This window comes from Gossypium arboreum, chromosome 3 (assembly GCF_025698485.1).
Source record: "Gossypium arboreum isolate Shixiya-1 chromosome 3, ASM2569848v2, whole genome shotgun sequence".
Taxonomy (NCBI): Eukaryota; Viridiplantae; Streptophyta; class Magnoliopsida; order Malvales; family Malvaceae; genus Gossypium; species Gossypium arboreum.
Genome location: NC_069072.1, coordinates 112,330,408 through 112,402,496, shown reverse-complemented (window position 1 = coordinate 112,402,496; position 72,089 = coordinate 112,330,408). Strand labels below are relative to the sequence as shown.

The following is a 72,089-nucleotide window of genomic DNA, read 5'->3' as shown; positions in this document are numbered from 1 at the left end:
ATAGCTATATAGTACCTTTACACAATAGTACTCAACTTTTACGTGTTACGCGATTTAGTCCTTTTTACCGAATTGAGCATTTAAACAATAAAATTTATTTACTACACTTTCACATAAATAATCTATCATACTATAAACCTTATTAAAATAATAAAAATTTTGACTTCAGATTTGTGGTCCCAAAACCACTGTTCTGATTTGACCAAAGAACGGGCTGTTACATTCCTCCTGAGTCTAGTCTATAGCTCATGCAATTGAATGGCACAGTTGATCGTCGATTCCATGGACTAGGCTCATGCCAATACTACCCCGACTTTTGTATTATAGATTTGACCATCATAGCAAATGAAGGCTTTCACTCGTCGACTCATTTCAATATCATATTTGAATTGCATGAGCAAAAGCAAAATAATATTCAAACGATTGTCCAAAGAAATGCAGACGACTCTCACAACTCAACTCTTCGATGTTTGATATGAATTTTTTGTATGCCTAAGTTATGAATATTTCATTACTTCAATAGGAAAATAGAACAAGAAGAGAAGGAATGCATGCTTCAGAATCCATTTCTAAGGACACGTTGTTGTCGAATAATAATAATGAAACGGTCTTCGGTCCTTGAAAGCATGTTTCACAGATCACGTAAATTCCATTAGAAGCGTGCTTCAGAGGGTATTTAGTGCCTCAAAAAGTGCATCAGATTTCATCATGATTATCGAGGTCAGGTACTTCTTTTTTCAACCTTTAAGAAAAATGTTAGTACAGGCTCGTCCAGTTAGGCAAGCTTCCTTACTAACATGGCAGAAAAACGCGCCTAGCTGGAGGAGCCTTCACTAACATTTTCAAAGTTTGGAAAAAAATGTACCTAATCTTTCTACAGATTTGAAGCACGTTTTGAAGATATTCGATGAAAACATTGGTCCTGCGACACTTTTTTGACCATGAAAATGTTCTAATTTCAAATCTCACCCTTCCCTCGTGCTTATAAAAGGGGCTTCCCTTCATCTCCTTGCCTCTATCCCTCTATATTAGAAACACAAAAATTTACACTTTTTCATACCCTTTTTAACTTAAATTCATGCGAATTCAGTTAAATTCTTGTCGAAAAATAATTAATTTTTATAAAATAATTAAAGTGCACTTAAAATATGAACATGTTGAAATTTAGCTATAATCATTTTTGATGAATTTTGGTTATTTTTGACAATTTGCACAAAGGGTGAAAAATGGCTCTTCAGACACTGCCAGAAGCACAAAACCGAGAAGCAATTTGAAGTATTGAGGCGAATTAAATTTGAGCCTAAGACGGTCCAAAATTATATGTATTAAATAATAATATAATTATTTTAAATTTATATCCAAGTTAATTTGGGTTAATAAATTATTATTAATTAATTATGAAAAAAATGGTCTGATTGAACTGAACCGGCCAAGGAGAGGACAGCCCAAAGCTGTCCAAGTGCTGACCCAATTTGGGATAATAGATTATTATTAATTAATTAGCTGATTATTTAAGCTGCAAAAAAGCCCTTGAAGACTTGTTCAAATTGAAAATCAGCCCCTCCATAATTGGTGGCTTTGAAGATTTACCTCAAGCCAAATTTAGCAAAACTGAAGCCATCAACTTTGCCACATAGATGGCCGGCCAAGGGGTGGCTCTTTGGCTGCTATTTTTAGCAAATTTTAGCTGCCACATTCAGCTATAAAAACCCCCTCTTGGATGATCATTCAAAGCATCCCTCATTCATTCACGTCTCTTCTCTCCTCTCTCACTTTCTCCTCTCATTTTCCCATTCCAAGTCCCCTTCTCCTATGCCAATTTCTCCCCATTGGAAATGATTCTTCTTCAGCCATTTTGGAGTAGAATTTGAGTGTTCATGGAAGCCTTGATCGGTGAAGACAACAAAGAAGGAAGAACGGAGCAACCTAGTCAAGCCACGGAAAAACACCAGATTTGATTCTTGTTCCCTATCTCTTTTATTTTTGTTGTTGTTATGATGAACATATCCATGAATATTTATGTTTTTGGAATGGTTAATTTAATCAGCTTAGCTTGACTTTAATTCGTGTTGGTTTGATTGCATTTCATCTATTTAAACTATTAAAATTGTGTTCATATTGTTATAGGCCTCGGTAAAATGCTTGATTAAGTAAAATCATGCCTAAGTTATTCTTGCATTACAATTGTGAGGTAGCTAATGAATTAATTATTTAAACGGATTGAAATTGTAATTAATGGACACAATACTAAATCAGTGCATGTTTATTCTTCTAAGGTAGCTGAAGGTTAAATTGGCAATGTATCTGGCGATACACTTTCCTTGCATAACTTGCAAGATTATTGTGATTAAATTGTTTCAAGGTAAGAATACCTTGTTACCTCACATAGTCTTTTATGTGCTTATTAGATTTAATTAATCGTTTGAATTGACATAGAGATATGCAAGAGATTAGTTCAATTTAATGAGTATGTATGTGTCATGACATGTTTGCTTATTAACATATGTTTAATCGTTTGAATTAACATAGGGATATGTTAAGAGATGGATGGATTTGTGTAAGTGAGTATGTTCATAAGTTAGCAAATTACCAAGTTGTCGTGAATTTATTCGTAACAGCATAAGCATGAGTTTAATAATTCTAAGTTAAAGAAATGTAATTAAATCAAAACAATTATGTCATCTTGATTAAATCATATTTGAAATTGTGCATTTGAGATTTATTTCTTTAGTTTACTTAGTTTAAAATCTTAGCTTTTAATCACCATCTTCAAAAAAAATATTTTTCTTCACCAAAGTGTTTTAAATAGCATTCATAAATAATTCTTTTCACAGTCCCTGTGGGTACGATAACTCGACATTTACTTATCACTTTATTACTTGTTGCTATTGTGTACACTTGCACATTTCCGTCGTTCCAAGTTTTTGGTGCCGTTGCCGGGGACTATGTTTTAAAAAGTCATTATTTGTGAATTTGTTAGTTTACATTTTGGTTTATTTTTTCTATTTAATTTTTAACTTAATTAATTTTTCTGTGATTATTTCAGGTGTTTATGAGTGTTGACCGGATTATTAACCTACTCCTTGTAGACTCTGAGATAGAAAGAACTTTTCAAGAGCGAAGAAGACAAACAAATCAGAGAAGGACCGAAGATATGAAAATTGAAAATCCAAATTAAGGAAATGGAGCAAACCCTGCTCAAAATCCTATCCTTATTGCTGATGATAGGGATAGAGCTTTAAGACATTATGCCATGCCAGTATTTAATGATCTTAATCCGAGTATTAGGAGACCCGAAGTTGAGGCAAAACAATTCGAGCTGAAGCCAGTCATGTTCCAGATGCTTCAGACAGTGGGTCAATTCAGTGGAATGCCTACCAAAGATCATCACCTACACTTAAGACTATTCATGGAGGTGAGCGATTCTTTCAAGTTAGCCGAAGTACCCGAAGATGCATTATGATTGAAGCTATTCCCATATTCACTAAGGGACAGAGCTCAAGCCTAGTTGAACTTATTGCCACCAAAATCAATTTCTACATGGCAAGAGCTAGCAAAAAGATTCCTTATGAAGTATTTCCCGCCTAGCAAGAATGCTAAGTTGAGGAACGAGATCAATGCCTTCCAACAAATGGATGATGAGTCCTTGTATGAGGCATGGAAAAGGTATAAAGAGTTATTACGAAAGTGCCCTCATCATGGAATCCCACAATGCTCACACAGGATGGTAGTGGACACTTCTGCTAATGGTGCTCTCCTTTCTAAGTCTTATAATGAGGCTTATGAAATCATTGAGAGGATTGCCAACAACAATTACCAATGGCCAACCAATGGAGCAGTGTAAGGAAGACGAGTTGTCGGAATATATGAAGCAGATGTTCTTTCTTCACTCACATCTCAGGTATCATCAATATTCTTAATGTTAAAAACTCTTACTACTAATGGGTCTAACAGTTTTGCAGCATAGCCACCAAACCAATTTGAAAATATAGCCTGTGTCTATTGTGGGGAAGGACATTTGTTCGAAGAATGTCCATTAAACCCAGAATCCATGTACTACATAAGTAACTAGAACCAAAATCAAGGAAGGTAAGGACTGCAATCCAATCTTTATAACCCAAGGACTGCAATCCAATCTTTATAACCCATCATGGCAAAACCACCCATATTTTTCCTGGAGTAACCAAGGGGTTGGAACCAGTAATACTTATTCCCAATTTAGATCGACCCAGCCAGCTAGTTTTCCCTAACAAGCTCAGAAACCAACCCAAGCTAAACCATCCAATGGCTAAGAAAATCTATTGAAGGTATACATGGCCAAGAATGATGCCTTAATCCAAAGCCAAGCAGTTACATTGAAAACCCTAGAAAACCAAATGGGCCAACTTGCAACTGAACTCAGAAACCGACCATAAAGTGCTTTACCTGGTGATACGAAGAATCTGAGGAATCTGGGGAAGGAACATTGCACAGCATTGACACTGAGGAGTGGAAAGACAGTAGAGCCCAACACCATCGAAGCTGAAAAGGAGTAAGCTGACACTCAAGATCCAGAGGAAGTTCAACCGAGTGTTGAAATTCCAATTTCACAAGAACCTCAATCTATAAAACCCAACAAAGTAATTTCAGAACCAGCTAATTCTGATAAACTAACAAATCCGTTAGATACAAAATTGCCACAAAAGACAAATCAACCAGTTCCAATAAAGAAACCACCACCACCCTACCCTCAAAGACGTCAAAAGCAAAAGCAAGAGATTTAATTAAAGAAGTTTCTAGATGTACTCAAGCAACTTCATATCAACATCTCGTTGGTTGAAGCAATTGAGCAAATGCCGAACTACGTCAAATTCATGAAAGATATCCTGTCCAAAAAATGAAGACTTGGAGAATTTGAGACAGTAACTCTGACGAAAGAATGCAGTGCATACCTTCTAGACAAACTACCCCCAAAGTTGAAGGATCCTAGATGTTTTACCATACCTTGCAACATTGGAGCAACATATTGTGGTAAGGCATAATGTGACTTAGGTGCGAGTATTAACTTGATGCATATGTCAATATTTAGGAAGTTGGGGACATGTGAAGTTAAACCAACTATGGTTACATTTCAATTAGTGGATCGATCCTTAGCACATCCAGAAGGAAAAACTGAGGATGTATTGGTACGTGTAGATAAATTTATCTTCCTTAATAATTTTGTTATTCTAGATTTTGAAACAGACAAAGAAGTGCCAATTATCTTAGGAAGACCGTTTTTAGCAATCAGAATTGTAATATCCCGAATTAGGGCCTAATCGGAATAGTGGTTTCGTGACCATAAATCCGAGATAGAAATAATTATTTTATAATTATTTTGAGGTTTATGATATGATTGCATGATTGTGTGAAAATTTCGTGATGAAATTCTATGCCTAAAGTGCTTAAATTGAAAGTAGGGACTAAATAGAATAAGTTGCAAAACTTGCATTCTAGAAGTTTTTAGTATGAAATTGTTTTGGAATATTAATGAGGAGGTCTTAAATAGCAATTTGACCAATTTTAAGTTCATGGACAAAATTAGGACATGGAAGGAATTTTTGGAAAGTTTAGTAGTAAGGGTATTTTGGTCATTTAGTTATTAAAATAAATTAAAAACAAAATTAAAAGCCAATTTTGTCCATCTTCTTCATTAGGCCGAAATTTCAAGGGTTCTCCATAGCTAGGGTTTGTTTCAAGCTTCCAAGCTCCATAGTAAGTGATTCCAAGCCCGCTTTTAATGATTTTTACGTTTTGAGATCCCGTAACTCGATAAAGCTTATGTTAGCAATAATTTAACCTAGGGTTTATATTTGGAAAAATACCCATAGGTGAAATTTGTGTATTTTGATGTTTTATGATAGAATATGAAGTTTTAAATTATGTTAGACAACTTGTACTACTCGATTTTAAGCAAAACGAGTAAAAGGGCTTAATCGGTAAAAATACCTAATAGTCACAAGTACATGTTAGAGTGAGAATTTGATGTTGCCATAGAAGAGAAAAGTGATCAGCATGCTGTAAAACATAAGAATAAGGAATAAAGTTTAATCCCAAGCCTAGGGGCAAAAATGTAAATATGCAAAAGTTTAGGGGTAAAAATTGTAATTTTTCCAAAATTTGAGTTAAGGTTTAATTTGATAATGTGAGTATTAAATAAGCTAAATGTGTTATTTTAGATCAAGAAAGACGTGGAATCGACCTCAATCGAGGAAAAGAAAAGATTGTGGACTAAATTGCAAAATCTTTGTATTTTGGTACCAAAGTAAGTTCATGTGTAAATAATGTAGCATAATGGTTATTTTTAAGTTATTGATGTTAATTATATGTTATGCTGAATTTTATTATGAAATGTATGCTTTGTGGTTAATTTCAAATAATATGTAAATTATGTGAACTACTTGTTAAATATAATTGTTACCGAGTATTGATTTCGGCATTCTACGGAAGACGGCAAGGATAAGTGTTCGAGGAAAAAGCCCGTTTGAACCTTAGGAATAGATTAGGATACAAGTGACATGTCACTAGGATGGTTGAGCATCCGAACTCGTTGAGTTGAGTCCGAGTTCACTTATGGATGCGAATGTCCGAACTCGTTGAGTTGAGTCCGAGTTCGTGAGATGTAACTAGGCATCCGAACTCGTTGAGTTGAGTCCAAGTTCACTTATGGATGCGAACGCCCGAGCTCGTTGAGTTGAGTCCGAGTTCGCTTATGGGCGGGTTACATGATTGCTTGATTGCATATATGGCACTTATGTGCAAGTTATCCATGTATCCGAATTATATTCCGATGTGTTCAACGGGTAAAGTTCTACTCAAATGAAGGAATATTCGAGATGTAAAGAGACGTATTGGTAAGTGATGTGAAATGGATATTTTGGACAGGTATGTATTTAACCCTCGGGTTGAGTATTGATACAACCACGATAAGGTAATAAGATGATGAAAATGATCAAAATGTGATATGTGTTTTAGTGATACATGCTAATGTTGATTGGTATGACTGTTTGTTATGTTACTTATTATTTGCATATGAACTTACTAAGCATTTATGCTTACTCCCTCCTTCTTACTCATTGTAGTTTTGGACAAGCCAGCTCAGGAGTCGGGATAGGTCGAAGGCTTAGTCACACTATCCGGAAGACTTTTGGTAATGGCTTGTAAATTTAAGTATGGCATGTATAGCAATATACCTTTTTTGTGTAAATGATCTTATGGTATGGTGATGGAATGGTTGAGGAAATGCTTGATAATGATAAATTATGAAAATACTTAGTTTAGATTATATTTGAAGTTAAGGAAAATTATTAAGATACTTAGTGCATAAAAACTCATATAAGGGATGAAATTTGCCATAAACAGAATACTGCAGCAACACTGACGCAAGTTTAAAAATTTACTAAAAATCATAGAAATTGAAATTGGTGATGGACTACATATCAAATTGAAGATTATTATGTCTAGTTTCACATGAAATAAATGAAACAGGTAAACGAATTATATGTTACAAGATATTTGAATTTTAGTGAAACAGGGTCATAGCAGTTTCTGAATCCCCTGTTCCAACTTTAGAAATTCACCATAAATTGTAAAGATATAATTAGGTAGTATATTTTATATTCTCAGAATCCTCATTGAGTCTAGTTTCATGAGAAATAAACCTCATAGTTATATGGATTTTTTACAGAGAGAAATGTGGTTCGTAGTAAACAGAGGTCAGACCAGTCAAGTCCTGAAACAGGGGTAACTTTAACTAATAAACTGTACTAATTGGCCCAACCAAAAATTCTAGAAAAAAATTAGTAGATAGGTATATGAGTCTAGATTTAGGGAAAATTTACGGATCTTGATTTTGAGTTTCATAACTCGAGATATGATTTTTCTTGTGACTGTGATGCAAGTAGCTTAAAAGCTGTGAATGTAGAAATAAATAATCCAAAGTTCTAAATATGTTAAATTAAGCTTAGTAACACCTCATACTCGACTCCGGCGATGGTCTCGGGCGTGGGGGCGTTACATTTAGTGGTATCAGAGCAGGTTTAGTCGGTTCTCGGACTACGTGTTGTATGTACGGATTTTGCTATACATGCCATATGTATGAATTGTGATAGTGTGACGACTTCTGACCTTTTTAAATGAATTTTTTTTATATAGTAAATGGATCCCGATCCAGCTGTGGCAGATGAAGTAGAGAGTAATGCGCCAGCTCCGGCTGAAGGAGCAGCACCGACTGAAAACCCACCCCCTACTGTTGGTCAGGGAGGAGGAGAAAGGGATCGGGAAGCCTTTCTCCAAATGATGAGTGCATGGTACACTGAGTTCGTTCGTACAAACCCAAATGTACAACCTCCCCCACCTCCCCCAATTCCTCAACCTGTACCCCCGATGCCTCAAGGTATGGATATGATAAAATTTCACAGAACCCCCGTTGACAGAATTCGTAAACAAGGGGTTGAAGAATTTAGAGCAAATATTGAGGATGATGCAGAGAAAGCAGAGTTCTGGCTTGAAAATTCTATCCGGGTATTTGATGAATTATCTTGTACACCTGAAGAATGTTTGAAATGTGCTACATCTTTGTTGAGAGTTCAGCCTATAATTGGTGGAAGACTTTGATTTCGGTGGTACCGAAAGAGAGGGTAACCTGGGAATTCTTTCAAGAAGAGTTTGGAAGAAATATATTAGTGAAAGGTTTATTGATCGAAATGTAAAGAGTTTCTTGAGTGAAGCAAGGTAATATGACAGATCTCGAATATGAAAGAGAGTTTGTTCGATTGAGTAAGTATGTCAGGGAATATGTTCCTACAGAAGCCAAGATGTGCCGACAATTTGAAGACGGGCTCAACGAAGACATTAAAGTATTTGTCGGGATCCTTGAACTAAAAGAAATGGTAGTACTGGTTGATCGAGCTTGCAAGGCTGAAGAACTACTTAAAGAAAAGAAAAAGGTAGAGGCTGAGACTAGAAATTGGAAGAAAAGACCGATGAGTAGTTCATTTTCACAGCAACCTAGAAAGTCAAGGAATATGAATCCTCGTTCCCAAGCTTCATTTGGACAATCATATGGGAATTATAAGAAGCAAAATGTGGGTCCTAAATCTCGAATATACTGCAGCCAAGTGTAGAGAACTCGAGATTTGTTAAACCCGAAAGTGCGCGGTGTGGCGAAATCATTTTGGTCCGTGCAGAGCAAATGAATGTTTTCGATGTGGTTCTCCGGATCATTTTATTAGAGACGCCCTTGAGAGAGCCGAGAAAGAAAAATTCAGAATGTAAAAGCTAGTGGTGCAGACTCAAGGGAAGGTATCCAGAAAAGCTAGAAGTGAAACAAGCAAGAAGAATGTAGCGAGGATGCACGGTTAGACTGAAGGAAGGGCTCGCTAGAACTTATGCTATTAAAGCGCGTGAAGATGCTTCCTCACCGATGTGATTACCGGTACATTTTCTCTCTATAATGTTAATGTTATTGCTTTGATTGATCCAGGTTCTACTCATTCATAGTGTGCATGAAATTGGTGTCTAGTATGAATATACCTGTTGAGAACACAGAATTTATGATTATAGTGTCGAATCCGTTAGGCAAATGTGTATTTGTTGATAAAGTATGTAAGAAATGTCCTTTAATGATTCGGGATCATTACTTTCCGCCGACTTGATGTTGTTGCCGTTTGATGAGTTTGATGTTATTTTGGGTATGGATTGGTTGACATTGCATGATGCTAAAATAAATTGCAAAGAAAAGGTTATAGAATTAAAGTGTGAAAATGGTGAAACTCTGCGGGTTGAATCGTCTTGCGGTTGTGTGAATTTGCGGACGTATTTCCGAAGAATTGTCGGGTTTGCCTCCGTCGAGGAAGTAGAATTTGGTATTGATTTGATACCGGAACGACTCCGATTTCGATTGCTCCATATAGAATGGCACCAGCAGAGTTGAAGGAATTAAAGTCGCAGTTGCAAGAGTTGACTGATAAAGGTTTTGTGAGACCGAGTTTTTCACCTTGGGGTGCTCCCGTGTTATTTGTGAAAAAAAAGGATGGTTCTATGAGGTTGTGTGTTGATGATCGGCAGTTAAACAAGGTGACAATCAAAAACAAGTATCCGTTGCCAAGAATTGATGATTTGTTTGATCAGCTAAAAGGAGCGACATGGTTTTCAAAGATTAACTTGAGATCTGGGTATTACCAACTGTGGGTAAAGGAGTCGGATGTGCCTAAAACTGCTTTTAGAACAAGGTACGGTCATTATGAATTTTTAGTTATGCCATTCGGGTTGACAAATGCTCCTGCTGTGTTTATGGATTTAATGAATCGCATATTTCGGCCATACTTGGACAGATTTGTTGTGGTGTTTATAGATGATATTTTAATTTATTCAAAAGATGAGACAGAGCATGCTGAGCATTTGATGATAGTTTTGCAAACTTTGAAAGATAAACAGTTGTATGCTAAGTTTAGTAAAAGTGAATTTTGGCTCCAGGAAGTTGGATTTTTGGGTCATATTGTTTCAGGTGATGGTATACGGGTTGATCCTAGTAAAATTTCAGCCATTGTTGATTGGAAACCACCAAAAACGAATCGAAGTTAGAAGTTTCTTGGGGCTAGCTGGGTATTATCGGCGGTTTGTAAATGGATTTTCTATAATTGCTGCTCCTATGACTAGACTACTCCGAAAGGATGTTAAATTTGAATGGACGGAAGAATGTCAACAGAGTTTTGAAGAATTGAAAAAGTTATTAACTGAAGCACCAGTGTTGGTACAACCCAAATTAGGTAAAGAATTTGTGGTGTATTGATGCTTCTCTAAATGGTTTGGGTGTGTACTCATGCAAGAAGGAAAAGTGGTGGCTTATGCTTGAGGCGTTAAAACCTCATGAGAGGAATTATCCTACTCACGATTTGGAATTGGCTGCAGTGGTGTTTGCTTTGAAGATTTGGCGACATTATTTGTATGGTGAAAAGTGCTGAGTATATACCGATCACAAAAGTCTTAAATACTTGATGTCACAAAAAAGACTTGAATTTGAGACAGCGAAGATGGTTGGAGTTATTGAAAGATTATGAGCTTCTTATTGATTATCATCCGGGAAAAGCGAATGTGGTTGCCGATGCTTTAAGTAGAAAGTTGTTGTTTGCTTTGAGAGTTATGAACACTCAGTTGAAAATGTCAGATGACGGTTCGATTCTAGCAGAGTTAAGAGCAAGACCGATGTTTTTACAAGAGATTTCTGAAACTCAGAAAAATGATCAAGATTTTCTAGCCAAAAGAAAACAGTGTGAAGCTGATACGGGATCATATATCAGAATTGGTTCTGATGGGAGCTTAATGTTTAAAGATCGAATTTGTGTACCGAAGAATGAGGAATTGATTCAAAAGATCCTACAAGAAGCACATAGTGGTTATTTCTCGATTCATCTGGGTAGTACGAAAATGTATAATGACTTGAAGAAAATGTATTGGTGGAATGGAATGAAAAGAGATATATCAGAGTTTGTGTCCAAATGCTTAATTTGTCAACAGGTGAAAGCTGAACACCAAGTACCTTCAGGATTACTCCAGCCTATTATGGTTCCTGAATGGAAATGGGATCGGATTACTATGGATTTTGTTTCAGGATTGCCATTGACTCCGGGAAAGAAAGATGTCATCTGGGTAATAGTTGACAGATTAACTAAGTCGGCTCATTTTATCCCGGTATGTACGGATTATTCTCTTAACAAGTTGGCTGAACTGTATATTAGAGAAATTGTTAGATTACACGGAATACCATTATCGATTATTTGAGATAGAGATCTAAGGTTTACCTCGCGGTTTGGGCAAAAGTTGCAAGACGCGTTAGGTACGGTTAAATTTCGATCGCTTTTCATCCACAAACCGATGGACAATCGAAAGAATAATTGATTCTTGAAGATATGCTTAGATGTTGTGTATTGGAATTTCAAGGAAGTTGGGAAAGATACTTACCGTTGGTGGAATTTGCTTACAATAATAGTTATCGACGAGCTTGAAAATGGCACCTTATGAAGCATTATATGGTCGTAAGTGTCGAACGCCATTGTATTGGATGAACTCAATGAAAATCAGATTTATGGAGTTGATCTAATAAAAGAAGCGAAGAAAAGTGAAGATAATTCGAGATTGTTTGAAAGTCGCTTCAGATAGATGTAAATCTTATGCGAGACCTAAAGCGAAAGGACATTGAATTTCAAGTTGGTGATAAAGTTTTTTAAAGGTGACTCGTGGAAGAAAGTCCTTAGATTTGGACGGAAGGGCAAATTAAGTCCGCGTTTTGTTGGGCGTATGAAGTAATTGAAAAAGTTGGACCCAGAGCATATCGGCTAGCATTACCACCGAATTAGAGAAGATTCATGATGTGTTCCACGTATCTATGTTACGTCGGTATCGTTCGGATCCTTCACATGTAGTTTCACCGACGTAAATTGAACTACAACCAGATATGACCTACGAAGAAGAACCGATTAAGATTTTAGCTCGAGAGGTCAAACAACTAAGGAATAAAATGTTGCACTTGTGAAGGTGTTGTGGCAAAGGCATGGAGTAGAAGAAGCTACATGGGAATCAAGAAACTATGAGAAATCAATACCCACATCATTTCGGTAAGATTTTCGAGGACGAAAATCCTTAAAGGGGAGAGTTGTAATATCCCGAATTAGGGCCTAATCGGAATAGTGGTTTCGTGACCATAAATCTGAGATAGAAATAATTATTTTATAATTATTTTGAGGTTTATGATATGATTTCATGATTGTGTGAAAATTTCGTGATGAAATTCTATGCCTAAAGTGCTTAAATTGAAAGTTGGGACTAAATCGAATAAGTTGCAAAACTTGCATTCTAGAAGTTTTTAGTATGAAATTGTTTTGGAATATTAATGAGGAGGTCTTAAATAGAAATTTTACCAATTTTAAGTTCATGGACAAAATTAGGACATGGAAGGAATTTTTGGAAAGTTTAGTAGTAAGGGTATTTTGGTCATTTAGTTATTAAAATGAATTAAAAACAAAATTAAAAGCCAATTTTGTCCATCTTCTTCATTAGGCCGAAATTTCAAGGGTTCTCCATAGCTAGGGTTTGTTTCAAGCTTCCAAGCTCCATAGTAAGTGATTCCAAGCCCGCTTTTAATGATTTTTACGTTTTTGAGATCCGTTAACTCGATAAAGCTTATGTTAGCAATAATTTAACCTAGGGTTTATATTTGGAAAAATACCCATAGGTGAAATTTGTGTATTTTGATGTTTTATGATAGAATATGAAGTTTTAAATTATGTTAGACAACTTGTACTACTCGATTTTAAGCAAAAACGAGTAAAGGGCTTAATCGGTAAAAATACCTAATAGTCACAAGTACATGTTAGAGTGAGAATTTGATGTTGCCATAGAAGAGAAAAGTAATCAGCATGTTGTAAAACATAAGAATAAGGAATAAAGTTTAATCCCAAGCCTAGGGGCAAAAATGTAAATATGCAAAGTTTAGGGGTAAAAATTGTAATTTTGCCAAAATTTGAGTTAAGGATTAATTTGATAATGTGAGTATTAAATAAGCTAAATGTGTTATTTTAGATCAAGAAAGACGTGGAATCGACCTCAATCGAGGAAAAGAAAAGATTGTGGACTAAATTGCAAAATCTTTGTATTTTGGTACCAAGGTAAGTTCATGTGTAAATAATGTAGCATAATGGTTATTTTTAAGTTATTGATGTTAATTATATGTTATGCTGAATTTTATTATGAAATGTATGCTTTGTGGTTAATTTCAAATAATATGTAAATTATGTGAACTACTTGTTAAATATAATTGTTACTGAGTATTGATTTCGGCATTCTACGGAAGACGGCAAGGATAAGTGTTCGAGGAAAAAAGCCCGTTTGAACCTTAGGAATAGATTAGGATACAAGTGACATGTCACTAGGATGGTTGAGCATCCGAACTCGTTGAGTTGAGTCCGAGTTCACTTATGGATGCGAATGTCCGAACTCGTTGAGTTGAGTCCGAGTTCGTGAGATGTAACTAGGCATCCGAACTCGTTGAGTTGAGTCCGAGTTCACTTATGGATCGAACGCCCGAGCTCGTTGAGTTGAGTCCGAGTTCGCTATGGGCGGGTTACATGATTACTTGATTGCATATATGGCACTTATGTGCAAGTTATCCATGTATCCGAATTATATTCGATGTGTTCAACGGGTAAAGTTCTACTCAAATGAAGGAATATTCGAGATGTAAAGAGACGTATTGGTAAGTGATGTGAAATGGATATTTTGGACGGTATGTATTTAACCCTCGGGTTGAGTATTGATACAACCACGATAAGGTAATAAGATGATGAAAATGATTGAAAATGTGATATGTGTTTTAGTGATACATGCTAATGTTGATTGGTATGATTTGTTTGTTATGTTACTTATTATTTGCATATGAACTTACTAAGCATTTATGCTTACTCCTCCTTCTTACTCATTGTAGTTTTGGACAAGCCACTCAGAGTCGGGATAGGTCGAAGGCTTAGTCACACTATCCGGAAGACTTTTGGTAATGGCTTGTAAATTTAAGTATGGCATGTATAGCAATATACCTTTTTTGTGTAAATGATCTTATGGTATGGTGATGGAATGGTTGAGGAAATGCTTGATAATGATAAATTATGAAAATAGTTAGTTTAGATCATATTTGATGTTAAGCAAAATTATTAAGATACTTAGTGCATAAAAACTCATATAAGGGATGAAATTTCTTTATAGGAAATTTCTTTGCTTCCGCGGTCTCTTTTATAGGAAACTAGACCAACTAAGCTTTGATTACATATTTTATTTAGCCTATAATTCCACACCAACAATTTATAGTGATTTTCTAAAATCATATTATCTTCTTTGTCCAAGCAAATTATTACAATTTGCTCTTAAATTTCAAGTCCAAACACATATGAACTTACCATTTGAGTTTAAGACATATCATGGCCACATCATATCTTATTAAATCAACTCATTATGTCCTATTATGGTTGAATTTACTCAACATTTAATCGCTTAAAACTTACCTCGGAAGTGGTCTACGATTAGATGTCCATGGCTATTCGTTTACTTCCTCTTTTCTCCTATCCGACTTTGATCCTCTTTGCTTTTAAGCTAATTCAAACAAATTTAACTTTTTAAAGTCTCATTATGCTAGCTTATGGCCGAATATAACAAGGAGTTTGATAGGTCATATGGCCACCTTTAGCTCAAACACAAAATGGTCATACGCATTTTTAATCACATTGAGCAATTTAATACAATTAATCTAACATTTCCTCATGTGCACCTTTATGACCGAATACACGCAACACCAAGCTATCTATTCATTCATGTATGCATCTTATTTAAGCATGTATATCCACAATCGAATTCATCATATAAATATCTATGATTTCACTCAAATAATCTCCTTACAACACATGGTGCTCCAACCATTATTTAAATTCAAAGCTCGGCTAGTACACATATATACACTAGCAATCCATTACTAACATTTGCACTTCATCTTAATAGCTAGCTTAGCAAACCTTAATTTAACACATAATTCATACATATCACATTCCAAGCATTCACTCAATTCTATCACTTAAAACACACACATTACTCAATAACTTCATAGTTCAAATTAAGCAACTACACCACTAATATTCAAAATCATATTCGGCCTTAGTACTCCTTGTTAGCGATTTTTCTTCATTTAGCAACTAAAATATAATAAACCACAACATTTAAATTCATCTCATTCTTCTCCCATTTGACCGAATGAACATTTATCAAATGAAAATTCAACTAAACAACAACATCTTTCTTTCTAAAATGTATATACACTCACACGGCAACTTTCAATTTATACTTTTCAACCATGAACTCTACTCATTCAAACATCATTTAAGCCACTTAACAATTAATTAACATCTTTCAAAAAAAACTTATCAAAATGACACCAATTTAGCACTTGCCGAATGGACATTTGTCTATTGATGCATGAAATTAAACCATGGGTTAAATAAGCTATGCACTTATCAATCTAATCTCATAGTCAATTAAAAAGAAAATCACAATGCATACCTTAAACTAGGATAGCCATGGCCGACTACCTTGGTTTTTCCTCTTCAATATTCCCTTTCCCACATTCGGCAATCAAGAAGAAGGATGAGCATGCATTTTTTTGTTTCCTTTTTGTTATCTTTCTTCAACCCACGGCAATGGAGGGGGGGAACATGGATGAGACAACTTTGTTTTCATCACCCCCTCCCTTTTCATTTCTTTATTACTAACCTTTTTTTCTTTTATTGTTTCCTACATACCCCATTATCACAAAGTGTTTATAATATGGTTAATCCCATAGCATGGCTGGCCACTAGTTCATCTTTTGGGTATTTTGGCATGCAAGGACAACATTTTCTAAGATGCATCAATAGGCCACTCTAACATTTGCCTAGCACATTTCTAAATTTTCTCACACAAATCCTATTTAGCAAAATTCACTTACAATTAACAAAATTCAAACATGAAATTTTCACACATGCCTATATACATATAATAAGCATCAAATATAATGGTTAATTATTTTTATGACTCGGTTTTGTGGTCCTGAAACCACTTTCCGACTAGGGTCACTTTAGGGGTGTCACAACTCTCCCCCCCTTTAAGGATTTTCGTCCTCGAAAATTTCCACCGATGCATAGTTTAGGATAACGTCCTCTTATTGAATTATATTCATATAAACATTAGCTCATTGATAGCAATTGTAATTCATTATTGATTTCAGCATCGATCTATAAAAAATCATTTTCTTATCTTAAAACAAATACATGAACATTTCTACAAGTATGCACATATATCTCATTCTCTTGATTTCATAAGCAATAATCACTTAATTTAATTCACAAATGCATTTCAAACACATATTAAGCACATATTAATATGTATAATTCACATCATCATCCCACATATTTGTAACCCACATTTTCATTCATGTATAAGCTGTAACCTGACCGAAAGTACACATATACTCAAACATCCCAATAAATATCCTTTATAATTCCATCATATCTCACTATTCAACTTAACCTCTTTCCAATGAAAATCAACTTCCACATACCGAACATTGAATTCATTTAGCACATTCAATCACCGTTAACGATACCCATTGAATCATTCGAAATCATTACGGATACTCATTAAGCACATATAGCTCTTACAATGCCATATCCTAGATATGGTCTTACATATTCTCACATATCGAGCCGATGCCATGTCCCAGACATGGTCTTACACACTATCTCAAATCAATGCCTTCGTCCCAGACGAGGTCTCCCAGACGAGGTCTTACATGAATTCCACTTCACACACTTAGTGCCCACTGACCGATCTCGCACTCATAGTGCTCGGTTAAAGGGATTTACACACACACAGTGCCTCTAATCATTCACACACATAGTGCTCTTATTCATTCGTTATTACACATTGAAATGACTTAACCAAGTCGATAAACATCATGTATGTACACTTTTAAACATATCATCTCATTTAAATTTGAATTCGTATAGTAATGAACACTTAAACTTTGCTCAAATTGCCGGCACGAAGCCTACTAGGCACGAAGGCCCGAATACACGTCACCAGCACGAATGCTCTTCGGGACCTAGTCCGGATACATCACTAGCACGAATGCTCTTCGGAACTTAGTCCGGATACATCACTAGCACGAATGCTCTTCTGAACTTAGTCCGGATACATCACTAGCACGAATGCTCTTCGGAACTCAGTCCGGATACATCACTAGCACGAATGCTCTTCGGAACTTAGTCCGGATACATCACTCTCAATTCTCATGTACATATACACATATAGCAATACACATTAGTATATCATTTACATTACTTGAATACAAACACAACATGCTTATCGACCATTCAACTTCCAGTTCCATAGCCACATACAAAAATCACATTTATAGTCATAACACTCTTTCAAAATTGCATCACTTATACCCTTAATTCAATCCAAATCGAAATTCAAATACGAGTACATGATACGTACCTGATCAGCTTAATAATTTATGCATATCTAAGTGAAGTTATATCGCAAATTCTCATAGTTAGAAGCTTGCTACAGCTCGATCGGGATCAAGATTCATTACAATACAACAACCACCTTTTAATAGTCAAAAATCATCACACTATCATTTTATCACTTTATGGCATGTATAAATAGAATCACGCGTGCTACGTTAGTCCTAGAATCGACTAAACCGTAGCTTTGATACCAATATAATTGTAACACCCCGTACCCGAGACCGTTGCCGAAGTCGAACACGAGGTGCTAACCGACTTAATTCATTTACTCTCACAGTCCATTTAAAAATTTTCTAGACGACTGGCTGACTGCGTCACTGTCACTTTAAAAATCATAACTTGAGTTACACAACTCAAAAATCAGTTTCGAAATTTTTCCCCGAAACTAGACTCATATATCCATCTACATATTTTTTTCTAGAATTTTTGGTTGGGCCAATTAGTACAGTTTATTAGTTAAATCCTCCCCGGTTACAGGGTATGACTACACTGACCTTCATGCATTACAATTTGGATATCTCCCTGTACAGGGCTTCAATACTGATTTCGTTTGTTTCTATAGAAACTAGACTCAAAAAGGAATCTATACATATATTGAATGACTTGTAAATGTCTCTGGTTAATTTATAATGAATTTCCAAAGTCAGATCAAGGGATCCAGAAACCGTTCTGGCCCTGTCTCACGAAAACTTTAACATCTCATAATATACTGTTCATATGAACGTTTCGTTACTTTCCTATGAAAATAGATTCATCAAGGTTCGATTACATAATTTATTCACTATTTAATTCCATTCCTACCATTTTTAGAGATTTTTCACATCCACATCACTGCTGCTGCCAGCATCTATTTTTAAGGTAAACTTTACCTATTTCATGATCCTCCATGGATCAACTAGAGTTTGTCATACATATACCAAAAGTGATCATGAATAACCATTCCATGACTAACCGTTACCAACATTTCCATACCTCTCGACGATTCGACATACAAAACGATTATAATGCTATGATCAAAGTATACTTAAGCCATTTTCGCATGGCTATCCAAATTTACACAAAACCCAAAGGTACATGACCTACAACAAAAGGGTAGTCCTATACATTAACCAAAATATCCTCTCACTACTAGTCTATTCTATACATGCCATAAGATATTCCAAAACGTAGCAGTACCAAACGGTGGATGGTGATAATGTGACTAGTTCCTGACGATCCCCGAGCCTGTAGCTTCCAAATGAGATCTATAAACAGAGGAAACAAAGTACACGGAGTAAGCATTACAATGCTTAGTAAGTTTCAAGCAGTGTCAACAGATAACAATCAAATTATAACATAGTTGTTCGTATTTTTATTTCACTCTTCCTTCGGGCATACCATCCCCTTTTCCGAATATGCACGTCTCATCATATGTAATAGGCAGATAAATTCTCACTTGATGGTGACCTCTTATGATCATAGGTACATTACATATTTTTACTTGACTTTCCACATTGACCAAATGCACAATAATCATAGAACAGTCTTATTGCTTTACTCACATGTGCATCACATAACGACCTTGTGATTTAGTCTAAATCAAACTTAAATATAATCTCAAATACATACCTGACCAACTTAACGCATTGAACGTATTTATTTCTAATTGTCACTGTGAAGTCGCATAATCTTACGCTTTACTTGAATCTTCAGCAAAACCTTTAGTTCGGGGCTTACCCGGACAAAATCTCCACACGTAGTCATCGGGTCATTAGAGCTCGGATATAGTACAAGCACGAAGCCTACGGTCATTAATCAGTGATAATATTCTCGCATAAGGCTGCGGGGTTTTAACCGGATATAATCTTGACACAAATGCCCTTCGGGACTTATCACATTTATACACTTTCACATCCATCACGTTGGCCACTCGGCCCTATCACATATATACACTTTCACATTCATCACATTGGCCATTCGGCCTTCTCACATATATACACCTTCACATTCATCACATCGGCCATTAGGCCTTATCACATATATATACACTTTCACATTCATCACATCGGCCATTAGGCCTTATCACATATATATACACTTTCACATTCATCACATCGGCCATTAGGCCTTATCTCATATTTATACACATTCACATTCATCGCGTAAAATCTTAAATCAAAATATAAATTTTCATGTATTCACATCACAATTATTCAAATATACTTCACATACCACATATACTATCATGTACAGACTTGGTCTTGGCCGAATCTACATCAATCATTTTCCAATGAATAATTCAATTTCACGCCATACTATCATTTCATATTCGAATACTCATAAACTTACAATTTCACAAATTTTAATATCAAAGATCCATCTAACACTCATATATCATTTTACAATATCACGAATTAGAATTCAAGTATGGGTTTAATCAATAAATAGCTTATGAGCAACTAAAACAAGTTTTATCCATGTTTACAACAAAATCACATATTCACTACAAGCTGTTTTCCTGAGCAATGGTCACTAAATTATTTATAACCGGAGCTACAAGGCTCCAAATCACTTGCCGTTAATTTTCCCTGAATATAGACTCGTATATCTCCCATCCATAAATTTTTCAGAATTTTAGGTTTGGCCAATCAATACCAGATTTTTCTTAAAGTTTCCCCTGTTTCACTGTTTGACTAACCTGACCAGTCTTCACTACGAATCAAAATTCTCATTGTACAGAATTCAAAGTATGTTATATTTGATTTCATTTGAAACTAGACTCATTAAGGAGTCTAAGCATATAAATTTTATCTTGTAACCATTTTTGTACAAATTATAGTGATTTTCTTAAAACAGAACAGGGGATTTCGGAGTCATTCTGACCCTGTCCCACACAACTTTAAATATCTCTTTATAGGAAATTTCTTTGCTTCCACGGTCTCTTTTATAGGAAACTAGACCAACTAAGCTTTGATTACATATTTTATTCAGCCTATAATTCCACACCAACAATTTATAGTGATTTTCTAAAATCACATTACTGCTGCTGTCCAAGCAAATTATTACAATTTGCTCTTAAATTTCCAAGTCCAAACACATATGAACTTACCATTTGAGTTTAAGACATATCATGGCCACATCATATCTTATTAAATCAACTCATTATGTCCTATTATGGTTGAATTTACTCAACGTTTAATCGCTTAAAACTTACCTCGGAAGTGGTCGACGATTAGATGTCCACGGCTATTCGTTTACTTCCTCTTTTCTCCTATCCGACTTTGATCCTCTTTGCTCTTAAGCTAATTCAAACAAATTTAACTTTTAAAGTCTCATTATGCTAGCTTATGGCGAATATGACAAGGAGTTTGATAGGTCATATGGCCACCTTTAGCTCAAACACAAAATGGTCATATGCATTTTAATCACATTGAGCAATTTAATACAATTAATCTAACATTTCCTCATGTGCACCTTTATGACCGAATACATGCAACACCAAGCTATCTATTCATTCATGTGTGCATCTTATTTAAGCATGTATATCCACAATCAATTCATCATATAAATATCTATGATTTCACTCAAATAATCTCATTACAACACATGGTGCTCCAACCATTATTTAAATTCAAAGCTCGGCTAGTACACATATATACACTAGCAATCCATTACTAACATTTGCACTTCATCTTAATAGCTAGCTTAGCAAACCTTAATTTAACACATAATTCATACATATCACATTCCAAGCATTCACTCAATTCTATCACTTAAAACACACACATTACTCAATAACTTCATAGTTCAAATTCAGCAACTACACCACTAATATTCAAAATCATATTCGGCCTTAGTACTCCCTTGTTAGCCGATTTTTCTTCATTTAGCAACTAAAATATAATAAACCACAACATTTAAATTCATCTCATTCTTCTCCCATTTGACCGAATGAACATTTATCAAATGAAAATTCAACTAAACAACAACATCTTTCTTTCTAAAATGTATATACACTCACACGGCAACTTTCAATTTATACTTTTCAACCATGAACTCTACTCATTCAAACATCATTTAAGCCACTTAACAATTAATTAACATCTTTCAAAAAAACTTATCAAAATGACACCAATTTAGCACTTGCCGAATGGACATTTGTCTATTGATGCATGAAATTAAACCATGGGTTAAATAAGCTATGCACTTATCAATCTAATCTCATAGTCAATTAAAAAGAAAATCACAATGCATACCTTAAACTAGGATAGCCATGGCCGACTACCTTGGTTTTTCCTCTTCAATATTCCCTTTCCCACATTCGGCAATCAAGAAGAAGGATGAGCATGCATTTTTTTGTTTCCTTTTTGTTATCTTTCTTCAACCCACGGCAATGGAGGGGGGGAACATGGATGAGACAACTTTGTTTTCATCACCCCTCCCTTTTCATTTCTTTATTACTAACCTTTTTTTTCTTTTATTGTTTCCTACATACCCCATTATCACAAAGTGTTTATAATATGGTTAATCCCATAGCATGGCCGGCCACTAGTTCATCTTTTGGGTATTTTGGCATGCAAGGACAACATTTTCTAAGATGCATCAATAGGCCACTTTAACATTTGCCTAGCACATTTCTAAATTTTCTCACACAAATCCTATTTAGCAAAATTCACTTACAATTAACAAAATTCAAACATGAAATTTTCACACATGCCTATATACATATAATAAGCATCAAATATAATGGTTAATTATTTTTATGACTCGGTTTTGTGGTCCCGAAACCACTTTCCGACTAGGGTCACTTTAGGGGTGTCACAGGTTTGATGTCGATTGATAAGACGTATCATCAAAAGAAAAAGTTTCTTCACGATGTGAAGTACTATTTCTGGGAAGAACCATACTTGTTTAAGAAGTATGCAGATCAAATGATCAGGAGATGTGTGGCAGAAGATGAAGTACATAAGATTCTATATCATTGTCACTCAGCTCTGAGTGGGGGACACTTTGGAGGTACTCGTACTGCGGCCAAAGTATTACAAGCTGGATTCTTTTAGCCATCACTATTCAAGGATGCATATGCTTACATAAAGAGTTGTGATCGATGTCAAAGGGTCGAAAATGTCACCAACAGAAATTAGATGCCTCAAACAAAAATCATTGAGGTAGAATTATTCGATGTTTGGGGTATTATTTTCTTAGTCCTTTCCTCCATCTTTTGGTCACAAGTACATATTAGTAGCCAAAGATTATGTGTCTAAGTGGGTTGAGGCAAAGGAATATCCCACAAATGATGCTAAGGTTGTAATGAAGTTTTTGCAGAAACATGTGTTCACAAGGTCTGGAACCCCAAGAGCCATCATCAGTGATGAAGGGTTCTATTTTGTGAACATATGGTTGAAATGGTTATTAGATAAACATGGAGTGAAACACACGATCGCTACAGCTTACCATCCGCATACGAATGGGCAAGCTAAACTTGCAAACTATGAGATCAAAGGCATACTTGAGAAGGTAGTTTGCCCGAACCGACGAGATTGGTCCAAAAGACTGAATGATGCTTTATGGGCTTACAGAACAGCATACAAGACACCTCTAGAGATGTCACCCTATAGGTTGGTCTTTGGGAAAGCCTACCATCTATCTTTGGAATTAGAGTTCAAAGCTTACTAGGCTCTTCGACAACTCAACTTGGATCCTAAGCTTGCTAAAAAGAAGCGGATGCTCTAACTTAATGAGTTAGAGGAATTGCGAATGTTCTCGTACGAAAAAGCCAAATTACTCAAGGAGAGACTTAAGAAATGGCATGACAAGCACATTTGAGTTCGAGAATTTGAAGCAGGTCAGCAAGTCTTGTTATTTAATTCCAGATTAAGGTTCTTTCCAGGTAAATTAAAATCACGTTGGTCCGGTCCATTTACGATTCATCACGTCTATCCATACGGAGTTGTTGAACTCCAAGGTAAGGGAGGTAATTTTCAAGTTAATGTTCAGCATCTGAAACATTACTTGGGAGATAAGACTGAACGGAATCAAATTTCGTTCATTTTATCAAATGTTTAAATTTTCTTATTTTCCTTTTTAATAAATGATTTAGGGTATATTTTCGGGATTAGTATGTTTAAATAAATTCTGTCTAGGAGATTGGAACTTAAGCGGGACTGCTTGTGACCCCTCCAATCTTTCCTAAGGATTGATTTTAACATAATTTTTCGAGAAATTATTCCCTAAATAAAATTAAATTTTTGGTTTTTCAAAAAAAAAGGGTCAATTTTGGTCCAAGTTTTAAATTGCAACTCAATTTCAAATTTTCATTAAGTCTAGGGACTTAATTAAACTATTTTAAAATTTGGTTGCTCTTTTTGCAAATAATAAAATTAGATGCCTCTTTTGTAAATATTTTCAAAAGGCTTCTAGAATAAATGTTTTAGTTTAATAAAGAAGATGATAATTATTAATATATAATTATATCCATTATAATATATATTAATTATTATCAACTTTATATAGAGTTAGGATTAGTTTTAATTTAGTCATATTTTATTTGATAAGTTTTATCTTAATAAATTAATAGCAATTAATAATTTAATATGCATACATTAATTGTTGTTAACTTTGAGTAGAATTAGAATTAGATTTTTTTAATTTGTTAAATTATATTAAGAATTCTACTCTAATTCCTACTACTCTCACTATATATACCACCAATCTTCTCATTCATTCACCACTCAAACTCCATTCCCACCAAATAACCAATCACCTAGTGCCGCAAGCCCCTTCGGCCACCACAGCCACTACACAGCCCCACAACCATTCGGCCAGCAGCTCACACCGTGCGCACCAACAGCCGCTCCTTGTTGTTGCACCTACACACGTCCAGCTCTAGCACTTGCCAGGCCCACAACTTGGCACCGCACCTGCTCCTACTCCAGTTCGCGCACACACATGTTGCGGCCTATTGCCCGTGCAGCTCATCACGCCAAGTTGTGCCGCTCCTTTCTCTTGCTCGACGAGTCTGCTTGCTGCCCAGCATCCGTGAGGCATACCAGCCCCGCACAAATATCCTTAGCCGATAACCCTCTAACCTACCCTGATTTGACCTCTTTTGTTCATTAATTATTTTTAGGAGTTCTTAATTTTTATAAAAAGGTGGTAAGACAAATTTTTGTTCTCTTAAATTTTAAATTTTATTTAATTATTTAATTTTTCAATTTATTGAATCACTAATAATTTTTAAATTTTTGAGAAAATAAATTTTCCCATCTTTTGTTTAGGTTAATCATGCCTCGTAAGAGAACTCGTGCCTGCGCCCAAATTGATGAAACACAAAACAAGTTCCATTGTGAAGAAGCCAAAGCAAGATATGAGAGTATCTTCAAAAATCAACAGATGCATCCAGAGAAAGGTTTTACATTGAAAGAGAGCAACTACAAAGACTTTATGGCACATATTCGTCAAGTTGCTGAAGCCCTCAATTGGGAATTGTTTTGTGACAAGAGACCTAGTGTGGATAAGGAATTAGTGCATGAATTCTATTCGAATTTAACCTCAAGCGAGTTGACAAAAGTTCCAGCTCGCGAAATCAAGGTACCAATAACTTCAACCACTATTAATGAGTTCTTTAAATTACTTGATTTCGGAAATAACGAATATTCTTCCTTGATGAGCAATATAGAGCCTGAAAATTTGCGAGAAATTCTCGAGGAACTTACAGTTCTAGGTTCTAAGTGGATTGTGTCAAAGCAAGGAATCCACACTTGTCGAAAAGAATATTTCACACCACTCGCAAAGGTATGGTTCTACTTCACCCGTTTTAGCCTTATGCCTAGTTCAATTGAAAACTACGATTTCATTAGAGTGAATGGTCCTATTATACTCAATTTTAACTGGAAAAACCATTGATATGGGAAAAATCATCCTGAGAGAAATGCAGAATTGTGTTGTTAGACGTTCTGGCCCAGCCTACTTCCCTTTACTATAACAATTCTATGCTTGAAAGCCAAAATTCTTGCAAACGTAAAGAAGGCAGGCTATAGCCAGGGCACAATCACAGATTGGGACCTCTACCAAATAGCTGGCGATTCTATTTTACAGCAACAAATTGAAGAAAGTGAGGATCCCGAAGAAGAGGAAGAAGATCCCACAAAGATCGAACCAATGCAATCTGCTAAAATCCCTGATAAGGTGGAACCAATAGAACCAGAAGTTGAACCTGATGACAAAACTTCAATATTCAGAGCTCAACCGCCTAGCCCAGATCTTCGAGATGAGCTATCAAAGCTGATGGACACAATGCAGCATATACAATGGCAGCAACAAGCTTACTAGAGATATTCAAAAATAAGAGGTGACTCGATGAGAAGTGCTCTTAAGAAAATTTACAATGAGTCATTTATTTTGGTGTCTGAATTTCTAAATTTTATATTTAAACCATGGAGTCCATTATCGATGAAGGAGCTAAGTGATTCATGCAAAGGCAATAATGATGGAATAAAAGATGAGTCAAATTCGGTAGGGTCTGTAAATAAATAAAATGGGGGATCTTGACCTTATTTTATTTTATTTCTGTTCTTAGGTCATTTTAGGATTAATTTAATTAGGAATATTTATTTGCACATAATAAAGCAAGAGATGGAAATCATGAATAATGAACAAGTCACAAAGTATAAAGTGTGGCAATAAGTATATATATGTCTAGGATTGGATCTAGAGAAAGCTTTGTACTTAAGCAGTCAATTTGACTCACCTTCTCTTTTCTAGAATCCTATCTGGTGTATAGTATCTATTCACTTTAAACAATGAGGACATTGTTCATCTTAAGTAGGGGGACCGAAAAATTGAATTTAAGTTATATCCATTCAGAATAAATTTTTCTTTTAATTATGATTAGGATATATTTTGTTCAATAATTTGAAATTTTGTTAAGTATGCTAAACTTCAATATAAATAAAGTTCTATTATTTCAATAAATTATTATGTTAGCTTAATAATGATATGAATGTATTTCTAATAAAGCATGCAAATCGTACCATAAATTTTTATTTCCTTACGAAAGTTAGGCATGCATGAAAGTTTAAGTCTTTAGAATTGACTTACTAGTTTCTTGAGGCAAAATCCTAGGAAGCATGGAACATTAGAAATGATTTAGGCAACTTTTGTTGGACCGTTTGAGCCTTTCAAGCCAACCATGATGAAATTTTTATCCTTTGAAACCCAAATGTGAGACTATATGGCCTAATTTTATTTGAACCCTTGCAAATTTAGCCATCACTTCTCTCTTAACTATTTTAAAATTGTCCCAAACACTAGACTCAGTGCTATTTGAAGTATTCTTTAAAAATAAGTTTAGGGGAGTTGAAAAGAAGTATCGAATGCTCTAAAACTGTAGTACATTCAGCAAAATGCTCGAATTTGAAAAAAAATAGAGAGCATGAGTTCTTAAAATAAGATGTACAAAAGAGCATGTGAAAGCAAAAAAAAAAATAAAAGTTGATATATTGAAGGTAATTATTCGGAGGTCCGATACAAGCTGAGTCTAGGGTTTAAAAGCCTAAATTTATCTATCTTTTACCTACCCTTAAGCCCAGCCATGTTACAACCTTGTTAAAGACCTATTGATTCAAAAGTTCCAATGCTACCTACATTAGAGGAGAGAAATTGCTACGTACAACATATGAAGACATAAGTTAAACTTAATTATTGCAACTTAATCTTGAATAAAGGGAATAAAATTACATTGGTAAGGTTTAACATGACTTTATTAGGAAGCATTTAGTCTACTTTTTGCTATCATAATAGTTTTTGAGATTAATTTGAACGATATGTATATTTAAGTAGCATAACATTCAAATTTCTTGGCTTTGAGCATAAGTATATTAAATTCATAATTTTGAGAAAAATGTTATTCTGAAGGAATTTTTCAAAGGTATTTCCGAGAAATTCATTCAAAGCATCCCTTATTCATTCACATCTCTTCTCTCATCTCTCACTTTCTCCTCTCATTTTCCAATTCCAAGTCCCTTGCTCATGTGCTAATTTCTCCCCCTGAGAAAGGGTTCTTCTTCAGCCATTTTGGACCAGCAATTGAGTGTTCATAGAAGCCTTGATCGGCGAGGACCACAAAGAAGGAAGAACGGAGCAACCTAGTCAAGCCACGGAAAAACATCGGATTTGATTCTTGTTCCCTATCTCTTTAACTTTTGTTGTTGTTATGATGAACATATCTATGAATATTTATTTTGTTGGAATGGTTAATTTAATCAGCTTAGCTTGACTTTAATTCGTGTTGGTTTGATTGCATTTCATCTACTTAAATTATTAAAATTGTGTTTATGCTGTTATAGGCCTCCATAAAATGCTTGATTAAGTAAAATCATGCCTAAGTTATTCTTGCATTACAATTGTGAGGTAGCTAATGAATTAATTATTTAAACGGATTGAAATTTTAATTAATGGATACAATACTTAATCAGTGCATGTTTATTCTTATAAGGTAGCTGAAGGTTAAATTAGCAATGTATCTGGCAATACACTTGCCTTGCATAACTTGCAAGATTATTGTGATTAAATTGTTTCAAGGTAAGAATACCTTGTTACCTCACATAGTCTTTTATGTGCTTATTAGATTTAATTAACCATTTGAATTGACATAAGGATATGCAAGAGATTAGTTCAATTTAATGAGCATTTATGTGCCATAACATGTTTGCTTATTAACATTTGTTTAATCGTTTGAATTAACATAGGGATATGTTAAGAGATGGATGGATTTGCGTAAGTGGGTATGTTCATAAGTTAGCAAATTACCAAGTTGCCGTCAATTTATTCGTAACAGCATAAGTATGAATTTAATAATTCTGAGTTAAAGAAATGTAATTAAATCAACACAATTATGTCATCTTGATTAAATCATATTTGAAATTGTGCATTTGAGATTTATTTCTTTAGTTTACTTAGTTTAAAACCTTAGCTTTTAATCACCCTCTTCAAACAAAATATTTTTCTTCACCAAAGTGTTTTAAATAACATTCATAAATAATTCTTTTCACAGTCCCTGTGGGTACGATAACTCGACATTTACTTGTCACTTTATTACTTTTTGCGATTGTGTACACTTGCACATTTCCGTTGGTCCAACTATACAATATTTATCTTTCTCCATTTTCTTCCCAACTTCAGTGTTAAAAATTTCAGTCACTAATAAAATTTCCCATTCAAGGTATTCTTGAGTCATCGGTGATGCGATATTGCTCTGAGATGCACACATTTCATATATCCTACAGAGATGGGACCATTACCTTTAAAACCTATCCCGTGGAAGTCAAGTTTTAGGGTGATTTTGCTTTGTACGATCACGGGTAGAAGTCTACATAGAGGTCTCAATCGACGATCATTATGCAATCATGGATTAGTGTATAAGAGGGGAGGCAATTGACGATTGTTATGCGGCCACAAGCTCAAACTTTTTGAATACCCGAAAATGTTTACAGAAGTTTAAGGGCATAATCATAGGGAAAAACTACGGGGCTTCTCGTTATAATCGGTGTAATTATTTTGTCCATTTCCACGCAGTCGATATCTTTAACCTTCCTTCTTATCTGAAAGTCCGCACCACAGTGGTCATAGGAGGTCACTCAGGCGAGAAGCAACTGTTGCGACGTAGTAAAGCTGATGCTCCTTTCGGGGTTGTCGTGCCGACCTGAGTTTGACCTCTACTGTGTTGGAACATCTATTCTCTGCCTAAAAACCCTCTTGTGTCCACCTTGGGTATTAGCCTTTGAATAAGAATGAAAGGTTAAAAATATTGGTGCCTAGAAATATAGAAAAAAAAACATTGATTACATAAAAAATCCCTCTGTTTTTCCCTACGTTTATGGCCTCAATCTTATGTGTAACACCCTTTACCCGCGTCTGATGCCGGGACAGGGTTCGAGGCATTACCGGACTTAAACATAAACATTCATACAAAATCGAGCCATAAAATTTCATTCAATTTAAAACCATCCATACACATGCATATCGTCCCTTATACCGGCCTACGAGGACCAAAACATACATCAGAGATGATTCGGGACTAAACCAAGAATTTTCAGAAATTTTACAACACTTAAGAAATTTTTCACTTTTTTAGAGAGTCACATGCCCGAGTGGAGTAGGCCGTGTGGCTTAGGAAATTCCCAAGTCCTCAGCTCATGCAACTCTCTATTTATGACATCATCATTCATTTAGGGGCACACGGCCAAGACACAAGCCTGTGGGGGCGGACCGTGCGTCATACACGGCCTAGACACACGCCTGTGGGTCTACCCATGTGGACGATTGCAAGGCTACTTTTCAAGCCATTTTGTCACCCTTACTTGCACAATTTCATATCACATCACATGGCATATTATCAAGCATATAAATGCAATTCAAACTAACTACATTCATACAATAACATGTCATTTACATATGATAAAGCATATGATTATCATAAGCCATCATTTACGGCTATTCATATTCAAATTGAATCACAACTCATTATAGGCCAACACACTTGGCCCTAATAGTATTGACTAAAATAACAAAATACATAATTCCTATACATGCCATAAACTCGAGTACTTGAATACTTATACCCCAGATGGTAGCTTGATAGTGTGATAGCATTTCCGGCGATTTCAACCTGAGCTAGCTAAATAAACCTATAAGAGATGGAAAGGAAGGGGAGTAAGCTTAAAGCTTAGTAAGTTCATATGAAAACAATAATCAATTTATTTACATGTTTTTTCCAAATTCTTATAACATGTTCTCAAGGTATCACAATCATAGTTGCACATTATTCGACTACTTGCTCAAATTCCAATTAAGCTGTCTACTCGAGTCGTAGTCACTAGATTATTTATATCTTAAGCTACGGAACTCCAAATTAAGTTTTTAAAATTTTTACTAAAACTAGACTCAAATATCTCATTACCATAAAATTTTCAGAATTTTTGGTTTAGCAAATTAGTATAGTTTATTCTTCAAAGTCACCCATGTTCTGCTGTTTGACAGTTCCAACCTTACTTCACTAAAAATTAATTAACTCCTCATAAAGGATCCAGATGATGTTTCCATTTGTTTATTTTGAAACTAGACTCATTAAGGATTCCAAGCATAAAAATTATAACCCATAATTATTTTTTTACAATTTGTGATGATTTTCCCAAATCAGAACAGGGGATGCCAAAAACATTCTAACTCTATCTCACTAAAATTCAAGTATCTCATAATCTGATATTCTTTTTCTTACAATGTTTCTTCTATGTGAAACTAGGCTAAATAATCTTTAATTTCATATTTTATTCAGCCTAAAATTCAATTTCTAAATTTTTTTGTGAATTTTCAAAGTTGGACTACAGCTACTGCCCAGAACAGTTTTAGTACAAAAATGATGATAACTAAGTTCATCACACCTTCATTTCTTTTAAATTAGAAATCTATGCATTTATAAACATATATCATAGTCCACCAAATTAATACAACTTCATTTCACAATAGTCATGGACTTACAATTCATAGATTTCATATTCAATTGAGTTTTTGTACATACCTGTACTCATTTGTAACATAACTCAAGTTCGTTCTCATCAATGACATACCTCATTAGGACCATCATCAAATCATTCCTTGAATTACCCCAACACGCGGAATACTAATGGATACACAGAAACTTGCACATAGTGCCAACTACATAGCTATAACCAACTCATAGCGCGTAATGTATGTAACTAAAACTACCACATATTTTGTAATGCCCGCATTTGAGCTACTCACGGGTCTGTACACAAAGTCAGCACCTGGACCCCAAAGCATTAACATGATATGCTCGCTCAATGAGTTACTCACGGGTTTATACACAAATCAGTACTCAGACCCCAAAACATTAACATGATATGCTTGCTCAACGAGTTACTCACAGGTTTATACACAAAGTCAATACCCGGACCCACATATATATATCACTTATCTCATGAACCCAGACAAAACTCATGAGTTCAGACCACATTATTTCTCATGGCATATCTCATGTATCCTATACTATTCCTAAGGTTCAAACGGGATTTCTTGTCTAGCTCAATGTCGTCGCACTTGCTCATAATGTCATTTATTCTTCCATCATACATTTCATACTTTCATGATAGTAATAAAACATTTAAATGCACATATTATCAAAGCATTAAAATATGCTACAGCATCACATTATTTGCTTATGTACTTACTTGTCGAATCTTCATCAAGAATATCCGTATAATCAATCATACAATTTATATAATAATAACAACAAAGCATTTAATATTCAATTATAACATTGCATTATTATAATCACACAAACTTACCTTGACACAAAATCGGCAATTGGACATAACCGTCATATTCTTTGATTTCTCTCGTTCTAAGTCCGAATCTTGTTTTTCTTGATCTAAAATATCACATTTAGTCTAATTATTAGTCACATTATTCAATGTGATCCAAAAATCATATTTTGGAAAAATTACATTTTTTCCCTAAACTTTATCATAATTACACTTTTGCCCCTAGGCTCGTAAAATGAAATGCATTCAATTTCTTTGTACTTTAAGCCTAGCCAAACCATTTTCATAACTATAGCAAACTACAATTCTCATCAAAACACACTTTTATACCATTTTTACAACTTTTACAAAATAGTCGTTCCAGACGTTTTCACCAAAAATCACTTAGTAAAAGTCGTTTATTTAACAATAAGGATGCATTTTCCATCATCAAGCATCAAAATAAACATATATTCATCAATGGAAAAATTTACAAACTTTAACAGTTTTGAAAACGAAGGTACAAGACAGCTAAATTGAGTTACCACGACCCCAAAAATGTAGAAATAATTAAAAACGGGACAAAAACCATACCTAGATGAGCCATAGAAGCTTGGTCGAATGTTTGCTCATCTATGGCTACCCATTTTCTTCATAAACGGTTGAAGAAGACAAAAGAAAAGATGAAGGCTATTAAATTTTTGTCTTATTATGCCTTTATTAACTTAATTATCAATTTGCCCTTTTTTTTCAAACAAATTCAAAAATACCAAACAAATATCTTCCACTAACTTATTAATGGGCTAATTATCACATATGGGCTTCTACTAAAAATTCTATAGCTATTTAATACCTCTAGCTTCTAGAACTCAAGTTTTTCATGTTTTACGATTTAGTCCTTTTTACTAATTTGAGTACCCGAACATCGAAATTTTTGAACGAGATTTTCACGAAATCATTCCGTGAAACTGTAGGCCATAAAAATATAATAAAAATAAATTTTTCCTAGTCAGATTTGTAGTCCCGAAATCACTGTTCCGACTAAGCCCAAAATCGGGTTGTTACATTATGTATGGTATATAAGGTATCATTTGTAGGTATCAAAAAAGCTTGAACTCGTGACCATATAACGACCATTAACTGGCCCCCGATTATACTCGAACCCATGGTAGCATCATGGCTGCCGACTGGGACCTCTACCTAGGCTTCAACTCGTGGCCATTTCAAGCACAGTCTATAACACCCCTAACCTGTATTTGTCACCGGAATAGGGTTACGAGGTATTACCAGACTCATACGCTAACATTTATACCAAAACGAGTCATAAATTTGCATTCCAAATCAATTCTTTTCAAATTTCACTATAAAGTCCCTAATGTGGGCCTACGAGGCCCAATACATGCTTTGGAAGTGGTTCGGAACTAATCTGGCAACTTTGGAAATTTTTCCTTAAAGATAGAGGCATAAGCCTGTGTGGCCTGGGACATGGCCATGTGGCCAACCCGTAGGCAGATCTGACTTGCAAATTCTCAAGCATCACACGCCCATGTGGCTAGGCCATGTGGTAATCTAATTTTTCAGCATTTTTAGGCCATTTTCATATAATTTTGACACACGACCATGCTTAAAACTCGTGTCTTTCACATTTAAGGATGTGTCTTTTGCCCGTGTACTATCCTAACTTCACATTTAAGGATGCAGGGGACACATGGCCTATCAGCTTGCCCGTGTGCAAGCCGTGTGTCTCACACGATCTGATTACACACCCGTGTGCCAGGCCGTGTGGACTCAAAATGAGCCTTTTGTCTAAAGTTTACCAACCCTGCATAACTTAAGCTTCAAGCTAATAATTTCCTCAACTTTTAATTCAACCAAAACTTGATTAAACACACTTAATACATCTCCAATTAAATATTAAATCATCCAAGCAATGTACCCTCATAGATACCACAATTCATATTGAAATTATACTACGTTATCATACTAAACAAATTCATGTAAATTTAACTTCCAAAATATGCGTATTTCATACCATGCTTCAACATCTTTCATGCTCATTTGTACAAAAGAACACATTAACAACCTAGGTACATGTCATTTTACCAAAAGAAAAGTATTCACCACTTTGAGTCCGGGATTGGCTTGGATGCTGAGTCCTTAGCTTTCTTTCGTACCTAGCCCTGCGCATGGAAACAAACCGTACGCTGAGTATGTACTCAGTGGTATTTTTATAAACCAATGCTTAATTTATGCATTTATACTTAAACCTTAGATTTCAATAAATAAACACAGCATGAACATTCAATTAATTGTCTTCATTTCATAATAACATTTATCATTAGAATTGAAACCAGTAAGATATACAATTCAGTCAGTATCATTCAGTCTTTAGTGCAGTAATTTACCCCTATTAACATAACTCGGACACGGGCGGATACGGATCCAACCCACACACGGGATAGTATCTGATGTTTCATCGGCCAAAGCGGAATACACCTTAATGATATGATATGATAATAGTAGTTGTACACGAGTACCTCATCGAGCGAATCCGGAGCGATGTGATATGATATGATATGATGTGAGCAATCGGCCAACTTTCTTTCTTTCCCTCAATTTTCGTTACTTCTCATTACATTTCTTACTTTTGTTTCTTTATTCTTTTTTATTTCTTTTTTATTTTACTTTATATTATTATATTATATTTTTCTCATTATAATTATTATTTCTTAAATAATAAGCAAATACATATATATACATACATTTGTACCAATTAAAATAATACACATGTATTTATACTTACCACACACTTGTCACATAAAGCTTATTTGTTAATTTAGTCCTTTCAATTTTCTTTAGTCTATAATTAAACTTTTACCCTATATTCAATCTAGTTCTTTCACTAAATTAGCCTTAATTCAAGCTAATTCACTTAACCAAAGTCTAATTAACTACACTACTAGCTTCGTAAATATTTCTAATAAATATTTACGAATTCATTTTGCGAAAATTATGACCCAAAAATTTAAATTTTTAATACCCGTAAATTTTGGGTCGTTACATTTCTCCCCCTCTTAATAAATTTCGTCCCCGAAATTTACCTGACAAGATATGAGGGTACTGTGATCTCATTGTATCATCTGGTTCTCATGTTGCTTCTTCAATACTATGATTTCTCCAGAACACTTTTACTAAGGGAACTCATTTATTTCGTAATTCCTTTACCTCACATGCCAGTATTTTAACTGGTTCTTCTTCATATGACAAATCAGGTCGAATCTCTATATCCTCAGTTGAAATCACATGAGAAGGATCAGATCTGTATCTTCTTAACATAGAAACATGGAAAACATCATGAATCTTCTGTTATTTAGGAGGTAAAGCTAAACGATATGCCACCGATCCAGTTTTTTCTATAATCTCATACGGTCCAATGTATCGTGGACTCAATTTACCCTTCCGACCAAATCTCAATATTTTCTTCCAATGAGAGACTTTAAGAAATACTTTGTCTCCAACTAAGTATTCAATGTCCCGACGTTTCAGATCTGCATATGATTTCTGCCTGTCAAAAGCTGCTTTCAATCTTTCTTGAATTTTTTTAACAGTACTTTCTATTTCTTGAATCAACTCTGGACCAACCACTTTCTTTTCATGTAATTCCGTCCAACACATTGGTGATGACATCTCTGACCATATAAAGCTTCATACGATGCCATTTGAATACTTGATTGGTAACTATTATTATATACAAACTCAGCTAACGGTAAATAACGTTCCCAACCTGATTCAAAATAATAATATAAGATCAGAGCATGTCTTCTAAAATCTGAATAACTCGTTCTGATTGTCCATCAGTCTGTGGATGAAAAGCTGTACTAAAATGAAGTCGAGTACCAAGAGACTCATGCAACTGTTTCCAAAACCTCAATGTAAACCGTGGATATCGATCAGAAATTATCGATACAGGAATACCATGTAATCTCACAATTTCCCGGACATAAGTTTCTGCCAATTTTTGTAGTGACCAATCCATTCTGACTGCCATAAAATGTGCTGATTTTGTAAGTCGATCGACAATCACCCAAATAGCATTTTTCTTATTTGCTGACAATGGTAACTCGGTTACAAAGTCCATCGTGATGCAGTCTCATTTCCATTCAGGAATATTAATAGGCTGAAGTAAATCAGTTGGAACCTGATGTTTAGTTTTAACTCGCTGACATATTAAACATTTAGCCACATATTCCACTATATCTCTTTTCATACCTGGCCACCAATATAGTTCTCGTAAATTACGGTACATCTTTGCTCCTCTAGGATGTAACGCAAAAGAACTGTCATGTGCTTCTCGAAGTATTAACTTTTTCAACTCTGAAGTAGTTGCAATACATAGTCGATTCTGATATCTCAAACAATTATGCTCATCAATGCTAAAATTTTCTATCATATCATTCTGCACCATCTTTCTCTTCTTCATTAGCTTTTCATCTTTTAATTGTGCAATTCTGATTTGATCAAACATTACTGGTTTTACTCTCAATTCAGCCAAAATACTTCCATCATCAACAATATTGAGCTGTGCAAACATTGCACTCAATTCAGTTGCAGCCTTCCTACTTAATGCATCAGCTACCACATTAACTTTACCCGAATGGTAGTCAATAACACAATCATAATCTTTTAAAATTTTTATCTACCGATGCTGTCTCAAATTCAATTCTTTCTGTGTCAGAAGATACTTGAGACTATTATGATTAGTGTAGATATAGCATTTCTCACCATACAGATAATGCCTCCAATTCTTTAGAGCAAAAATCACCGCTGCTAATTCTAGATCATGTGTCGGGTAGTTACGTTTATGTGGTTTCAATTGTCGTGAAGCATAAGCAATTACCTTTCCACTTTGCATCAATACACATTCGAGACCATTTAAAGAAGTATCATTGTATACGACGAAATCTTTTCCCGACTCTAGTAAAGTCAATACTGGTGCTTCTGTTAACATTTGCTTCAACGTTTCAAAACTTTTTTGACATTGTTCACTCCAAACATTCTTTTCTAGCAACTTTGTCATTGGTAAAGCAATCTTTGAAAATCCATTCATAAACCTTCGATAATATCCAGCCAACCCAAGAAAACTACGTACTTCCGACACATTTTTGGGAATTTTCCACTGAATTATGGCTTCAATCTTCTTTGGATCTACTCTAATCCCGTCTGCTGATACTACATCACCAAGAAATTCAACCTCCGATAACCAAAACTCACACTTGTTCAATTTCTCAAACAATTTCTTCTCTCGCAATATTTGCAAAACAATTCGAAGATGCTGCTCAGGTTCAGTTTCAGACTTCGAATATACTAAAATATCATCTATAAAAACCACTATAAATTGATCCAAGTATAGCTGAAAACTCCGGTTCATGAGATCCATAAAAGCAGTCGAAGCATTTGTTAACCCAAATGGCATCACCAAAAATTCATAATGTCCATACCGTGTACGGAATGCTGTCTTCGGTACATCACTCTCTTTTACCTTCAGCTGATAATATCCCGATTTTGAAAATAAAGAAGCTCCTTTTAGTTGATCAAATAAATCATCAATGTGAGGTAACGGGTATTTATTCTTGATAGTTACCTTATTCAATTGTCGATAATCAATACACAACCACATCGAACCATCTTTCTTTTTAACGAATAACACTTGAGCTCCCTAGATGACGTACTAGGTCGTATAAACCTTCGGTCCAATAAGTCTTGCAGTTGTACCTTCAGCTCATTCAACTTAGTAGGTGACATTCAATATGGAGGTATTGACACTGGATCTGTACCTAGGTATACTTCAATCGCAAATTCAACTTCCCGATCAGGAGGTAATCTAGGAAATTCTTCAAGAAACACATCAGGAAATTTATATACACTTCGGATTTTACTGCACTGACTCCCAACTGAATCGAAATTAATAACATATGCTAAGAAAGCAGCACATCCTTGATAAAGAAACTTACTAGCTTTGACTGTAGAAATGATTCGAGCTAAACCACTAGTCCGAATACCATTTACTTCAATCTGATCACCATTTTTATTTTGAACAGTGAATTTCTTTTAATTACAGTCTAAAATTACTCCATGTTCTGATAGCCAATCCATACCCAATATAATATCCAAGTCGCCGAATGGCATGATCAACAGATCAACAGAAAAGATTTTCTCCTGAATCATTAATGGATATCTTCAACATATCTGATTCACTAACATAGTTTACCCCATTGAACTAGACACTTCTAGCGTTATTTTAGACAATTCAGGTTTTAAATTTCTCGTCTCAACCAGTTTTGTTAATGTGACGATCCTGGATCTATTAAAACATAAACGGGTTCTGAATGTAATAAAAATATACCTGTCACTACATCATGAGCATCTCTATCATCTCGAGTTCTTACAACATATGCTCGGGCCGGAGCTCTTACTTCAGATTGTTGTGTAGCATTTTCACTAGTTCTTCTAGTACCTCCTCTAGCAACTGGACCACTTCGACCTGACCCTCAGCCTTTGGAAGCAGATTCAAATCTTTGTGATACCATTGGTGCTGTCTTACTAATCTTAGGACAGTCCTTTACAAAATGATCAGTGGATCCACATTGGAAACAACCCCCAGTTAATCTTCTACACTCATCCCTATATATGTTCCCGCAGTGTTCACATTCTGGAATTTCAGTATTCTGATTTGGACGTTTAACACTACCAGTGGATACAGTTGTCTGTCTTCTTTGACTTCTATCACCTCTTTCTGATCTAGTGATGGATCTTCAATTACCTTGATATTCCTTTGACCGTTTATGTTGTGGACTTGAACTAGCAGTTTTAGGACGTTTTTCAGTTGAACGAGCAACTTCAAACTTCTTATTTTTCCCCAGTACCTGTTCAATCATCTTAGCTCTTTCTATAAGATCTGTAAATTCAGTAATTCGAAGTGGCATCAATTGTAGTCTAAATTCATCACACAACCCTCTCAAAAATTGTTTGCATTTGTCAGCTTCAGTCGATACAAATTCAGTTGCATATCAACTTAGTCTCAAAAATTCCCGTTCATAATCAACTACAAACATTTTGCTTTGTTTCAGTATCAAAAACTCCTATTGTCTATCTTCCATGTACATTTCCCTCAAATGCATTTTTTGAAATTCTCTTTGAAAGAACTCCCAGCTTATTTGTTCTTTTGGTACACTCTGAATTATTATCTCCCACCATACATACTTTGACTTTCCTGTGGGGTACATTCGAGTTGCTTCAAAATTCTCTTTGTAGTTTCCAACCAGTTTTCAACTTTTGACGGATCATCTCCCTTAAACCCAAAAATTCAGTTGCTTCGTACTTACGCAGTTCTTTAATCGGGGCTCACCGAGTAGTAGAAGTAGTAGTCGTTACAGGTATAGTTCCCACTGCTATTTGAAGAGCATTAGCCATCGCTCTAAGTATTTCAGTATTATCTCTTTCACTAGTACCACCCCTTCCAGTATTTGACAGTTGATTACCTATCGGGTTTACACTCGGGGTTGCAGATTCCGATTCTTTCATATCATACGGTTCATTATCTTCACTATACATTTCTTGATCAGTTTCTTCAATTTTTTCATCAAATATCTTTAACACTATAAAACAAAAACAATTTAATCAATATATATAATTAGCATCCAATCCCGACTCAAATTTAATTTAATAATGGCATCTACCTCTAGACTCAATTTCGAACTTGATTTAGTCCTAGAATCAACTAAACCTGAGTAGCTCTGATACCACTAAATGTAACACCCCTAACCCGTTACGAGATATTACCGGACTCATACACTAACATTTATATAAAACCGAGTCATAAATTTGCATTCCAAATCAATTGTTTTCAAATTTCACTATAAAGTCCCTAATATGGGCTTACAGGGCCTAATACATGCTTTGGAAGTGGTTTAGAACTAAACCAGCAACTTTGGAAATTTTTCCTTGAAGATAGGGGCACACGCCCGTGTAACCTAGGACATAGCCGTATGGCCAGCCCGTGAGGTTCCCATGGCCGTGTAGCCAGCCCGTGGGTAGATCTAACTTGCAAATTCTTATGCATTAGAGGGGTACACGGCCTGAGCACACGCTCATGTGGCTAGGCCGTGTGGTAATCTGATTTTTCACCATTTTTAGGCCATTTTCATATAATTTTGACACACGACCATGCTTAAAACCCGTGTCCTTCACACGGCCAAGACATAGGGCCAAGACACACGGCCGTGTCTTTTACTCATGCACTATCCTGACTTCACATTTAAGGATGTAGGGGACACATGGCCTATCAACTTACCCGTGTGCAAGCTGTGTGTCTCACACGATCTGATCACACGCCGGTGTGCCAAGCCGTGTGGACTCAAAATGAGCCTTTTGTCTCAAGTTTACTAACCCTGCATAACTTAAGCTTCAAGCTAATAATTTCCTCAACTTTTAATTCAACCAAAACTTGATTAAACACACTTAATACATATCCAATTAAATATTAAATCATCTAAGCAATGTACCCTCATGGATACCACAATTCATATTGAAATTATACTACATTATCATACTAAACAAATTCATGTAAATTTAACTTCCAAAATATGCATATTTCATACCATGCTTCAACATCTTTCATGCTCATTTGTACAAAAGAACACTTTAGCAACCTAGGTACATGCCATTTTACCAAAAGAAAAGTATTCACCACTTTGAGTCCGGGATTGGCTTGGATGCTGAGTCCTTAGCTTTCTTTCGTACCTAGTCTTGCGCACGGAAACAAACCGTACGCTGAATATGTACTCAGTGGTATTTCTATAAACCAATACTTAATTTATGCATTTATACTTAAACCTTAGATTTCAATAAATAAACACATCATGAACATTCAATTAATTGTCTTCATTTCATAATAACATTTATCATTAGAATCGAAATCAATAAGATATACAATTCAGTCAGTATCATTCAGTCTTTAGTGCAGTAATTTACCCCTATTAACATAACTCGGACCTGGACGAATACACGGATCCAACCCACACACTAGGATAGTATACAGTGTTTCATCGGCCAAAGTCGGAATACACCGTAATGATAACAGTAACAATAACAGTAACAGTAACAGTAGCGGTACACAGAGTACCTCATCGGAACGAATCCGGAACTGTAACAATAACAGTAAGGCGACACTTATAGTGTCTCATCGACACAAAGTCGGAATATCCCTGAACACTTCCAATCCTATGGCATGCCAACTATATCCGACTAGCCCGACACTGTTAATAGGGTTTTCATTTCCCTTTCAATTCATCATCAAAAGTCAATATACATTTCAATTCAAATATTCATAAGTCAACACTATAACACAACATTAATACTTACCTTAATTTCAATAGCCATACATAATATCAATAATATGTATCAAAATAATTATTAAGTTTGGTTATAGAAATACAAACCGTAATTCTCGAGTTTATTCGTTATCTTCGCTCCCTTTCTCTTTTTCCTTCTTTGATGACGTTTCCGGTGCTACATTAGCTACGAAAAAATTAACACTTAAAATCATCAATAGATATCATTTAATAACACACGCTTCTATTTTCCATGTAACTTTTACAAAAATTCCAATTTAGTCCTTCCACCATAACCATTCTTTTTCTTCAAATAAATCTCATATTTTCATTTAATACCTACTTTAAACAAATTTCAGCTCTTCATATTCAATATAAAACATCAATTCTACAATTTATACAATTTAGTCCCTACTATAACAAAACTTATATCTCTTTTTACAATTCAATCCTTCTCCCATTTCTAACTTGAATTTCTATCACTTTATATCATAATTCATATATTTATTCAACTTATTTGACATCTAAAAATTCAGTAACTTCTTAAATTTCAACATAATTTAAGTAGAGCTTTGTTTTAGGATTCCAAAAACATCAAAATTACAAGAAAAGGGACTAAGTTAACTTACCATTAAGCTTCAAACCTCAAAACCCTATTTTTCCTTTTCTTTTTCTTTCTTTCTTTCTTTCCCTCAATTTTCGCTACTTCTCTGTTTTGTTTCTTACTTTTGTTTCTTTTTTCTTTTTATTATTTCTTTTATTTCTTTTACTTTATATTATTATATTATATTTTCTAATTGTAATTATTATTCTTAAATAATAAGCAAATACATATATATACATACATTTCTACCAATTAAAATAATACACATGTATTTATACTTACCACACACTTGTCACATAAGGCATATTTGCTAATTTAGTCCCTTCAATTTTCTTTGGTCTATAATTAAACTTTTACCCTATATTCAATCTAGTCCTTGCACTAAATTAGCCTTAATTCAAGCTAATTCACTTAACCAAAGTCTAATTAACTACACTGCTAGCTTCGTAAATATTTCTAATAAATATTTACGAATTCATTTTGCGAAAATTATGACCCGAAAATTTAAATTTTTGTTACTCGTAAATTTTGGGTTGTTACACAGTCACCCCAAGATTTGACTTCTCTAAGATAAGTTTCTAAGGTAATGGTCCTATCCCGTCATGATATATGAAATGTATGTGTTCTGAAGCGTGCTATCACATCTCCAACCCCTCAAATCTACCTATAAACTTTCATAGTTTCACCCATAAACTCTAACCCTAAACCCTTAGGAAACCTTAACCCTAACAAAATTAATAAACCTAAGAAACTTAAAAAACCCTAAACCTAAGAGAGAAAGCGGAAAAGCGCAGCCAGCTGGGCACGCTTTCTGAACATGTGGTAGGAATGCACTCCCAGTTGAGCGTGCTTTTCCACTCTCTTTTCAAAATCGATTTATTTCATTAAATTAAAAAAAAGCCTAAAAGCCAAACAAAAAAACATAGAATATATCATTAAAGGTGTCCATAGGTCGGGCCCAACAAAAAATTTAGGCTTGCTTGCTAGGCTCGAGCCTGACAGACTCAAAAAATGGGCTTAGAATTTTGCCCAAGTCCGGCCCAAATAAAAATGCTAAAATCCAGGCCTATCTCAACTCGCCCGTATTAATTTTTTATATTATTTTTAAATATATATAATACATCAAAAATATTAAAATAAATGTTTCCTAACAAATTAAAAATAAATTAAAAAATATGTCACACTAAGATAAATGCAACTTAACAAGAAAATATGAAATGTCTTTAAAATAGTAACAAAATTAACAATAAAACAAGAATTATGCAATATCTAAATACGAACAATAAAATAGTAGCAACATAATTATAAAATGGTAACAAAATAGTGAAAAAACCAACAAATAAAAATAAAAAATGACAAAAAAAAGTTAAAAAAAATATAATGTCTTTTTTTACATATTTGAGCCCAATTAAACCAGATTTGGACCAAAAAAATTTTCGAGGCCCAACTCGTTTTATAAATCAACCTATATATTTTTTACCTAGACCTTCTTTCTAAGGATATATTTTCACTCAATGGCTCCCAGTCGGCCAGACCATCCACAGGTGTATATATCATTAATTTAGCCCGAATAAAATCATACCATTTATAATATTGTAAATTTTACCAAAGTTGGTGTACAGATTTTATAAACGAAGTAGCGAACACTGAAACCGCCCCTATTCGTTTTCGATCCTAATTTTCTTTATGTTTTTCCAATGGAATCTCTTTCGAGTTCCCTCTCCATCTCCATCTCTAATCTACGCGAGACCTACCCAATTCTCAACAGCCACTTACCATCTTCTTCTTTTAGTCTGATCAAAGCGCCAAATCAACGAATTGGATTTCTCAAATTCAACTCTGAAACCTCTCAGTTTCATAGGTTTTATCTCCAAGCTCTACCCCGAGAGGTTCCTGCTGATGAAGGTGAAGACCAGCTGCAGCCTCTTACCCTTAATAATGGGTTTCGCTTAGTTTCTGAAGACAGTCAATCTGTTTATCAGGTATTGTACCGAATACTATCAAATAATTCATTTTCCCGCTTTTTTTCCCTTTGATTTCTCTGTTGTTTATGTATTGTTTGCTTTGTTTTCTCTACTTTTTTGGAACATCGAGATGAGAAGTCTCATTAACTTTATGATTTGTTTACAAAAGCAAATGCACTATTTTTGAATGATTAGAAGTTAAAATTTCATCTTTTGTGGATAAAATTTGGTTTTAGGATTTGATATTATGTTGAATTGTTTTAGATTTGAACCGTTTGATCACTTTCAGTGGAAAATGAATTACATTCTTATGACCATTTGGTATTTTTTGTTTTAGCAACTCTTGAGAAAGAAAGCAAATGCAAAATAGCGAAAAGTAAAAATCAAATGTAACTATAAAGTAAAAAACTCAAATGAAACTGTACCCAGTTTGATTTTTTTTTTCATGGAATTAAATAATGGTTTTAAGCTTTTACAAGGGTGTCGATGTTACTATATTTTAAAATCTTTGTAGCTCGAACTCTGTTGTGAGTGTCCAATATGTTTGATTTTGTTGAAGTTTTTCCATGTCACCGGAGGGTTTCGATTATGGGCGGGTACTTGAAGGAAAATAGTTGGAGCAACATAGCGATGTAGTTCTATCATGCTATTTGGAATCCTTTTCTTGTCTTGGTTGACATAGATACTCGTTGGCTATATCAAGTTGCTGCTTTGGCTCAGTATTAATGGCCTCTCTCATGTTCTAAAGGGTGATTCAAATCAGAGTAAAAGCAGCGAAAAAGATGTAGATAAGTTAATAAAGGTTGAACTCCATGGAAGTGGAGCAACTGGGGGTAGCAGAGCTGGACTTTTCAGAACCCCAATTTCTGGTGGAGTGCACAGTGCAACTTCAGCACATGGATTACCTCGGCCGGCCTTAGCTGTCCGTAATCTGATGGAACAAGTAAAGGCTATTATTTGAGTTCTAAATACTATCATATTTCGAAAAGCGAAAGAGGGGAAAACTCATCTGTTTCCTTCCCTGTGTTTCGTTTCCAGTTTTATTTTATTTTAATTTAATTGTTTTGAATTTGTTGGCCTGTGTAATTCAAGGCCAGATTTGCTCATTTATGCACTGTAATGTCTCGGATGCACCACCGACGAGAAGGGTATCCTTTTGGCTCTCTGGTAGATTTTGCCCCTGATTCAATGGGCCGTAAGTAGTTGACTTTTGAAGTTCTGTTATTTGGTTACTTTTTGATTCTGCAAAAAATTTTGACATTTTGGTAAACCGTTTTTGTGGTTTCCTTTCTTAATATTTTGTTTGAAGTGTAAGAGACTTTGTAACTATGTGTAAGTTGTTAGATGTGTTTAACATATCTCCCCTTTTTTTTTTTTTCAATTTGCAGATCCAATATTTTCATTTTCACCATTGGCCATCCACACACGGAATTTATTAGCAGACCCTAGGTGTACCCTTGTTGTGCAGGTTAATTCTTTTGTTCCTTTTGCCATGATGGAATATCTTCCTTAGATATTCTCCCTTTATGGAATCCATTGACAGTCTACAGATACCTGGATGGAGTGGCTTATCAAATGCAAGGGTAACAATATTTGGTGATGTCTATCCACTTCCCGAGCATGAACAGGTAGTCACCTAAATTCCTTTTCTTTCTTTTCATTGGTGGTGGGAGGGGATGGGGTTAGAGAAGTTTGGTAATCAAATATAGGGTTGGGATACTCACTATAAAAGATCGAGGTTTCTTCTTTTCCTTCATGGGGTCATGGCTGTGTGGCTTTACAAATGGCTTTAGAGAGCGGGGTTCTGTTGCCACGGAGTATCCTTGTTGATCCTTTTGGAAGATGTATGTTTTGAGGAACTTCCATTTCCTCACTGTTTTAGGAATGCATAATTTGGATGCGTTTTCTACTTCTTGTTCCCCTTCTCTTTGATCTCATGTTTGGAGGTTATCCTTTATCTCTAGGCCCCATCAAATATCTGCCATGTTTTATATTACACTATGTTACACATATCTATACAATTTGTGCATAAAATATGCCTCAACAAGGGCCTGTTATTTTGCTAGGAATGGGCTCATAAACAGTACATAGCAAAACATCAACAAGGGCCTTCACAACAGTGGGGAAATTTCTACTACTTCAGGATGCAGAATATAAGGTCAGCTTTGATCTATGGTTTTTCCGTATTTCTTTTGCAGACTAATATTTCCTGTTTAGAGCGGCTCTGGTCATCCAATATTCTGTTTATATATTCATTCAGGATAGTAAGATTCACTACTTGGTACAAAGTCAATATTGTCATATTTAACCCTTATCGATACATCTAAAACTTGCAAAATCTTTCTGGTTATCCAAATAGTGAAGCAAGATTTTAAAGCCCAGGCTAGTTAAAGAACCGTTAAGGTGACACTTGGTCATTTAAATACTTTTTTTATTTGTTTCCTTTCTTTCAAGTGTTTTCTTCTTTCATTTTCACCTTGTATATGTTATAGTCTTGAGTTACGAACCGAGTCACTGGACAATTTGTAGGAAAATTGTTTGACTTAAACAAGGTTTATCTCCTTATTTCTGTTTCTTCTGCACGAATGATCCATAATGGACAAGTGGAACTTGTTGAAGGGAATTCCAGACCTTAGACTTTTTAAGAGAGAGAGAGTCTTAAACCTCTGAATATTCAAATAAATTCTGACTTAATTTTATTTCTAGCAGTCAACCTCTTAAATAGAGGTTACATAGGTTTACTTGTTTGAATGAAAAACATATACGCTAAGTAAATTAAAAACATTGACTCTAAGAAAGATTCCTAATATCTCTAAACTATTTTTAATTAAAAGATCTCATTAAGATATAAAATATTCATAAATAAAATCTCCTGATACTTCTCTCAATAAAATTATAAACTGATCTAATAATTAATTGATGTCTAATATTACTCCCCTCCTAGAAAAAGAGCTTGTCCGCAAGCTTGAAATTGAATAAGCTCGTGCATTTTTTGGCACGTTATGGCATGCAAGGATATTTCAGTCTCTCTACACTCTTGATTTTGCGCAAGATCATCTGGATCTTTTCATTCTGCCATTTCTGAACAAGTCAACTTTTTAACAGAAGGATGGCTTGTCTTGCTAGTACTAGTGTCTTTTGCCAATGCCTAACTCCTACCCAAATTGACTTTTGACACTACCATGGGTGTTACAAGAGAATTTCCCCTGAAGTAAGAAACTGAAAAACAAGAAACTGAATTATTTCTTCATGAATGATCTATAAGGAACAAGTGTCAAAAGTAAATATTTACTTCATTATTTCTCCATTATCTTCATTCATTGTTTTGAATGAAGAAATAATGAAGTAAACATTTGATTTTGATCTGCCTGGATCCCCTGAATTGGTCATCTTGGTTATAGAATCTCAGGAAAACTGGAAGGTTAGAACAGCCTTCAAGAGTTCTTAATGAACAGAAAGTAGAGGGGAATAAAACCAAGGATTAAGAGTTGATAGATAAGAGTGGTTGTATTCATTCACGTCCAATCGTAGTCCAGTTCATTATATGGATGAGTTTCTGAATCGTTTTAGGAAGATCTGGAACAATAATAACAGAAAGTAATGCTTGTGGCATCATTTATGGGTTTGGTCCTGCTTGTCATTGTAGCCATCTAAATTTTCTTGTTTCGACGGATACCAATTAGTGTTTTGTTCAAGCTTTAGTTGTGTGCTATTTTTTACTATTCCCTTATTGGTAACTGAAATTGGTTTGACATGATGTAAAGAAAATCCTGTTCGGTTGTCTGTTTTATTGTTAGTTCAGTTGCTTTGTATTACTAATTCCGGACTCTTGATTTCTGAATAGCACATATAACCATGTAAAATATTGCAATGGTTTTGGATTCAGAAGTCTGATTAGCAGTGGATAAAAAACTAACCAGTTAATAAATGATTCCCCCTTCTTTTTTAGTTTTTCATTGATGCACAGTGTAGTGAACATTTTTATTCATCAAAATTCATTTCAGTGATATATATTTCATTGGAGGGTTTAAAACTGTTGTTTCAGTGATATATATTTCATTGGAGGGTTTGGAACTGTTGCATGGATTGATGTTAAGGAATATGAAGCACTTAAACCTGATAAGATTGCTGTTGATGGAGGTGAACAAAATCTAAAGGTGAACTTTTTAAATTCTCAAAATCTCAGCTTTACACTTCTGTTTTTTTTTTTTTGCATTGCATTGCATTGCATTGCAGCTGCCATGAAAAGAGGTATTTTTTCCTGTATTTGATTCTGTTTGAGGTGTTTTTTTTCTCCAACCGAGTATCAAAATCTACTAATGCTTTTTTCGTGCATGTGCTCCAATGCAGTTTGTCAGCTATGCCTTTTTTTTTTTTGTCATTACAATATTTGGGAGGGGAAAGGGCGATGATAGGAGAATGTTCTTACCACTGCTCCAAGCAAGTTTTGGCCACTATGCTTTTCTTTTTGCTAATTTGGGTTAATTTGCTAGGAACTCAATGTAACCTTTTCAAAGCCCCTCAAAGAGTTGCTATCAGCAGAGGCTGAGGTTGATGATGCAGCTCTTATATCAATTGACAGCAAGGGAATTGACATTAGGGTCCGTCAAGGTGCACAGGTATTTATTTCTACATTGTTCCAACTCTTCATTTTTCTTGAAGTATTTGTGTCTTGACACATGAGGATGCGGATGGGGATACGGCTTGATCCTCTGAATACTTGGAAAAACTTAAAAAAATCTGACCATACTTGTGTCAAAAAAAATACCCATATAACATAGATTTATTTCATATAATGGCAATGGACAATTCTCAAAGCTCGGGTTTCGGAGGAGGTTCAGGATTCATGTCAGATTTATATGTAACCATGTTACATTCTTTTCAGTTCAACGTACAGAGGTTATCATTTGAAGAAGGGCATGGTGTAGAGACATTGGAGGAAGCCAAAGTAGCTTTATGGAAAGTAATAAAGAAAGGCTAAGTGCAAAATCTAAGGAGATAGAAGAAGCTGCAACTTTCTGGCCTTCCGGGGAGCATAAAGGCAAGACCATGCGAATCTCAGCAATCAGTGAATGTAATACTACTATAGAGAAACGTTATACAAGGTTTGTTTTTCCTGCCGCAAGTAATTTCTTAACTAGTAATTTTCTGATTTCTAGTGTATCGAATATTTTCTTTTATATGTTTTTCTACAAGGATCGGTTTACTATTTAAAAATTTTAGAATTGAATTTAAATTAAAAGATTCGTTTTATGGAAAATTTTTAAATAAAATTGTAATATATAATAGGTTTAAATGTAAAATTGGTTTTAAATTATATCAATTTTCTCACTTAGGTTAAGTGGCAAGTATAACTCCGTTATCCAAATAATTCTGAACTTTTATTAAAGCATGAGAAGTAATGTCAAAAGTGGGATCTTATTTCATGACATGTTATTAAATTTCATCATCTGATTTTTTTTATTTTTTTTTGGGGAAATGTGGTTGACTTACAACCCTTTTGAAGTGGTTAAAGCTGAAGAATAATTTTCATATTTACAATGGTCTTTTCAAGCTTCTTGTACTTGGTAAATTTTTGTTTTTTTAAATGTGAAAGAACAATTAATGCCTTTTCACTATTATCTCATCCCTATCTTAATTTCTTACTAAATTAAATATCTTTTTCTATTAACTATCGCATTGGATCAATGTTTATTTGTTGCAAAATCAAAGAAAACTGCACTGATTGATACTTTCCTGCCATTGACCCCCGCCGCCAAAAATTACCCCGCGAATTTGTACAAAGGAAAAAATTGTTCTGCCAAATTGCAAAAAGAAAATTCCCGCTAAATTAAATGATTTTAATTTATTATCCTTTTTCAATTAAAAATAAATTATTAATTATATATGAATGGCAATGGCATTAAACTTTCAACTTAGACTCAAATTCAATTTTTTTATATATCTAAATTTGATTTAACTCAATTTTATCATGAAAAGTCAACAACCTTAATCAATCTAATTTGAACTCAAAATGACTCAAACAACTAACTCAAAGTGACTCAATTTTAAATGAAATTATATATTTTTAAATAATATTCACAATATTTTATCCTAAACTATCATTTTATTTAATGTAAGAATTTGTAAAATGTAATTATCATTGTCTATTAATATAAGATATGTAATATTAGCTTATATCATATGATCTTAACAGCAAAATCCAAATACAATAAATACTTAATCAAAATTATATTTGTCTATTTATTCTTAAGTAAGATTAATATGTGAAGAGAAATTATTGAAGTACAATGTCAAAATTTCAAAAGATCTATATATTTCAAAATCTTAAAAACATTTAGGTTTTGATTTTATTTTACTTTAAATATTTTATTTTCTTTTCTTTTGATTCTAATTTACTTAACAAATCCTAAAAACATCTTTGATAAAGTTTATCAATACTAAATTGTTCAAATATTTAAAAATAAATATTGGTAGTCTAAAGTTTTCATATATTTTACTACACAACATTGGATTTCCAACATGTATACTCAATATTGTGTTTACATAGACCGATTCAATTCGATCAATGATTGTATGATTAATAAAACAATTTATTAAAACTGTTTGAAAATATCTAGTTCAAAAGCAGTTTTCTTACACAGTAAAAAATAAAATTTTGAAAATCGAGTTGGTTTATAATATTTATAGCAATAAACTTTTTCCCGAAATAGTATCTGTGCTTTGAGCGAAATGGAACCCGAATGTTCTTGACTTTCAATTGAATGACCTTTTGCGTTATTCTCATACCACAAATTGTCTTGAGTGTGGGCTTGAACAATTTCGAATCAAATACAGAACCATATTTTTTTATTTTTATTTTTTAACTTTCAGTTGGAAAGTAAATCTATCTCTTATAGAAACTAGTAGAGTTTTATTCCCAAAAAATAGAATTTATACTTAGAAATAAACTCTGACCATTTTCTGGAAGGATAACAATATTAAAAACTTCTGTATATTTTCTCTTGTATTTAGCCCTACTAGTGCCATTTATTTATAGAGAGAGATAGTGAAACCCTTGTTGAATTATTAGAATACAAATAATATTTTATTTAATAGAAAAACAATCCCCTAATTGAATTACGAGAGACATTCGCCCTCATACTTGTCATGAGAGGATTTTGGGCCTCTCCTATATCGGTTCAATTATTATTCACTTGTATTTTTTAGAATAGATTGGTTTATGGATTTAATTACTTGTAATGTTCATTGTGTGGCATACATTAATCTTGAGTGGATGATGAACTATGTATTGATTTAATTACTTGTGATGTTCATAGTGTGGCATACCTTAATCTTAAATGGAGGATGGACTATATATGCGTCACTCATATAATTTGATGTAAGTAAAAGCTTAAGTTCAAATTGATAAGGAACTGAAAGCTGGTACGTTGGGTATGTGATGACTTCTGTACACCCCCACGCCCGAAACCATCACCGGAGTCAAGCTTGAGGTGTTACTAAACTTATCTTACCTTTTAAACAACTCTAAACCACTTATTTTAATTTTCGGAATAAATTGTTTTTCTGCGTCATGGTTACTTAAAAATTCATTTCTCGAGTTTCAAAACTCAAAATTAAGATCCGTAAAATTTTCCTGAAACTAGACTCATATATCTATCTACTAATTTTTTTCTAGAATTTTTGACTTGGCCAATTAGTACAATTTATTAGTTAAAGTTTCCCCTGTTTCAAAACTCGACTGCACTGACCTCTTCTTACTACGAACCATGTTTCTTCCTGTAAAAAATTCATATGACTAAGCCGTTTGTTTCTCTTAAAACTAGATTCAACAAGGATTCTAACCATATAAAGTACACCTTCTAATTAGTTTTTTACAGTTTATGGTGAATTTCCAAATTTGAAATAGGGGATCTAGAAATCGCTCTGACCCTATTTCACTAAAACTCAGATATCTCATAAAATATAATACCTTTACCTTTTTGCTTATTCCATAAGAAAATATACATAATAAACTTTAATTTCATATATTATTCATATTCAAACTATTTTTCTACAATTTTAGTGATTTTCAAAGTTACATCATTTCTATTACTTGAATCTTTTTTAGGTTACTTTCACATTTTTCATAATTTTCATGTGATAATCACCATTCAATCATACATATTAATAAACATGTATATCATCGGCTATTTTATTAGCTAATCACTAGCAAGTATTTACACATCATTCATTGTTCATATTATACCAAAAGTAGCTAAGTTTCTATACATGCCATACTCAAAACAAAACGCCTAATTATACCGAGTTATTTCTTTGATAGTGTGATCGGCCTCCGACGTTTCCTTGATCCCGAGTGACTAGATAAGTACTATAAGAAGAAGAAAATAAAGAGATTAAGCACTAGGCTTAGTAAGCTTACAAGCAAATAAATCACAACATTCAACATAATGGATAATTATGCATAATATCATCTAACATCATAAATTTCTTTACTTCTCAATTTCTATCTTCTTCTTTATTCCCTTACCTTCTTTCTTACCGACCTTTCCTTTTCATAAGTATAATCTACTTTTCCTTTGCTGTTAATTCACTGTAATTTAACTCGTATCCCGACCCGTTGAACCACTCGGAATACTAAGGATACTAGGTCGCTTCTGCTATCAATATCCTACCAATGCCATGTCTTTGACATGGACTTACATGAATTATTCCTGTCTCCAATGCCATATATAATATGGACTTACATGGCTCAATCCTGTCTCCAAAGCCATATTTCTAATATGGACTTACATGGCTCATTTCATTACATCTGTCAACCCTAATATCCTAACATTCCTAGGGTTCAACTGGGCTTTCTAACACTTTTCCTCTCTCACTTCACCTTAAATTCGACTTTAAATATTTTCATAACATAAATATATAAATGCTGGAAGTTGAAAATAATAATGTAAAATAAAAGAATATTGCATTTATTTACTGTAACTTACCTTGATACAAAATGTGACTAAACTTTACAATTTAGTCCTTTACTTTTTCTTTTCCTCGATCTACTCCCGAATTTCGTTCTTCTTGATCTATAATAGCAAATTTAACTTATTTAATATTCACATTTATTAAAACAGTCCTTGACCCAAACTTTGGAAAAATTATATTTTTACCCCTAAACTTTCACATATTTGCACTTTTGCCCCAAGACTCGTAAATTAAACTTCATCCTATTTTCTTATGTTTTATGACATGCTGATCATTTTTCCCTTCTATGGAAATATCAAAATCACGCTCTAACATATACTTATGACTATTGGTATTTTTTTTCCAATTTAAGCCATTTTACTCGTTTTCACTTAAAATCGAGTAGCATAAGTTGTTTAACATAATTTAAAACCTCATATTCTATCATAAAACACCAAAATACACAAATTTCAGCCATGGGTATTTTTCCAAATATGAACCCTAGGTTGAATTATTGCTAGAATAAGCTTAATCAAGTTACCGGGACTCCAAAAACGTAAAGATCATTAAAAACGGGGCTTGGAACCACTTACTATGAAGCTTGAAAGTTGAAGAAACCCCAGCTATGGAGGAGAGAAAAAATCGGCAGAAACTAATTGAGAAGATGACCATTATTGTGTTATTTTTCCCTTTTTAATTCATTTAATATCCAAATGACCAAATTACCCCTCCTTACTAAACTTTCAAAAATTCCTTCCATGTCCTAATTTTTGTCCATGAACTTAAAATTGGTCAAATTTCTATTTAAACCCTTCTAATTAATATTCCAAAGTAATTTCATACTAAAAACTTCTAGTTTTGCAAATTATTCGATTTAGTCCCTAACCTCAACTTAAGCACTTTATGCATAGAATTTCATCACGAAATTTTCACACAATTATGCAATCATACCATGAACCTCAAAATAATAATAAAATAAATTTTTCTACCTCAGATTTATGGTTTTGCAACCACTATTCCGTTTAGGCCCTATTTCGGGATGTTACATGCAACACATTTACAATAGTGAAATTCATAACCCAAGACATGGGTAAATGATATCCTCTCAATGGAATTACATGATAGATGAATATTAAATGTGGCCATGAGTTGTTTGTCTTTGTGATGAATGACTTAATTACTATTTGGTAGTAGTTGACTTTTCATAAAGGAAGATGTAATGGTTACCATGATACAAAATAGGATCATATTGGGAGAACAAATTTATCCCAAAGAGATTAAGAATATCTGATGAGGGTAACACACTTATGACAAGGTCACAAGCATTGAGTAGCTTTTGTAATGGCATGTCATTAGGGAGAGCTCAGTCACAATACTATAGTGGAATGACTTCATAATTAAATGAGTTTATAATTGATAGGCAAAAAGTTGAAACTTAATTATAAATCATTTGAGCCATAAATACATATGTCCAATTGGCCCTTCTGCTAGCTCGTTGAAACTAGAAATGAATTGCATGTTGAATCAAATGAATAGAAATTGATAGAAATGATAAAGTTACAGATATGAGTTGCATTAAAAAATGAATGTGATCTCTTACTAAGTATGGAAATGACTTGAGAATTAATCTAAGTTTTTGAATTATTATTTCATTAAATAATTGAAGTTACAAAGGAGAAATTAAATTAAATGATTATAGTGAATCCATTAAATATAGGAATTAAATAAATTTTTCATAGATTTTATATGGTAAAGTTGTCATGATTTTAACAGAATCGAAATTGGGTTGAGAAATTTATTTAATTTGAAAATTAATTAATTAAAATTAATTTATATTGTCTATTTTTAGAAATAGAAAAACATGTATTGAATTGGATTAAATTATAAAGTGCTAGGTTAAAAGTCCAATAAGCACATATAATTAGACCCAATATAGGAGATGTCCTAATCCCCATCGTCATACATATGAGGGGAGGCACACGCAACGAATGTAAAGTCTAGTAGGTATAAGGTAAGTAATGGAATAAATCATGACAACTTGATTAAATTAATGCCTTTGTTATGTTTGAAATTGAAAGGAGACTAGCAAAGTATAGCTTTGATGATTTCATGAATTTTAAGTGAAAATGGTGAATTTAATAGAAAATGACTAAACTGGATAAAGTGCAAACTTTATTTTTTCTCCCTTTCATGGGTGTTGGGAGCTTTATGAAAGTATGAAGAATTTTTTTCATAATTCCTTTATAAATACCATATATATTAATTAAAATAATAAAATATCTTAATAAAATTCTATTTAAAAAATAATTAAATAATAAAATGTATCCAATATCATAGTTATAATCCAAGGGTCCATATTCATTTCCTTAATCTCCAAGTAAATCCAATGACCATGATTCATCCATACACCCAAGGGCATTTTAGTAAAATTTTCAAAACTATCTTGCAAAATGACTATTTTGCTTTTGACACTTTTTAATATTTACAATTTCATCATGCACACTATTGGAAAAATTACAACTTTAGTCCTTGAACTTTTCCACTTTAAACCCTTAACTTTTAAGTATTTACAATTTGGCTTCATTACTTTTCACTTCTTTACAATTTAGTCATTACCTCAAATCATTATCTCACAACATATTACTTGTTTTAACTTCCTTCAATATCCAATACTTTTTTCTACTAACACTGATAATTCACATTTTGTTTACTCTAAGAAATCTCAACACATACACTCCCGAGTTTACACTTCTTTCGACCAAAGGGACTTTAAGGATGTTATAAAAGGGGTTTGATAAACCTTAGCACAAATCACGATACCATGAATGATTGTACTCGCTGGTGTCATCATTGGATCTGCTGTAATTGACACCAACAAAGTCGCTCTTAGGAAAACAAGAATCGCCTAAAAACAAGGCCAAGTGGCTTCAATCAGGGAAGGAGAAAGAAACAATTAGAGGGAGGGATGGAGATAGACCGTCGACGATAGGCGGCCTACCTCCAAGGATGGTCAAAACAGAAAAAGATGGAGAGATTTGCTAGGTTTTGATAAATGAGAGAGTTTGAAAGAGCCTAAAGTGCAAAAATTAACAATATATTTATTTTATTTATTCTTTTAATGATTTTAACCTTCAAAATAAAAAGGAAAAGTTTTAGCAAGTCCCTAAAGTTTAGAATCTTTAGTTTGTTCTCTATGGCCCACATGCCACATGTCCTCTTATGTTAGAAATTAACACCGTTAGACTAGAGTACCACAATAATGGATGGAAGAAAAGTACAAGTATTAAATTGAACAAATTAAAAGCACATGTACCATATTGACAATTTTACTAAAGTACAAGGGTAAATCTTGTCATTACCCAAAAAATAATAAAATTTGTCCAATTTTGATAAAAAAAGTGTAAAAGGTAGATAGACTAAAATCGCACAAATATATAAATCTAAGGAAATTTCTTAGAATTTAACCATCATCATTTTATATTCTACCTAGGTAATTCAACATTTTATATTCTACTTAAATAATTAAAGACTTAACGGTGTAAAACGCCTTTAATTAAAAAAAAGTAATTAATCCCTTTTTTTGGCATAATTGTAAGAAAAACCCTCAACCTTTGGGGGCTTTTGGATATATGCCCCTAACCCTTTTTTTTTCTAAAATCAACCCTTCACGTAACGGATTTTTCAGATATCAACCTAGTTGAAACGATAACCGTTAGCTAACCGTTAGTGAATAGCTGGTCAAAAAAATTGGTCTATGTGGCTTCCAGTTGACTGATGACGTGGCTGACATTAAAATAAATAAGCTAATATGGAAAAAAAATTAAACAAATTTAATAATCATAAAATAAAAAAACCCTAAATTCCCAAACCTTCAAATTCGAAACTATTTTCCCAATTTCTAAAATCCCCAACTCGTGAAAGTCCCTAGATCCCTAACCTTCGAAATCTTCATTGAATCCCTAACAATTTTCATATCCCTAAATCTTGAAATCTCTAAATCGTTAGCATTCTAAAGTATTCTTGAAATCCCTAAAACTTTTTATGAATCAAATCATTGAATCCCTAAAACTACTAAGAACGAAAAAGCTTCAATAATCATGAGCAATTTTCGTAACCCAAAATCGAAAGGTAACTGCTTTCTTATTTGGTTCGTTGGAAAAATAAATTCCATTTTTGGTTTGATTTGTTGGTTATTTGTAATTTATTATTGCAATTTTAATGCCATAATGTAGGGTTTTTTGTCAATTTTTGATGCGATAGTGTCCCGATGTTGTTGATAAAACTATTGTAAAAATTGTAGATGGTTAATTGTGATTTATTATTGCAATTTCAGTGCCAGAATGTAGGGTTTGTTTTGTCAATTTGTGATGCGACAGTGGTCCCGATGATGTTGATTTCTGTTACCCAAGCAAAAAGATGTTAAAATTGTAGACATGTGTTACTGTTTTGTTTTGTATTCAAAGAAGTGGTCCTGATGTAGGTAGTGAGTTTTGTTTTGTTATTTTTTAATTTTTTTCTTAGAAAAGTGTTTGTTTATTCAAAGCAATTTGTTTTTGCTCAGAAAAGATGTTAAAATTGTATACTTCTGTTACTACTTTGTTTGTTTTTTTAATGTTTTTTGCTTACAATGTGTTACTGTTTTTTGTAGATATAATCAGATGATGAATATTATATTATTTTGCATATGAGTGGGTACTTTGTAAAGGACCCATATGTTAGATATGTAGGTGGGGAAGTGATTAGGCTTAAAGAGGACCCAGACACAATATCTTATTTTGAATTATGTAAAATAGTCAAAATTGGGTTAGGGTTTAACACTGTCATGTTAATATATTTTCATAAGCTTGGTACAGTAGGGTTACAAAATAATCTAAGGGTGATTTATGATGACACTTCCACCATAGCTATGTTGGACTTTTGGGTCAAGTTTAAGGAGATTGAGTTATATGTTCAACATGAGGTTGATAACCCTATAATTATAGATGAAATTTTTCTGTTGACTACTGGGGAGGGTGATGTTGAAGGGGTGGAAGTTGATGGAGAGGGTCATAATAAAGGGGTAGAATCTAATGGTGAAGGTGATCTAGAAAAGGTAGAATCTAGTGGGGAGGGTGATGTAAGAGAGGTATAAGCTGATAGGAATGGTGTGTTTGCTATTGGTATTGAGGTAGATAAGAATATTGATATGGAAAGTGGTGGACATATTAGTTTAGGGTCTACTGTTGGAGAGGATAATAATAGTGAAGTTGCTCTTGATGAATATGCTGGTGATTTTTTGCAACATTAGATGGAGTGGATAATGTTGCTGATGAATATGCTGGTGATTTTGTAACATCAGATGGACTCGATAACATAGCTGTTACACGTAGTGGAGAAGAGGAGGATAGGAATAAGGCTGAGGTATGGGACTCAGATGAACATGGAAGCTTGTTTGGGTCCAATGAAGTTGAAGAACATGAAGATGGTGAAAGAAGGAGGAGCAAGTTTCCCTTATACAATGATAAGTTAAAATTTAGTTTGGGAATGTTGTTTAAGGATGGCAAACAGTTTAAGAGTGTAATCCGAAAGTACTTTAAAGAATGTAGAAGATAACTAAAGCTTATTACGAATGAACCGAAAAAGGTTATTGTGAGGCGCATTGCTTCCCCTAACTGCCCATGGAGAATTAGGGTTAGCTACAGTCCTGTTGCGAAATGCTTGCAAATAAAGACGTTTTAGGAAGTGCACCATTGTTCGGTTAGTTTTAAGAACAAAATGGTGACTGCTGCTATGATTGCCCAATATTTTGAAGCAACTATCAAGGATCACCCTAAGATGAAGCTGAGGGAAATTCAAAGAAGATGTGCTTCTAAGATGCTTGTAAATGTGATCATTGACTGTTGTTATAGAGCAAAGAAAATAGTGAAGGAGAAAATGGCTGGAATTCATAATGAGGAATTTAGCTTGCTATGGGACTATGCTCATGAGTTAAGGTCAAATATGCCAGGAAGCACAATAAAAATGGTTGTTCAAAGGGTGACAGCAAACTCCCTTCCTCATTTTAAGAGGTATTATGTGCGCTTTGATGCACTAAAGAGAGGCTGGAAAGTTGGGTATAGGCCACTTATTGGGCTAGATGGTTGTTCCCTAAAAGGCCCATTTAAAAGTGAATTTCTCACAGCTGTTGGAAGAGACGCAAACAACCAAATGTTCTTTATTGCATGGGTTGTGGTTGAAGTGGAGTGCATTGATTCATGGGGCTGGTTTCTCAGTCTCCTATCAATTGATTTGGGCTTGGAAAATAGGTATGGGTACACAATCATCAATGACCAACAAAAGGTTAGTAAATATGCAATTTTAAGCTTGGTATTGTTTTTTTAATCCGTTATTTGTATTTAACTAAAATTTTCTAACAATCTATCTCGTTCATTAATTTGAATTAGGGCCTTGAGATTGCAATTTTTGACATACTACCAAGGGTGGATAATAGGAATTGTGCGAGGCACGTGTTTGCAAATTGGCCAGGGAGGAAGTTAGGGAAATTTATGAGTGTGATTTCTGGCAGATTGTGAAGTGCACGATTGAGAGGGAGTGGAAGGATCTATGGTCAGCACTAGAGACGAAAGATAATGATGCTTATGATAATTTGATGAAAAAGTCTCCAAAGATGTGAACTAGGGCATTTTTAAGGACTACTTGTAAATCAGATATAACTGACAACAATTTATGTGAAGCATTCAATTCAAGCATTGTTGAAGCTTGGTTCAAAAGCATTATCAGAATGCTTAAGGATATTAGGACCAAGATGATGACTAGGATAGTACAAAAAAGGAAACTATGTAATGGATGGAAGCAAAATTATGGTCCATTGGCGAAAGCTAAGTTTGATGCCAATAAAAAGGACTGTGTAGAGTGGCAACTGATACGGAATGGTGAAAATGTATATGAGTTGAGGAAATGAAGTTATCAGTATACAGTGGACCGAAGTCAAAGGATATGTAGTTGTAGAAGTTGGCAATGTAACGACCCAATTTTCACGGGCACCGGAAAAGTGAGTTTAGGGCTTCTATCTTAGGAAAATGAGTTCCTAAATATTTATAAAAAAAGTATTTACGAAGTTAGTTGTGAGTTGAATTAGATTTTAATTAGGTGAATTTATTTTTAATTAGACGTAATTAGTAGAAAGGATTAAATTGAATAGAGCATAAAAGCTTAATCATAGAATAGAGAAAGAATAAAGGATTAAATTAGTAATTAAACTAAATTAGTGACATGTGTAAGTTAGAAAATAAATACACGTGTATTTAAATTATTAGTACAAATCTATATAATATATAAATTTACTTATAAATTAAGTAAAAGATATTTACTTATTATTATTATTATTATTATTATTATTATTATTATTATCTATTAATTGAGATAATGACAAATGTATGGTGATGAATTATTACATGTGTACATGTGTGTATGAATACACATGTAGTATTTTATTTGTATTAATTAGATATTTTATAATTAATTATTAATTAGTAAATGAAAGAAATAAAATAAAACAAAAAGAAAAAGAAAAAAAAGAAGGTATAGAGAAGTCACGAAAATTAGGGGAAAGAAAGAAGAAAAGAAAAGAAAAAGGAGAAATTAGGATTTGGAAGCTTGAAAGTTAAATTGGTAAGTCAATTAAGTCCCTTTCTTAGTGATTTTGATGTTTTTGAAGTTCTAAAGTTGAATACTTTTGAATTTGTGTGAAAATATTGAAAGATGATAGACATTTAAGTAGGGTTTATGTTGAATTAATGATGAAATTGGGGTTTAATTGATAAAAATTTGATCGTTATATTAAAGTTTTGATGGAAATTGAATAAGGAAATAATATGAATTATAAAAAGGAAGAAGATGAAAATAGTTAGGACAAATTTGGGATTTAAGTTAAAGTTGCATGGAAAGTTATTATTTTCTATAAAATATGTGTGTTATTAATTAATTATAATTACGCTAATTTTCGTAGCAAACAAAGAAACCGAGACGTTGAATGCGAAGGGAAAGGAAAAAGTGATCGAGGAGTAGCTTCAGAAAATATCGATTTGAATTACTTTAATTCAAGTTATTTATTATTAAATGTTTAATTTCAATATATGTGCATGAAAAATGAAACTGAAGTAAGTAGTGATATTTGAATTGAATGAGAATTGGACTTGATTGATGAATATATATATGTGTGAAATTGAATTGTATAATGATTTGTGGTGAATTTGAAATTGTAATTGAATTGTTATTGCGATTGATTTGAATTCAAATGATTATGATCAACTGAAAGTGAAAGTGATATGAATATGTGACTTCGATACCCTATTAACTAGTCGGGCTAAGGTGGATATAGTTGGCATGCTATAGGATAAGAAGAGTTCAGGGATTCTTCGACCTCGAGTCGATGAGACACTTGGTGTGTCACATTTGCTTCAGATAGATTCGATGAGGCGTTGGTCGCCACTTTTCTTCGGTTTAGCCGATGAGACATTGGTCGTTACTTATTTACTTCGAACTATCCGATGAGGCGTTGGTCGCCATTCTGGTGTGTTTGGTTGGATTCGTGTATCTTCCAAAGTTTGAGTTATGTTAATAGGGAAAATATATGTGAAGCGAAAAATCAAATGAAATTGATAAATTGAATTATTGAATGAAATGAGAAAATGATATTGTAAGATGAAATAAGAAATGCAATTTGTGTTATGAGATTGAAGGCATCAAACCAAGGTTCATGAATTATCTATATTTGAAATGTGAATTGGATATTTATATGTGATTGAGAGATGAACCAAAGGTTCATGAATAGTTGGTAATCTTATTGATGAGATATTGATTCAAATAATGAAAATGATACAATGGAAATATGATAACTTGGTATGAATTATATGTATGATTTGTTAATTATCTATGCATGTTTATGATATTTTATATTTTCTAAAATTTGAATTATGGTAATGCCACTGAGTATTTCCAATACTCAGTGCACGATTTGTTTCTGTGCGCAGGCTAGGTAAAGTTAAAGTTCGATTCCGCATCTGAGTCAATCCCGACCTCAGCTTAATTTCTGGTGATGAATCTATCTTTTGGAAATGTGGCATGTATTAGGTTTTGTTTTAGTCACTTAAATTTATTTTATGTTTTGGATGTAAGGTAATTTGTAATTTTTAAGAAGTATTTGAAATGAATAAATGAATGTTATTTGATCAAGACTTATAAGTCAATGTTTTGGGCATGAATTAGGTGTGTTTAATATGTGAAAATAGATTAAAAATAGTGAAAAATCAGCTTTTCATACTGCCAAGTCACATGGGCGTGTGCTCAGGCCATGTGACAAAGTCAGAATTGCCCACAGGTTAGTCCCACGGCTGTGTGAGCAAGTTAGATCTGCCCACGGGCTGGCCCCACGGCCATGGGAGCCCCACGGGTAGGCCCCACGAGCATGTCCGAGGCCACACGGGCGTGTGCCCCTATTTTCAAGGAAAAGTTTCCAAAGTTTTTGGTCTAGTCCCAAATCACTTCCTAAACTTATTTTGAGCCTCGTAGGTCTATATTAGGGACTTAAAGATGGAATTTGAGAAATTTTAAATTGACATAAGATTTATGACTCGATTTTGTTTGTTTATTAATGTTTAATTTCGATAATGCCTCGTAACCCTGTTCCGGTGACGGGTTGGGGTTAAGGGGTGTTACAGGCAAATTAGTGGGATTCCATGTTCCCATGCATGTGCTGCCATGTATCACTTAGGGCTTCAACCAGATGAATATCTGCATGAATATTATCACATTGATACCTATAAGAAAGCTTACTCTTTTCCAATGCATCCCATAAATGGGCCACATGATTGGGAAAAAACTGGTATTCAGCCAGTGCTACCTCCTATTGAAAGGAAAATGCCTAGGGGGCCCAAAAAAAATAGGAGGATGGCCAAAGATGAACCAAAAAAATTGAAGCCTAGTCACTTAAATAGGAAAGGTCTACTCATGACTTGTACTCAATGTGGCCAACATGGCCATAACAAGCGGTGTTGCACAAATTCAAAACAGGTACAGTGTTGTTTTTCATTTATATATATTGAGTAATTTTTTTATTTTATTTTGTCTAACCAATGATTATGGTCCATTTTTTACAGCAAGATGCACAACCATCTAAACAAAAGGGGAAATCTTCCATTAAAACGTCAACTACCTTAGATAAATCTAAGGGAAAGCAAACATTTTATATAAGTTTCTGTCTTTCACTACTAGTATGAGTTATTTTATACATTGTTCATATTAATATAAAATACTCTTGTAGTCTGGTAGAACCACAAGGTGCATGACAACAACTTTATGCCAAGATGGTAGTGGACAAACTTCTTTAACACCCAAGTCGCGAAATAAAAAGCGAAAGGCTCCTCTCGACCAGCTGGGAACACAATAATCAGTTGCAGGAAACATAAGTAAATCATCGTTATTTTGTTTTGAATAACTTCTGTTGTTTGTCTTGTGATTCACTATGATTAGTTGCTTTTGAACTTGTGTCATAATTCATTTATCTATTTGTATCTGTATCTATTTTCTATTTCGCAGGATCATCTCGCGACAGCTCGTGATCCAAAAAGTACGGTGTAAGGTATTTTGCCGACAATATTCTGGTTTTAGGATAGAAGATGGTAGTCACATTTTGAGCCTACAACATTCTGGTTTTGGAATACACCATTGTTGAATGTTATTTTGTTGTATTGAAAACCAATATGTTGGTTTTTTTTTTGTTCATATATAGCTCACTCACATTTTGGTTTTTGGCTGGTATAGCGTTGATGGTGTATAGGGTGAATGGTGTATAGACTAATCATATGCTTTTATAAAGTACATTTATCCAAATCATATGCTTAAATGATCAAATTTGTCTTTTTAGTCTTATGTTTATTGTCACTGCATTATTTATTAAGCCAAATTAAATTAGGCATAAACAACAAATATTGGTTATTACTTCCAAGCATAATGTTAAATTACATAAAAAACAGCCAATATTTGTCAATCAACATTTGCAACTGTTAGCTGCATATGCCTCTTACCAGTACTGCCAAAAAAGAAACTTATGGTGATACATACAATACATAACATAGAGCAAAAAAATAATATCTTATACATTGGCTTCCTTGATAACTTTAATTTTTTGCTTCATGGTCAACATTTTCTTCCTTAATGCTACTTCTCCTTCAACACCACAAATTGATCTACCTCCTTCAACCTCAATGTCAATAGCACTACTGCCACCATTATGGTTACCATCAAATGCAACCAAATCCATAGCATTCTTTCTAAGTGCTAAATTATCCTTCAAAAGATTTCGTTCACTATCACGCAATTGACGCAGTAACTCAATCGCACTGTCACACATTTTCCCATTGTATTGAAGAAATCACAACCACCATCCTACAAACAAATCCCAATTCAACCAAATTGAAATAATCCAAAATGAAAACAAAACAAATATTGATATTTATGAAATCATCAAAATTGAGCTCAACCTCAATTTGCAAATAAAAATTCTTCACTTACCCGAAAATTTGAACAACCATAAAATCTCCTTCCCGAATTTAAATTGCTCCATGAAGTGTCTCTTGGAGCTAACTTATTGCAGTGACATTTTATTGCTGGTCCATCGTAGGCGTACTCCTTCTACGATGAAATAACAACAATTGCATATGATGATTTTTTTCTTCGAACCATGCGTTACCCAACCTCTAGGCTGACTGTTCAAACTATGATAATCCATGGTTTCAGACGACAAGGAAGAAAAATAAAAATTTTCGGAAAGATTAAGGATTTCACGATTTGGTTCTAAGGGATTTCATGATTTCGTTCCTAATAGTTTTAGGGATTCAACGATTTGATTCGTAAAAGTTTTAAGGATTTCAAGATTTAGAGATTTGAAGATTGTTAGGGATTCAATGAAGATTTCAGAGGTTAGGGATTTGGGGAATTTCACGATTTGGGGATTTTAGAAATTGGGAAAATAGTTTCAAATTTGAGAGTTTGGGGATTTAAGGTTTTTTTTTGTTTTATGATTATTAAATTTGTTTAAATTTTTTGTCACGTCAGCTTATTTATTTTAATGTTAGACACGTCATCAGTCAACTGGAACACCACATAGACCTATTTTTTTGACTGGCTGTTGACTAATGGTTAGTTGATAGTTACTGTTTCAACTGGGTTGATATCTGAAAAGTCCGTTATGTGAAGGGCCGATTTGAAAAAAAAAAGGTTAGGGGCATATATTCAAAAGCCCCCAAAGGTTGAGACTTTTTTTGCAATTATTCCTTTTTTTTTCCACTCAATTGAGCACTTGAACTTTCAAAATGCACAAGAAAGGACTTCAAACTTCTTCAAAAAAAGCAATTAAGCTCTTGCCTTTTTTTGTCACTCAATTGGGTACTTGAACTTTTAAAATACATCGAAAAGTCCTTAAATTTTTTCAAAAAGCAATTAAGCCCTACTCTTATTAAAAATTAGAAAAAGTAAAAAAATAGAAAAACTATTAAATTATAATAAAATATAAAAATTTAAAATTTATTAAAATATAATTTTTTATAAAATTGCAATTTTTTAATAAAAATCATAAAAATTAAATTTTTCAGTTAAAGTCAATTTTTCAATCAAAGTCATCACATGTCCAACACAACGTGACATGTGGTGCAAAATGGTAAAAAATAAAATCAATAAAAAATATAGAAAAATTATAAAATACTTTTTTGGTATGATAATTTTAGAAATTTTTTACTAAATTTATATTTCTTTACATTTTGTATAATTTTATTACGACTTTATAAAATTTTATAATTCTATATATTTTATACATTTTACTATTTTTATAAAATTTTATAATTTTTTATATTTTTACAATTTTTATATATATTTTTAATTTTAATATTTGAATTTTTATTAATATTTAATAATATTTATAGTTTTTATTGATTTTAATTTTTATGATTTTCTTTTCTAATTTTAATAAAAGAAGCGGCTTAATTATTTTTTTAAAAGTTTGAGGGTTTTTTAATGCATTTTGAAAGTTCAAGTACTCAATTAAGTGTAAAAAGAAAGTAGGTGCATAGTTATTATTTTTCAAAAGGTTTGAGAACCTTTTTGATATATTTTAAAAGTTTAACTACCTAAATAAGTGCAAAAAGAAACAGAAATTTAATTATTTTTCTTTGAAAAAGTTTGAGGATGTTTTATCCATAATTAAACATTTGTAATGTAAATTTGAATGGGCTTAATCGATCCAGTTTGAACGGCTCGCTCGGGTAACCGGCCCATGTATGTACACGAAGCCGAATAAAAAAAGAGTTTAGAAGTACAAAAATCCTTTACTTCTCCTCTCGGCATCGGGAGTCAAATTCCATTTTTCTAAACAAAGAAACAGGAAGGAAAACAAAAATGTCTAATTCGCACATCGATACAATACCTCTTCATTCCTCGTACCAATCCGGCATCGACGAGATCGAGAATCTAATCACCGCCAGTATCCAATCCGGCCCAACCACTGTCCTCCCGGCCCGCCCTCCAAGTCCACCTCGGGCCTTCATTCCTGTCTCCTCTTCCCCCTTCATCTAATCTAACATCCCTCCTCCGCCTCCGCTCTCGTCCAATCAGATGCCGCGGCCTGTCCCGGCTGCTCCTTCCTCCTCCACCCTTCGGTAACTCTAGCAGCATCGTAGCGACCGGATTCGGTCCCCCGTCAAACACCCTAACGGAGCCCGTTTTGGACGCGGTAAAAAGAGATCTGTCGAGGATTGTAAGTAAATTGAAGTTGGTGGTGTTCCCGAATCCGTTCAGAAAAAATCCAGGTTAGGCCTTGAGAGATTGGGATCTGTGAGGGCCTTTCTTCTTCATTGTTTTCTTGGGTCTCACGCTCTCCTGGTCCGCCTCCGCTAAGAAGGTTTGTTTTCGCACTGGATTTCCATTTTCTCTTTTTACATTTTCTTATTTTTGTGTGTTTGATGAATTGATTTGATACGCATATATTTTATTTCTTATGAAATTTTGATTGTTAGCTGTTAAAATCTGATAAGGTTGTTGTCGATCCTTGGCTTAAATGAACTGAAATTTGGGGTTGTTAGAATAATAATTCTTCCTAAAAGGCAACACTGAATTCTAGAATAATTGTTCTACGGGAAAGTAATATTTGCGTCGATATTAAAGATTTCTAATTATTTCAAAATGTCATTTTATTTTTCATCAAAATTCTCTTTTTGCTTTTTGCTCTTGGAAGCAAAAACTAATTGGTTCAAGTAACAAACTTCACAACACCATTAATTCCGTCTAAGTTAAAATGTGCCATGCATTGCTGATTTGAATTGTAAATATTAAGGTTCACTACTATAATTGCCCGTTATATGTGGTAATTAGATAGTCTTGTTTTTTTAAAAGAAAGCCTGTTGCATAGATCGGCATTGTAGTTTTTGGTTCTGGTGCTAATAAAATTTATCCCTTTGGTGGATGGGTTGAAGCATCTGTTTACTGATGGATGATTTGGAATAATGTGTTTGTTTTCATTTGTAGCACTTAAGTAACACATTGTTATACGTGTAAAAATTAGATAAGGAAGGATTCTTCTTTAAGTAAATAAGTCCTGTCTGTACCTTTTTTAATTTTCAGATTTATTCACATAGATGTTTCCTTTTCATTTTTGTCTCCATCGTTTGATAGTTCAAACACAGCACAATGGCACAATATGGTCTCTGTAGCTGACTACACATCATGAGAGAAAGGCTTAGTTTGTAATTTGTAATTTCTGATGTATTTTATAGTTTTGCTGGGGTTCTCATTGTGTAAGTGCAAAACATCTTGTGACACCTGTCAATGAGCTGCTTTTTGAAGATTATCTGTTGACAACCCTGGCCATGAACTCAAGTTGCAATTTATTGAGATTTGGATGTATAATCTATGGATCATGTACTCACCAGTCATGACTTATAGTTAGATAATTAGGTTTCTTTGTCCTTTGGAGTTTAGACTTTTGGAAGGTTTTAATCATAAATGAAATTCTCATTCATTTTGTCACCTTTTTAACTTGCTCACCTTTCATCAGCCTAACCATACGTTGCTTGAGTATTTGATCTCTCATCCATTTAGAGATGGAGATGATCCAACCACATTCACTGGTAAATCTTGAGGTCAATCTAGGACAGATTGGAGATAGCCTAAGTTGCTGGGTTGCCTATCTGCATGAAATTCCTTCAAGACCTTTTGATGCATGATGGTGCTGCTTTGCATCTTGAAGAGGTATCAGCTCACTGTATTTTGTGATTACTTTTTGATCTTGCTTCTCCTTGTGTCATAAATGTAATTTCTCTTCCTGCAATCTTGCTTCATTTTTGTACTTTTCTTTTATCTGACAGACTTTCTTGCAAATTATATATGTTCGCCATAGTTTCACTGTAGAAGAGGCATCTCTTGCTTTTGTATCTAGACTTTTCGTCCATTCTTTATTTCCTGATATATATAAGTGTGTGTGTGTGTATCTCCTATTTTCTGTTTAGAATAATGATATCAAGGTTTTTTATTGAGTTATTACTAAGTTTCTCCTCTTAAATGTTCCAGTCTGAGGTATTTGCTATTGCATTTGCACTGCTCGCAGCTGGTGCAGTAATCTTGACATTGAATGTACTACTATTGGTAATTGCCTCTCTTCTTTACAGAGTAAAATGTTGACTGTGGGCAAGATTTTGAAATCTAGTTAAATGTTATATCTGGTCTGGGAATTCCCTTTTTACGAATAATAGTTAGATACCTTTTTTAAAAAAAAGAAAATTAGTATAAAAAGCTTTGCATAGGTAGTTGGGTATGCCTTCTGCTGAGGACTTTTCCTTTACATTGTTTCAGGGTGGGCATATCATTTTTTTAAAGAGTCTGAGTCTTCTAGGTTAAGGTTTGTTCCCTCTGGATGTAGGAGCCTAATCTGTATGATGGAGAACAATGTCATACTCAAAATGATTGTGGTCTGTGTAACATTGGCTTGGAGTTCATGGGCTGCCTATCCTTTCATGAGTTCAGCTGTCAACTTGAGTAGGAAAGCACTTGCACTCTACCCTGTTTTTCTTATGTACGTGTTTGTTGGTTTTCTTATCATTGCCGTTGATTGAAGTTTCTTCCCTTCAGGTGTTTCAAAAGAGTTACAAAACCTTACATAGGAATGTCTAGTTACTGTATTGTGTTCTACTACTGTCTCCTTTACTTTTGGTAGGGATGATTTATGGGCCGAAGCTTTAACAGGGTGTATTAGGGATTGAGCTTTATTTCTTTCTCATCTCTTTCAAGTTTTAGTTGGGGAAGAGGATTTCAACCCTTTTCTTCTCTTCTATTTTATGTACTAAATTGTTTACAAATAAAAATTCTAATCCATCGGCTTTCATCCTAGAACTTAATTTCTATTGAAATAGGAAAACAATTCAACATCATGGTCTTAGGAAGGTATTTTCTCTTGGTTAGTTAGCAGATGTTAATTTAATTATTTCTTTTTTCCTTTGATTATCAAAGAAAAGAATGCACCAACCATTAGGATATTTTGATTCTTTTAAGGTATTTCTCTTGGCTTTGAAGGTTATTTTTGTTCTATCTGAATTGGGAAAAATGTAGAGTAGAAATGGGAAAGGGAAAAGGGAAGGAAACAATCAAAGTTGAAAGGAAACACAAACTGATTTAAAATTAAATTGATATAATTGTAAAATAGTTCGAGAGACCAATCCATTTGGAAATTTTTATTAATCAAGAAGACTCCCGAGTTTTGATAAGATTTGAAAATGTCAAAATTTTAAAGTAAGGGCTCGAAATGTCAAAATTTTAATCTCCCCAAATTAGAGAGAAAGCTAGTGAAAGGAAAGTGACTAGATTTTTAAGATATACAATATCTTTTTTACACCATATTTAGATTAAAAGTAGTGAAGGAAAGGAAAAGAAGTTAAAATAGTGGAAAGTTAAAGAAAGTAAATGATTATATTTATCTTGTTTGGATAATTAAAATTAACGAAAGGAAGTAAAGTAATTTTAACAAATTTTTTAATAATAATGGAAAGAAAATAATTAATTATAATGAATTTTTACAATTATAACATTTTATATACTATTTATAAAAGAAATAGCGGAGAAGAAGACATTCATCTTAAAATTTTGTTTTATTTTCCTTTCTCTAGCTTTTTCCCCAATTTTAGGTAAATAAAACTTTAACTTTTAAGAGAAAGTAAGAGATACTCAATTCCATTACTTAGCTTAAATTATTAAGTTTATCCAAACAAAGAAAATGATGAACCTTTTATTACTTCTTTTTCCTCCCAACCTCTAATCGAGACATAGGTTTACCGTCTTTACCTTTTTATATAATTATATTATAAAAATTATAATGGTAAAAATTAATATAATTAGTTATTTTCCTTTATTAATTTTAACAAACCAAACTAAATAACATATAATCCTTTCTTTTATTTTTCTTTATAATTATTAATCTAAACATAGGGAAGTTCTAAGATATAATGTCCCAGCCGACCATGACCCCTTTTAAGTTGGAAAATTCCCCTGGCCTACAAAGAAAAAACATAGATCATAACCAATCATCTGGGGTTCATAGTGAATTGGTAAACACATTTTTCCAAGAAAGATAATATAGTGCAGGCCAAATTTGACAATATGCAAGCAATTAGAGAAAAGATGGTTTCTGTATTGGAGTATGCTCAAAAACCAATCATGAGATAATTGTAATCACATGCTTGTTCACCTAGTTTATTAATAAAATACATTGTCGTTATTATTATAGTTTCTATTTTTGTATATTGAATAATCTATTTAATAATAAAGTCCTAAGGTTAATATGATTATTCTTAAATGTCCTTAGTCAAGTATTATTATGGGTTTGGACAATAATAATGCATTGAGATTGATATGTAGCTGATTGAAGATAAAGTAGCCATTGCCAAATTTAATGTATGAGTACATGTTAGAGAACGACGTATTGGACTAGCCCATTATGGGAATGTTTTTTAGATTATTACGTAACAGTCACAACATTTTTCATAGTTATAATTATATGTATGATCCTTATACTCTAGATCATCATTATTCCAACATCGTAAATTGTATGCTTTGACACAGTCAAACGTCTTCCATAAAAGATTGTACTATAAAGTTAATAGATTTAGGAACTTAAGTTGAAAACGTGGATATTAATTGTTGGGAAAATATCATGTTTAACTTATTTTTCTTGGATTCACTCTAAAATAGTAGAGAGTTGGTTTTAAACTCTGCATGTGAGAATTTATTCAAACATGAGGCTTTGAATAAAACTCCATAGATATCTCAGTTTTCTTTAATCTTGAATTTCACAAAGTTTTAGTTGTCTAAGGGGAATTTCGAAAAACCAAAAACCTCTTTAGGTGTTGGGTTTTTGATTTCAATCGTTGATCACTCGGGTGGATTACGTAGAGATTGGACTTTTTTATTGCATTTGTGGTTTGTGAAACAACTTATAGTGTAGAATCAAAGTTGTTCTACACATCCTTTGTGAAGGCATAATTGATTTGCCACAAGATATGATGTTATTTGTATTCTTTTTATTATTATTATATAATTTTAGTTTGTTTAATAGCAAAATTAAGTTAATTTAATAATAATTTATGTTTTTACAGTTTAAGTAGTTAATTTATGACTTTTAGTAGTTTTTAATAATACTTGATATTGAAAGAAGGTTATTTGATTATGTAGGATGAATCAAG

The 72,089-nt window shown here is 33.7% G+C and overlaps 1 protein-coding gene, 1 non-coding gene and 1 pseudogene across 2 annotated transcripts; 2 read left to right on the top strand and 1 right to left on the bottom strand.

Moving 5' to 3' along the window:
- Positions 1 to 3,598: 3,598 nt before the first annotated feature.
- Positions 3,599 to 3,705, bottom strand: LOC128291144 (small nucleolar RNA R71). The gene has a single exon (XR_008280920.1). It is a non-coding gene; the product is annotated as a small nucleolar RNA R71 (small nucleolar RNA).
- Positions 3,706 to 43,929: 40,224 nt separating this feature from the next.
- On the top strand, positions 43,930 to 49,639 carry LOC108464750 (uncharacterized). The gene is made up of 9 exons (XM_017765020.2): positions 43,930 to 44,397; positions 45,128 to 45,322; positions 45,472 to 45,574; positions 45,768 to 45,847; positions 45,930 to 46,007; positions 46,446 to 46,537; positions 48,425 to 48,536; positions 48,873 to 48,998; positions 49,265 to 49,639. Exons 1-9 carry the CDS (start codon positions 44,113 to 44,115, stop codon positions 49,358 to 49,360), a joined length of 1,167 nt encoding a protein of 388 aa, XP_017620509.1. The 5' UTR covers positions 43,930 to 44,112; the 3' UTR covers positions 49,361 to 49,639.
- Positions 49,640 to 66,697: 17,058 nt separating this feature from the next.
- LOC108464752 (protein YIP4b-like) lies at positions 66,698 to 70,021 on the top strand (annotated as a pseudogene).
- The last annotated feature ends 2,068 nt before the right edge of the window (positions 70,022 to 72,089 follow it).

Excerpts from the sequence above, each read along its gene's own strand:
- LOC108464750 (XM_017765020.2), top strand. The coding sequence starts at position 44,113 with ATGGAATCTCTTTCGAGTTCCCTCTCCATCTCCATCTCTAATCTACGC. Across the intron at positions 44,398-45,127 it reads ACAGTCAATCTGTTTATCAG|GGTGATTCAAATCAGAGTAA; the intron begins GTATTGTACCGA and ends CATGTTCTAAAG. Across the intron at positions 48,999-49,264 it reads GGGTCCGTCAAGGTGCACAG|TTCAACGTACAGAGGTTATC; the intron begins GTATTTATTTCT and ends CATTCTTTTCAG.